This window comes from Pinus tabuliformis, chromosome 7 (assembly GCF_031772625.1).
Source record: "Pinus tabuliformis cultivar Carrire ecotype Pingquan chromosome 7, CPIR1, whole genome shotgun sequence".
In the NCBI taxonomy this organism is placed as follows: Eukaryota; Viridiplantae; Streptophyta; class Pinopsida; order Pinales; family Pinaceae; genus Pinus; species Pinus tabuliformis.
In genome coordinates, this window is record NC_142293.1 from 689275734 (window position 1) to 689347822 (window position 72089).

At 35.7% G+C, this 72089-nt stretch overlaps 1 protein-coding gene and 1 pseudogene across 1 annotated transcript; both read left to right on the forward strand.

The window, feature by feature from the left end:
• The first annotated feature begins 28030 nt into the window (after positions 1–28030).
• LOC149249366 (pentatricopeptide repeat-containing protein At2g13600-like) lies at positions 28031–31184 on the forward strand (annotated as a pseudogene).
• A 1148-nt stretch (positions 31185–32332) lies between these two features.
• On the forward strand, positions 32333–33443 carry LOC149249367 (TMV resistance protein N-like). The gene is made up of 2 exons (XM_089452771.1): positions 32333–32463; positions 32558–33443. Exons 1-2 carry the CDS (start codon positions 32333–32335, stop codon positions 33075–33077), a joined length of 651 nt encoding a protein of 216 aa, XP_089308897.1. The 3' UTR covers positions 33078–33443.
• Positions 33444–72089: the final 38646 nt, after the last annotated feature.

Below are 72089 nucleotides of genomic sequence, written 5' to 3' on the forward strand. Positions count from 1 at the left end.
CACATCATACTATGATATTGAATAAATAGTAATGAAAATAAATAATCAACATGTTATTTGTTGTGTGATTAATGAAGTGGTTGTTTTTATTGTGCCAACTTATTGAATTAAGTGAAGGTTTAAATTCTACTTATTATATGTGGTCGAAGTTTGTCAAAACTTTAATTATTGTTGAATGATCTTAAATCGGTCTAAGATATTTTCATACTCTTCAATGATTCATAGTAGAGCGAGAGAGAAAAACAATTTTAAAGTATGGTTATTTTATAGAAAGTGGGATGCTATAACCACAATATTAATGAGACATTCAGTTGGATAAATGGTAATACATCTGTAAGAAGGATATATATATCAATTAGGAATGAGAGGGTTCAAATATTAAATGGCTCCACATAAGAGGAGTAAATCATATAACAAGCTTAGGAAGAAGTGAAATAATGTTTATGCTATAATGTTTATGCATATAGAGATCTTGAAATATTAAGGGAAGAAGTGATTACTGAAGATGTTGCCTGCCCTATTTAAATTTAAATAATGAATTGAGGAAGTAGGTTGACCGAAATCCATTTGTATTTAGGTTAAAATTATTGTACTTGGTTTGGGGGATTGGGAAATTTGTTCTGTTGAGGATTTTTTTAATTCGCTGAATTTCGAAAGACATAGCCCACCCAATTTAAATAATGAATTGAGGAAGGACGCTAATCAAAGTAAATTAAAAATTAACTTAATCGTCTAAACACCCAATGAAAAAAAATAATGAAATATTTTGGTCAAATTAGCAATACAGTCCAGTGTATCTGGAGACATGAAATTTTCTCCATTCACAATGGAATGTTCGTAATGTTTGATTGTGTGCATCTGTGGAATGATCTCCTTCAATGAGCTAGGAGATAGGATGCATCCACTAAATTTTGTGACAGTTGTTGACTTTATACACTATCTGGTGTGGCTACATTTTGTGGTAGAGTTAAGAGTAATACACGAAATAACATCAATTCACGTGTTAATTAATTTCCATAAGTATAAATGGAAAATTGGTCTTTGTTCTATTTTTCCTAATTATTAAGTGTTGTTAATTATGTAGAAGGTAAAATTTTTATTTCATTATATGTTCCCCAAAACTTAAGTTATCATTAAATTCTCTTAGGAGGGCACAAGGACTCTATACCATGAGCCATGAGGTAAAAATGGTTTAAAATACTTTAAATGGTAGACCTTGTTCATATTCGAACTTGATAAATGAACAAATTGTAGTGTATGATTATTGGATTAAAAATTTGGAGGAGAAATTCTAGGGATGTGATCATCATGTGTGATAAATAGACATGGGAATGTTGAAAAGAGTAATGGGGAATAAAAAAAGTTGAATACTATGTTTAATTTTGTACCAATAGGTCTCTTTTACCATACTATCACCATATTACTTTACTCATTAAAATTGAAATTATGAGTCGCAAGATTGCTATGCAAGTACATACCTTAACTAGAATGTAGATGATACTTATAAGAGAACTTAAGGGAAGAAATGTTGAACTCTTATGAGGTAAATGGAAAACAGAAAAGATAAAATCACAAGTACAATTTCCATAGAGCATGGTCAACAACAAGAAATATTTCAAATAAAATTATATAAATGGACATAAATAAATTTATGGTTAATTAAGTGGGTTCCATCACAAAAACAAATTCTAAAATTTTTACTCATGGAAGACAGGTCCTGGTATGAAGTACGAGACTATGTGTTTTTATTATTGTGATGATAGTGCATCTACATGTGATGATGGAATTTATTTTTGATATGGTTTTGGATGAGTCTTTTAATTCACCCTTAGTAAGAAAATGCTCCAAAGATATAGTATTGTAGGGTACTAAATCTTACCAGGTTATTATTCATATATTCAAAAGAAATATGTGTAATTAATTGAACATGCATATTTTGGAACATACAAGTTTCTTTGAGAAAATAGACATCTTAATAATTATAACTAAAGTAGATAAGAGGCACAAATTATATTCCAATCTAGAAGGAACTAGGGTCAGAAGTGGTGAAGGAAATGCACAAATGCAGTACACCACATTGTATGCATGTTGGAAAAGACATCAATAAATTATGACTCTAATAAGAATGTCAATGGGCCTGACACCAAAATTAAATCTAGTGTAAATACATAATGGGAGTGTAAAAGCAACTCTTTGTGCTTCTTGATCTACTCCTCCTCCTCCCCCCTCCTCTGCCTCCACCTCCACCCCCTCCTCCTCCTCCTTCTCCACCTCCACCCGCACTCCTCCTCCTACTCCTCTGCTTCCCACCCTCTCCTCCCCCCTCCACCTCCAACCACTCCTCCTCCTCCCCTCCTCCTCTACCTCCACCTCCTCCACCTCTGCCTCTGCATCCCCCTGCCCCCCTCCTCCTCATCCTACTCCTCCTCCACCTCCTCCTTTGCCTCCTCATCCTCCTCTCTCCCTACTCCTCATGCACTCCCCCTCCCCCACCTTCCTCCCCCCCTCCTCGTGCTACTCCCCCACCCCCCTTCCTCCCCCCCTCGTCCTCACACCATCCTCCCCCTTTGCCTCCTGACTCCTCTTCCCTTTCTACATCCTCCTCCTCCTCTACTCACCTCCTCCTCCTCCTCCTCCTCCTCTACCTCACCTCCTCCTCCTCCTCCTCCTCCTCCTCTGCCTCTACCTCACCTTCCTCCTCCCCCACCTCCTCCTCCTCCTCTTCCTCCTCCTCTAATTATACCTCCCCCACACATCCTCCTCCTCCTTCTCCTCCTTCACCTCCCACCCCTTCCTCCTCCTCCTCCTCTACCTCCCCTCCCACCTCCTCCTCCGACCTCTCCCCCTCCTCTTCCTCCCACCCACCTTTTCCTCCTCCTCCACCTTCGCCTCCCCTCCTACTCCTCCTCTGCCTTGCCACTTATGCCTCCTTCTCCTCCTCCTCCTCCACGTCCGCCCCTCCTCCTCCTCCTCCTCCTCATCCACCTCCACCTTTGTGCCTACTTCTCATCCTCCTCCTCCACCTTCGCCCCTCCTCCTTCTCCTCCTCCTCATCCTCCTCTGCCTCCGTCCCCTTCTCCTCCTCCTCCTTCTCTACTTACCCCCTCCTGCCCCCCATCCGCCTCCACCTCCAACAACTCCTCCTCCTCTCCCCCTCCTCCCTGCCCTCCTCTTCCTCCGCCCCCTCCTCCTCCTACTCCTTCCGCCCCCCTCCTCCTCCTCCTTCCCCACCCCTCTCCTCCTCTTCATTCCCCACCCCCCCCTCCTCTTCGTCCTCCTCATCCTCCTCCTCCTTCGCCTCTACCAACCCCGCTCTGCATCCTCTGTCTCTATCTCCCCCTCACCTCCTCCTTCTCTTCCTCCTCATCCGCCCCCTTACTCCCCCCCCTCCTCCTCCTTCGCATCTGCCTCTACCTTTACCCTTCCTCCACCTCCTCCGTCCTATCCCCCTCCTCCTACTCCCCCCCCCCCCTCCATGATGCCCTCCTCCTCCCCTCCTCATCCTCCTCCTCCTCCTACTCCGCCTCCACCTCTGACCCCTCCTCCTCCTCCCCCCTCCTCCTCCTCGACATCCTCCTCCTCACCCCGTCCTTCACCTCTGCCTCCACAACCTTCTCCTCCTCCTCCTCTGCTTAGCCTGCCCTCCTACCCCCTCCTTCCCCTGTGCCTCCCCTCCGCCTCCACCCCTGCCTCCTCCTCCTCCTCCGCCTCACCCACTTCCTCCTCCTCCTCCACCTACCCCCCTGCCTCCTTCTCCTCCTCCTTGTCTGCCTCCTCCTTGTCTTCCTCCTCCTCCTCCTCTGGCTGCACCCCCTCCTCCTCCTCCTCTTCTTACCCCCCTCCTCTGCCTCCTCCCCCCTCCTCCTCCTATGCCTCCTGTTCCTCCTCCTACTCCTCCCCCACCCACCTCCTCCTGCCGCCTTCTGCCCCCTGCCCCTCCTCCTGCTCCCCCTCTACCTAATCCCCTCCTCCACCTCCTCCTCCTCCTCCTCCTTGCCTCTACCTCCCCCCCTCCTCCACCTCCACATGCCCCCCTCCTCCTCCTCCCTACCCCCACCTCCTTCTCCTCTGCCTCTACCTCCCCCTTCCTCCTCGACATCCTCCTCCTCACCCCCCTCGTCTGCCTCTGCCTCCACAACCTTCTCCTCCTCCTCTCCCCCTCCTCCTCCTCTCCTCCTCCTCCTCCTCCTTTGCTTAGCCTGCCCTCCTCCCCCCTCCTTCCCCTCTGCCTCCACCCGTGCCTCCTCGTCCTCCTCTGCCTCACCCACTTCCTCCTCCTCCTTCGCCTACCCCCCTTGCCTCCTTCTCCTCCTCCTTGTCTACCTCCTCCTTGTCTTCCTCCTCTCTCCTCCTCCTCCTCCTCCTCCTCTGCCCTCTGCCCCCTCCTCCTCCTCCTCTGCTTACCCCACCTCCTCCCCCCTCCTTTTCCCCCTCTCCTCCTCCTCCTCCTCCTCCTCCTCTGCCTCATCCTACTCCTCCGCCCACCCACCTCGTCCCACCCCTTTCTATCCTCTGCCCCTCCTCCTGCTCCACCCCTCTGCCTCTACCTACCCCCCTCCTCCACCTCCTCCTCCTCCTCCTCCTCCTCCTCCTCTACCTCCCCCCTCCTTCGCCTCTACCTCCTTGCCCCCTCCTCCTCCTCTGCCTATACCTCCCCCACACCTCCTCTGCCTTCCTCCCGCCTCCATCTCCTCCTCCTCTTCCACCTCCTTCGCCTCGCTCCCTCCCTCCTCCCCCTATCCTCCTTCACCTCTACCTCCTCCTCCTCCTCCTCATCCTCCCCCTCCTCTTACTTCTCCTCTGCCTCTGCCTTCGCCTCCTCCTCCACCTCCTCCTATACCTCTGTCTCCACCCCCGCCTCTACCTCTACCTCCCCCTCCTCCCCTCTTTTCCCGTTGCCTCCTTCGTCATCTCCTCCCCTTCCTCCTACCCGTCCTCCTCCCCTGTAGCCACCTCCACCACCCTCTCTCTCCTCCCCCTCCTCTTTCGCCACCTTCCACTCCTCCTGCTCTGCGTCCTCCCACTTCCCCTCTGCCTCTTGTGCCTTCTCTGCCTCCATCTGCAGCCGTGCAGACTCCTACCCTTCCAACCGCATCTCTTCACCATTGCATCCTCCTCCTCCTGTACATATATCACCCCACCTCCTTCTCTCGCTGTGTTCCACTCCCTCCCCTTTGTCTCTCCCTTTCTCCCCCTCCCTCTCCTTTCCCTCTTCCCCACTCCCTCCCCTTTATCTCTCCCCTTTCTCCCCCTTCCCTCTCCCCCATTGCCTCCTTCATTAATTTCCCTCTACCAACCCACTCCATCCCTCCCTCTTACACTCCCACTACCTACCATCCACCCATCTACGCTTCCTCTCTTCCCACCACCATTTCCCTCCCTCACTCCCTTTCCCACATCAAATCTTTCATAATATCTACAACACATTATACTATTATACTCAAATAATGTTAAAAAAAACAATATATTATTACATTAAATAAAGTTCACAAATCCAATAAACAAATATATCATCACTTATAAGACTATTTTGTAAAAATAAATGAATATAGTTTTACGACATATTTAATTTTATATTATAATTATTATTTAGTTAGATTTCTTTTTTAAATCATATTAAAATATTTGTATAAATAATAAGCCAATGCGAATTGCAATATATCATAATGATTTTCGAATTATAAATATTAAAAAATAAAATAAACAATATAATGGAAATATCATGTAATAGTATACTCAATAATAATAAAATAATTGATTTAATAAAACATCTATAATATATAAAACAATAAAACACATTAAAGTTATAAGAGATAAATGATAATATATTTAAAAAGAATTATCATTGTCTTTGTAATATTACAAAACACCTTTTTTAAAATATCAGCCCTAATATATCATCACGAATTTAAAATTTGTATATAAAATATGCAAATATTTATTGTGTAAAGCAGTAAGAAAGTCCTTTAAAATCTCGACTAGAGAAGAGTTTGTAAAAAAAAGAAGTGTCGGGTTCTTTCTTTATCCTGAACGGTTGCTATTTACCGCAACGACATCGTTGGAAATTAAATTGCAAGGTGAACGGAGAAGTACATTTTTTCCTGGCCATACGGCTTTGATGCCCTTAAAAGCTGGACTCGAGAAGAGTTTATGACAAAAACAAGAAGTGCCTAAGTTTACAACGTCACATTTATACACTAAGGGATTCTTTTCAAAAAATTATCAAACATTGTCCAATAGTAAACTAACGTTTTGTAAGTTGAAATATGAAAATCTCAACATACATATTTCAAAATTTCTATTTTATTAAAAACTAACCCAATATTACCAAATGTATGGATATTTATGAGGTCAAATTCTTTGTATATTTATGAGGTAGAGGTCTTTGTACATGTAGAAATAGTATTAAAAGTAATTACAAACTCCATATCATGTGGAGTTAGAAAGTTAAATATCTCTCTATGTATATTTTTTAGCAAAATGAGATAAAGAGTTATTGTAATATAAAATGTAGAACTTACAATATTTATATCCTTTTGAAGTGGCAAATTTATTGTTTAATAGATGAACATTTTATCAAGTTACATTCACATTTTAAAAGGATTGGCCCAAAAAATAACATATACTAGGCGGGGAAAATGATAGTGACTAATTAGTCTACATTTATTTCTTGTGCATGTCTATATTGTTTCCACTTTTTCTTTTGGTCTATATAGTGTAAATGAATAGAATATCAATGTAATATTTTTTCAAAATATTTCATAGCACGTACCTACACAAATTCCATTGGGGTGATGGAAGGATTTAAACACAATTGCACAAAAATATTGGTAAATAAAAGGATTTTCCTCGCTATTTTATATGATTTTCTAATATTCATGACACTAAAAACTCTCCTTCAGCATTTAATTCAACAACTTCAAATTTCTTACTATAATCATAAAGCACGGCAAGTGAAAAATAAATGTAATTAGAAATGTTCATCTCTTTTTAAATGTGCACTACATAAACTTAATGATTAGTAGAGGATCAACCAAATCCAATATTTACTTCAACAACTTCAAATTTCTTACTATAATCATAAATCACAGCAAGTGAAAAATAAATGTAATTAGAAATGTTCATCTCTTTTTAAATGTGCACTACATAAACTTAATGATTAGTAGAGGATCAACAAAATCCACTTGTAGTATTTTTTTTTCTTAAAACAAAACAAAAATAGAGAATCAAGAACTTCAAAATATTGTCTTTTGTTGTTACACAATAAATAACTATTTCGAAAATTCTACAATCAATGTAATTAGAGCTTGAGGGAAAAATTATTCACCTAAGTACTTGAGCTAGGATCATTTGACCCACTTTTCATATCCCTTTTTTCTTGAGATTCATATGACACCAAGAAATGTCATGTCTACCTGAATAACTTCTAATTCCTTACTATAATCGTAAATCATAACAAGTGGAAAATAAATTATATTATAAAATTTCATATGTTTTTTTATGCATTGCATAAACTTAATCATCACTAGATGACCAGCCAAATCCACTTGTAAGATTTTTCTTTTCTCTTTAAAAAAAATAAAATTAGAGAATCAATAACATTGAAACATTAGCTTAGACTATTACACAAGATATAACTATTTCAAAAATTCTACTAGCAAACCAAGTAGAACATGCCTCTGGAGAATTGAAGGCAATCCACTAGAGAAATCAAATTTTCATCTAACTACTTGAGGTAAGATCGTTTGACCCAATTTTAATGTTCTTTTTTTTTCAACCAAAGAGTAATGGGACAACCCAATAGAACTCCTTTATACAACTTTCTTTCACAATTTTCACCAAGTATAGCATGTCTCCACAGATTTGAATCCACCACAGCTAGAAAGACAATATGTGCCTCTACCGCTTGAGTAAACTCCTTCAACACCCAATTTCCATATTCTTACCAAGATTTTGATACATATTTTCCTTAGAAAAATAGATATAAACATTTAGTAAGGAAACGATGGTATCACATTATGTCACCAATTCTATTTAAGAAAAACTTAAGCCAACTACACAACCAAATAATTATTTTAAAAATATACAAGCTCCATAACTTTGCAACAATTAAGGATAATAATACTATATTGTAAATTTGAAATGACTTTAGTGATGCCATGGTAGTCCATTCTATATTACAAAGATTCAATCATTAACGCGTATAGAAAAAGTGATTATGTCTTCTTGTAATATTTAATTAGAATTTTTCTAAAATGTACATTTTGCAATGATAGAGGATATATATATAGTTTACACCTTAGCATTGACGAAATTTAAACATTTTTTTAATATATATAATGTTAAAGTTAGCATACGTAAATTATTATTATCATTAATATATAATAATAATGTAACACTCCTCCATTGTATGTAAAACTTTGCTAACCTATGTTAAGAAAACCTAGGTCTCATGTGTAACAAGGAAAGTAAATACTTTATTATTAAATAAAATAATTTAATCACTTGGAAAACCGAGACACCAAGAGATGATATTCTTACCAAATCCCATTGGTGAACGGCAAGGGATAATTGCTTCATGATAAGACTTCCAGATCCAATTCTAGATAACCTTAATGGATTGGAGATAAATATCCATTAACCTAGTTATCTGGAGAAATATGCTAATTTAAGAAAAACATAAAAGTCGTGTGGAAGAGAAAGGCCAGATTTTATGAGGAAGAGCCTCGCAAGAGAGAAAGGCGAGCTTTTCTGGGAAAAACCTAGGCAAACAAATAAAAAGATCCATAAAAGCTAGAGGCTACTAATGGAAACCATATCATGAAGGAGCATACTAAAATCCCATTGAAGTGATCAACACGAGGCAGTTGATCTATGGCAAGAAATATCTGCTCAAGGGTCAACTAGAAGAAGACAGTTCTAGGTTGGTCAGTAGTGATCAGTTTTCCTAGTGACATTCTTTCAAATAATCTAGTTTCCATGGGATGTCCTGCACGTTCACTCCTTAGCCTTTATGTTGTCAATTTATTTAGCATATCAAAGAATTTCCTTGATTTTTCCTTGCTATGATATGATTATATATGAATACATGTGACAATTATTGTACATAAATGTAATCCAAGTTAAATTTAGTGAAGGAACATAATATGTGGCCTTTATGCAATAATTTTTATGTTGTCACATCTTTAAACTTATGTGCTATCTCAGTTTTTAAGATGGTGAACAGTTATGCTTGAGATACTATATATATATAATTAATGTCTAAGGCTTGAAAATGTATAACATATGGTTTAGGTTATCTATGCTATGCATTATGCATTATCGAGTGAATTGCATCTACCGACGCTCGTATAGCATAAGATATATGTTAGTATTCTTTCAGCTATGCTTGTAGGATTAAGACAATGATATATGGCAATGCTACCAATAGTGTATTTATGCTAACAATTCCATTAATACTTGTATGAAGTCATCAAAGTACTGAAATTATGAATGCATAATCTCATCATGTTGAATGACCATGATTGATTCTTCCATCCGAGTAGTAATGTATGTACAATAACTGTTGAAGGGTTTATTTGTGCTGTAGTAAATAAGTCCATTAATGGAACCTAAAGGTCCACATCATGGATGAATTAAAGCAAAGTAGTTAGTTAGTGGTCTGGTGCCCAAGGGGTATGTGAGAAATGGTATTGGAGCTCTAATTTCAAACGTTTTGGCCTATGGGTCAATCCACCTCTATAAGATATAAATGAGTTGTTATTAGGTTCTATTACAATGAGTTCTAGAGTAGTGTCTTAAGGTATTATAATTCATAACCGTTGAAATTAAATTTTTAAATGATTTATTGGAGGTGGGTGTTGAAGCAATAACACACACACACACATATGTTATCGAATATATATGTTATGCTATATATATCTATTATATTGAAATCGAAGATAAGGTTGAACTAGGTTTGTGTAAAATGATGGATTTTTGTATGGCAAAACAGGGTATTTTACTGGGGAGAGGAAACTTCTATATTTCTTGTCAAAGAATGTAACGAATTGTGTTTCAAATTGCATAAAGGGATAGATTAAATGATTAAGAAGTTTTTCCTTTTAACCAAACCTTCATCCTATCTAAATTACACAATACCACGAGTCAAATAGTTACAAAATATCACGAGTCAACTCAAGCAAGTGTGTTATGGATGTAGCCAGCAAATAACATTTTGTGCTCCACGTGTTCATATAAGCTTCTTGTTTAATACATTTTCTCATGTTCATATATGCAAAGATGCTTTAGTTAGTAGAATTAATTTTCATATGAATGTGTATATTTTCAATTTACACATTACAACTAAAAGTGAAATCGTAATAACCAAATCCATGGAGGCACGAAGAAAATGTTGGGGACAATAACTTGATTTTGGAATTTGATTTCTTCGGAGAGATACCTGGAATATCATTCAGTCTAGACACCGAATCCCTTTTTGTTGATATGACTAGTCATCCATTCTGTGGTCTCATTGAATATAGTAGAAGCCATGAATATTTTTATCTTGATTCTTTAATATCAAGTTCCTTGATAGATTATTTAGAAAGGTAAATCACAAGTCTCGCTTAGGACAATGCATTAATACTTGAGCAACAAGGAGCTTCTTGGATTACTGACAATAGATGAGTGTATTAGCTTGTGCTTGTGAACTCTAGAATAGATTAACAAATATATGTGCCATATCTACATGGCCATGAACGATGCCAAATAAATCATATGGCGCCGAGTCCATAGAATTCACATGGGGACTCCTACTTGTCTCCACGTTACATAGATATACGATACGCCATAGAGACATTGACAAAGTACATAGAGACTCTCCACATTCTGTGCGAGTCCCACCTTGTCATACAGATCTTAGAGAATTGGAATAATTTGAGATGGTAGGATCCAAGAAACTGAAGAATATTGTAGGAAACTTGTAAAAATTAATAGTTGAGGATATTTCCTCAAGTCCCTCCATTGTAGTGGTAGCTATATCTATTGCTATTTTCGTAACTATTGTGAAAACAGAATTAGCTCTGCCAAGAGAATTCACTCGTGAGATATTTTTTCTTTCGAATAAATACATATTGGGATCATATTTGTTGAAATGGTTCATGGTTCCTACCCAACCTCATGAAGATCGTTTGAAACCCTTAGAGTTGTTATTGGAACTCACTATACGTATACCTTGGTTGAGGCAATTAGCAGATGAAGGAGGGAGCCTTAGTGGGGTAATACCTAAAAACATGTAAATCGAGGTATAAAACAAAAAAATGTTAAATGCTGGAATTAAAGCACAAGATGCTAGATTTAAAGTACAAACTTAATTTTCAAATTGATTAACTGAGGAAATTCATCTGTGTCCCTTTCCAATTGGTAACAATGCCCTCTTTGGTTGCCTTATCTATTGAACTTAAGGCGATTGCTAATGGTTTAGCTTTCCACAAAATTGTTCAAAGGATAAGGCCCATTTGGTGACATGCCTTAAAAAAAATTTAGTGGATTGTCATCCCACAGATTCTGCTTTTTTATTCATAAATCTAGAGTTGTTTCTAGAATAGGAATAATCACACATAAAGAAAAAATCCCTTCAACGTCATACCCTCCCTACGCGTAATTACCATTTGAACGTCAGTATAAAGAAAGAGCAAGTAAATTCCTTAAATAATATTCTTTGTTTGTGATACATCATCTATGTACACATGCACTGGAGGATGACGTGCTCACAGGTGTTTTGTATTACAGTGCTTGCTGCATTCCAGTGTTCATTTTTGTCTATAGGGCAAGATAGCCTGATGATGAAATTTTTGATAAGTTCAACACACCAAGGACAATGGGTTATGCAGACACCCTACTTGATTGATATTCAAGCCACCTGAGATGTCATGGGAAGATGGTGGACGATCAATAATTAAATCAATCCTTTCATCCACCCCCCTTCACTTACTGTCCTGGCAGTGGTAAGAAAGAGTAGCATGCTTTAGTGTTTTGCAGATGTTCATGCATGTGGAACAATTATGGAGGAGTGTCTCCCATAGTATTATCAAGGTTTCACCATGGTCTATGTCGTGCATAATGAAATTAGATGCTTCTGCATGCAGTGTAAGGAATTAATGGTACATATTTTTAGTTATGCATATATAGGTCTGTAAGATATCCAGTGGAATTGACTTGAATATCACCAGGTTTCTGCCAGTACCTAGTGTGTGTATGAGATACGTTACCTATATAATGTGTTATTTAAGATTTGTATTTAATTAACCAATTCTTTATGCATGATGGAAACAAGACCTATAATAATGATCGATGAACATGATAGTAGAGTTTAATTAATATCATTGATGTAGGTAAGGAAATTATTATAGGTTGCATGTTATGATTAGTTCCAACTTCATCTACTAAATCATGTTTACTAGAAATCTCACACATAAGCCTTGACAATAAGGTTAAAAGAAGATACCAAAACACTCTATTATTAAATTGATAATGATTGTGGAGTTCGTTATAGAATTACTAATGATGGTCTAAGGGAAAGCTAAAGATACCCTTGTTAGTATTGCATCTTAACGTTTAAATATAGAAAAAATAAAGAAACTTTACAGAATGGGATCTTAGCAACTAAATTCCAGGGTAGGATAAGGAGGTTCGTTACAACTTGGAGCTATATATTATGTATTTCTGTATTTGAATTTGTATTTGTGTTTCATATTTAAAAATTTAATAATTGTATGTTTGCTTATTTAAATTTGTATTTTCTGTGTTGTTTAAAATTGCATATATGTAACACCCCTCCCTTGTATGTAAAACTTTGCTAACCTAAGATGAGAAAAAGTAGGTCTGACGTGTAACAATAAAAGCAAATACATTATCAAATAAATAAAATAATTAATCACTTAGAAAAGAAAGACACCAAGAGAGGAGATTCTTGCCAAATCCCATTGGTGAATGGGAATCGATAATATTCATAATAAGACTTCTAGATCCATATCTAGATGAGATTAATGAATTTTGAGATAAATATCCATTAAACTACTTAGCTGGAGAAAGATGCTAAGTTGAGAAAAAGCATAAAAGCCTTGCCCAAGAAAAGGCAAGATTTGATGAGCAAAATCCTCGCGGGAGATAAAGTCGAGCTTTTCTAGGAAAAGCATAGGAAAATGGATAGACAGATGCATAAAAGCATGATGGTACTAATGGACACCATATCATGAAAGAGGGTATTAAATACCCATGTAAGAGATCAACATGATGTAGTTTATCAATGAAAAGAACTCTTTACTCGAGGGTGAACTGGAAGCAAGAAGTTCTAGGTTGGGTGGCAGTGCTTGGTTTTCCATGTGACATTATTTCAATTTCTCTTATAGAATTCCATTGCATGGGATTTGTTGTATGTTGTTCCTTACCTTGTATATTGTCGAATTCTCTCAGCATATGTGTATAGCTGCATGTGTGATCTTTGTGTAGAAAGATAATTGAATAATGATGCATGAAACAACTAGGTAGGATGAATAATTATGTTTTAATGTTGCCATCATAGAGCTAGTGGTTCAGGTTATCCATGCTAGGCCTTTTGCACTATGAATTGCATGTACTAAAGATCATCTTAAATATTTATTGACTATGGTTAGTATTGCATAAGATACACCAATAGGACTATGAACATGTTATATCGAAAAGTTAACTACAGTGTATTTATGATAATGTCTCCATTAATCCTTGTGTTAAATCCTCAGAGGAATGGAACTTGACTGTAAGATCTTGAATGATCATAATTGATGACTTCCACTATGATGTGATGTATGCATGTGTAGAATTACGGGTATTAACTTTGTCTATCGGATGATTCTATATGGACGGATATGACAACTATTGCATATAAGTTTAAGCCAAGTTAAATTTAGTGAAGGAACAAAATATGCGGTTTTAATATTGGATCAAGAACGTATGTGGCAAATGGTATTGGAGCTCTATGTTCAAGTATTATGGCCTAAGATCCAACCCACCTCTATAGGGTATCAATGAGCTTTAGGTCCTAAATTAGGAATTTCAATAGGCTTGGTGGTTTGCATTCTTCCTATAACACCTTTACGCTAAAGAAAAAAAGAAAAAAACTATGACAGACATATACAGAGCTAAATGCTAGATTTTGCCCCACCCTGTGCACAGTAATAGGATCTATCCTATTACACATAGACTCTTGCCCAACATATTCCTTGTGTATGCAAGAACATAGTCTACACACTCATGCTTTAATTTCATTAGTTTTAGACATAATAAGATTGTCAAAATGAGGAGACTTATAGCATAAGTCTATAGACATTAATATATGTACAATTAATAAGTTTCCAAAAATTAAAGGTTTTGTAAAAAATTATAAATTCCTCTCTATTTCTTCCCAAGCAAAAATAAGAAAATTGTATTGGGACCTACTATATTTTTCACACAAAGAAGTATTTAGGGACCTAAAGTGTCTCTAGAGAGATAAACATGGCCAAGAAGTAAAATATGTGAGAATTTAAAAGTGTAAGTTACAATACTCTACATAACTCAAATATTGAAATTTTTTTAGAAACAAAGTAGAAAGGAGAATCATGGTAAATTGGAATGTTCTAAAATTAAAGACAATAGATGGAATTTCTTTTAGGAATTTGTTAAGATATTTTTACAAATAAAACCTCAATAATTGCTACTACTAACTTGTAATGAACATCGATATTTTAGAACAAGAAAGTATGACTGATTGAACCATACATTGGGCTATTGAACAATTGTAATTTTGAATATTTATGCAAATACATGGTCCCAAAATAAGTATAAAATCATAAATTATGATTGAAATCAAACTGAAATTTCAGAGGAAATTTTAATAAGTTTGCAGGGAGTGAATGTTGTCAAGCCGCATCCATGCAATAATTTCCAAATCTTGCCATCACCTAAAGTGAACCAACTGCTTAATGTGATTAATATGACTTAACTATATTCTATGCTTAACATAATATCCTCAATTATCTTAATGAGTGCAAGATGCATTCATGGTCGCTGGCTCAAGCACTGAGAAGCCCTACAAAAGTGTAGTGTAAAAGGCACACCATAAGAAATGTGATGTTTCAGTGATGCGATTTTAGACACTCGGAACCTTTCCTACCAAGTTAAGAATGCCCATATGTTTAAATCCTTGGACATATGGTGCAATTCTAGAACCACGAATAGGCATGAAGCAAATAAGGTGATTGCAAGTTTTGATTTCTAAGGATTGTCAATAGGGAAGTCGAGACCCAATCTACCATATAAATGATATGAATATCGATGGCTAGGTTTTGTAAACCTTCGTGTTAATGTATTTGAAATGATCATTTTTGTTTATCCGCAGTGAGTACTTCTCAATTTTAGAGAACATTAGCCTTAGGATTATTTCTTAAACATGAAATGAGCATTCTCTAAAGTTACAAAAGTAGTTAGAAGTGCTAGCAATAAATCACGACCACGAAAAAAAATATCGAGACAATGAATGATACTAAAATAAACTATCAAAAGAGTTTATTAATGAAGCCAAAGGTTCCTTTGCTACTAAATACAAATAAAAACATTCCAAATACATCAAATCCAATTTCTGGGTAATAGAATCACAACATGGATAAAATCACTTCCACCTGCTTGCTTTTAAGTAATCATGGGTTAAGTGATTGTGTTTGTCTACACTGACCCTATAATAGTTTACTATGAGCGATGACGTTAGGTTTTGGTAGCTTTTAGAAGTAGTTCATTTTCTTGGTAGATTTAAAGCTAAAGAGACACCTTCCCAACTAGGTTTTTGGGTAAAATCCCATTAAGGGTTGTTGTTTCCCTTTCGGTCCCCAATAATGCCTTTTTGTTGGCCCTATTCCACTGATCTGGAGGCGTTCAAAGGAATTTGGTGTGGGATAATGGTTATCCTTTCCTGGTTTCGGGGAGAACAATGTGAGTATCCACCTCATCTGAGAAAAAGAGACTTGGTTGGACATTCCATGGCCAAGTATCCAATTGTTATCACTCACTACTCAAATAAGGATAAAGAGTGTCTTTAATACCTTAAAGCATTGAAATTGCATTCCATCTTGAAAACTATAACCTTATTCACCTTAGGTAATCCTAATACTTGTAAAGGTCTTATGAAATTATGAGTTTCTTTCTAGGTGAAAATGTAATAAGAAGACGAGGTGTTCTTCAGGTCGAGGACAACTATCCCTCAGGTAGACAAGCGAGTGAAGCTACCAGACTTGTAGCAAGCAAATGGAAACTTGTTGTGAGTGGTTATTCTCCTGTCTTCTTATGTAATTTGGATAACACTTATCCTTACTTGCACATAGACAAGTCACAATGGGAAAATCTTACTCATCTTATCTTCTTCTATCTTAATTTCTCCTTGCGTGGAGGTTACACAATGTTTGTTCGATTAGCAATTCTTCGATATAAATACTACTCCTACCCATACGTTGGTATCAAATTTCATCCTCTTCGGTGCTAAAACTGTATTGGATGTATTTTCCTTTATATTTCCTTTGAATACTTCCAGAGAGGGAGATATTGCAAGGTGTTGCAGTCGTTTAGTAAGGGAGGCCGAGAAACGTCCCTAAGGCCAACATTGTAAAAATTTATATCTCGAAAGAGGAGAGCGAGGTGTTGTCAAAAATATGGCATCATAATGGGCAAGGCTGAGTCATGTGTGGAGACTCACAATCCATAAGAGTCTCGAGGAAAATGTTGGCTATGATCACAATGATGACTCTCACATATCCTTCTTCTATGATGGCTTGCTCATATGAGGAAATTTGCATGATTTTTCTGTTTGGTCTTTCAAGTATGGTTTAAGGTATACTAGTTCATATCACTGTAAATTCTTGCCAACTCTCCTTGATTTCATAACTATTCTCTTCATTCTTAGTCACAACCAGAAACAATGGAAATTTAATGAGTAATTTGAGAGGGGTGACCAATGATTTTTTTGCTGAAGCTATTGTGGTGCATCATATGGGAGATAGGAAAAGGATCTCCAATTACATAATCACCACATATGCTAGCCTTCCATCCCTCTTTTAAACTCTGCTTCACAATTATTGTACTAGGTTTGGGTGAACAAGATTGACAGTTTTCTAATGTTAATTGAGGAAGGAGATTGACCAAAATCCATTTGTAATTAGGTTAAAATTATAGTACTTGGTTTGGGGGATTAGGAAATTTGTTCTATTGAGGAATTTTTTTAATTTGTTGAGTTACGAAATACATTGTCCACCCAATTTAAATAATGAATTGAGGAAGGATGCTAATCAAAGTAAATTAAAAATTAAATTAATCATCTGAACACCTAATGTAAAAAAAATAGCGAAATGTTTAGGTTAGATTAGCAATACAATCCAGTGTATCTAGAGACATGAAATTTTATCCACTCACAATGGAATGTTCATAATGTTTGATCATGTGCATCTACGGAATGATCTCCTTCAATGAGCTAGGAGATAGGATGCATCCAGTAAATTTTGTGATAGTTGTTGCCTTTATGCACTATCCGGTGTGGCTACATTTTGTGGTAGAGTTAAGAGTAATACACGAAATAACAACAATTCACGTGTTAATTAATTTCCATAAGTATAAATGGAAAATTGGTCACTGTTCTATTTTTCCTAATTATTAAGTGTTGTAAATTATGTAGAAGGTAAAATTTTTATTTCATTATGTTCCCCAAAACTTAATTTATCGTTAAATTCTCTTAGGAGGGCACAAGGATTCTATACCATGAGCCATGAGGTAAAAATGGTTTAAAATACTTTAAATGATAGACCTTGTTCATATTCAAATTTGATAAATGAAAAAATTGTAGTGTATGATTATTGGATTAATTTGGATGAGAAGTTATAGGGATGTGGTCATCATGCGGGATAAATAGACATGGGAGTGTTGAAAAGAGTAATGGGGAATAGAAAAAGTTGAATACTATGTTTAATTTTGTACCAATAGGTCTCTTTTGTCATACTATCACCATATTACTTTACTCATTAAAATTAAAATTATGAGTCGCATGATTGCTATGCAAGGACATACCTTAACTAGAATGTAGATGATACTTATAAGAGATCTTAAGGGAAGAAATGTTGAACTCTTATGAGGTAAATGGAAAACAGAAAAGATAAAATCACAAGTACAATTTCCATAGATCATGGTCAACACCAAGAAATATTTCAAATAAAAGTATATAAATGGACATAAATAAATTTATGGTTAATTAAGTGGGTTCCATCCTAAAACAGATTCTAAAAATTTTACTCATGGAAGACAAGTCTTGGTATGAAGTACGAGACTATGTAATTTTATTATTGTGATGATTGGTGCATCTACATGTAATGATGAAATTTATTTTTGATATGGTTTTGGATGAGTCTTTTAATTCACCCTTAGTAAGAAAATACTCCAAATATATAGTATTGTAGGGAACTAAATCTTAACAGGTTATTATTCATATATTCAAGAGAAATATGTGTAATTAATTGAACATGCAAATTTTGGAACATATAAGTTTCTTTGAGGAAATAGACATCTTAATAATTATAACTAAAGTAGATAAGAGGCACAAATTATATTCCAATCTAGAAGGAACTAGGGTCAGAAGTGGTGAAGGAAATGCACAAATGTAGTACACCACATTATATGCATGTTGGAAAGGACATAAATAAATTACGACTCTAATAAGAATGTCAATGGGCCTGACACCAAAATTAAATCTAGTGTAAATACATAATGGGAGTGTAAAACCAACTCTTGGTGCTTCTTGATTCACTCCTCCTCCTCCCCCCTTCCTCTACCTCTGCCTCTGCCTCCGCCTCCGACTCCACCCCCTCCTCCTCCTCCTCCTCCACCTCCACCCCCCCTCCTCCTCCTACTCCTTCTTTCCTTCCCCGCCTCTCCTCCCCCCTCCACCTCTAACCACTCCTCCTCCTCGCCCCCTCCTCTACCTCGGCCTCTGCCACCACCCCCTCCACCTCCTCCCCCTCTGCCTCTGCATCCCCCTCCCCCCTCCTCCTCATCCTACTCCTCATCCATCTCCTCCTTTACCTCCTCGTCCTCCTCTCCCCCTCCTCGTGCTACTCCCCCTCCCCCCCCTTCCTCCCCGCACCTCCTCCACCCACCTCCTCGTGCTAATACCCCTCCCCCCGTTCCTCACCCCCCCCTCATCCTCCTCCTCACCCCTACTCCCCCTTTGCCTCCTCATCCTCTCCTCCCCATCTGCCTCCTCCTCCTCCTCCTCCTCCTCCTCCTCTGCTTATACCTCACCTTCTCCTCCTTCACCTCCTCCTCCTCGTCCTTTCCTCCTCCTCCTCTGCCTATACCTCCCCCCCGACTCCTCCCACCCCTTCTCCACCCCTTCCTCCTCCTCCCCTCCTCCTCCTCCTCCTCCTCCCCCTCCCCCTCCTCTTCTTCCCATTTTCCTTTTCCTCCTCCTCCACTTCCGCCACCCCTCGTACTCCTCCTCCTCCTCCTCTTCTGTCATGCCCCTTGTGCCTCCTCCTCCTCCTCCTCCACCTCCCCTCTCCTCCTCCTCCTCATTCACCTCCCCCTTTATGCCTTCTTCTCCTCTGCTTCCTCCACCTCCCCCCCTCCTCCTTCTCCTCCTCCTCATCCTCCTCTGCCTCCGTTGCCTTCTCCTCCTCCTCCTCCTCTACTTACCCCCCTCCTGCCCTGCCTTCCGCCTCCACCTCCAACCACTCCTCCTCCTCTCCCCTCCTCCCGCCCTCCTCTTCCTCTGCCTCCAACCACTCCTCCTCCTCCCCCACCCTCTGCCTCTGCCTCTACCACCACCCCCTCCTCCTCCTCCTCCTCCTACTCCTCCTCCTTTGCCTCTTCCTCCACCTTCCCCTCCCCCATCCTTCTTCTCCTACTCCTACTCCTCCACCTCGTCCTCTGCCTGCTTGTCCTCCTCCACCCCCCCTCCTCCTCCAACTACTCCGCCCCCCACACCACTGCCTCCCTCACCCCCCCCCCCCGCCCTCCCCAATCCTCCTCCTCCTCCTCCTTCACCTCTACCTCCCCCCTCCTCATCCTCTGCCTCTACATCCCCCCACCACCTCCTCCTCCTCATCCTCCACCTCTGCCCCCTACTCCCCCCTCCTCCACGTCCACCCACTCCCCCTACTCCTCCTTTGCATCTGCCTCTGCCTTTACCTCCTCCTCCTCCTCCTCCTCCGCCTCCACCTCCGACCCCTCCTGCTCCTCCCCCCTCCTCCTCCTCAACATCCTCCTCCTCACCCCCTCCTCCGCCTCTACATCCACAACCTCCTCCTCCTCCTCTCCCCCTCCTCCTCCTCGCGTCCTCCTCTAACTCCCCTCCTCCTCCTCCTCCTCCTCCTCTCCCCATCCTCCTCCACCTCGACGTCCTCCTCCTCCCCCTCTCCTCCGCCTCTGCCTACACCCCCTCCTCCTCGACCTCTACCTCCCCCCCCCCTCCTCCTCAACCTCTACCTCCCCCCCTCTCCTCCTCCTCTGCCTCCCCTCCACCTCCATCGCTGCCTCCTCCTCCTCCGCCTCCCCCTCTTCCTCCTAATCCTCCTTCGCCTCCCCCCTCTTCCTCCTCCTCCTCCTTGTCTGCCTCCTCTCTTCCTCCTCCTCCTCCTTGTCTGCCTCCTCCTCTTCCTCCTCCTCCTCTGCATCCACCCCCCCCTCCTCCTCTGCATCTGCCCCCCCCCCCCCCACCCCTCCTCTGCTTAGCCTGCCCTCATCCCCCCTTCTCCTCCTCTGCCTCCCATCCACCTCCACCCATGCCTCCTCCTCTGCCTCACCCCACTTCCTCCTCCTCCTCCACCTACCCCCCTGCCTCCTTCTCCTCCTCCTTATCTGCCTCCTCCTTGTCTTCCTCCTCCTCCTTTGCTTACCTACCCTCCTCCGCCCTCCTCTGCCCCTCCTCCTCCTCCTCCTCCTCCTACTCCCCCCAACCTGTCTCCTCCTGCCCCCTTCCTCCCTCGCTCCCTCCTCCTTCTCTGCCTCCTCCCCCTCTACCTGTCGCCCTCCTCCTCCTCCTCCTCCACCTCTACCTCCCCCCTCCTCCTCTTCCTCCTCCACCTCTACCTCCCCGTCACCTCCTCTTCCTTGCCCCCTCCTCCTTCTTTGCCTCTACCTGCCCCTCGCCTCCTCATCCTCTTCTGCCTGCCTCCCGCCTCCATCTCCTCCTCCTCTTCCTTCTCCTCCGCCTCACTCCCTCCCTCCTCGCCCCGTCCTCCTCCACCTCTACCTCCTACTACACCTCTACCTTCGGCCCCTCCTCCACCTCCTCCTGCCTCTCTACCTCCACCCCTGCCTCTGCCTCTACCTCCCCCTCCTCCTCTTTTCCCGTTGCCTCCTTCGTCATCTCCTCCCCTTCCTCCTACCCGTCCTCCTCCCTTGTCGCCACCTCCGCCACCCTCTTTGTCCTCCCCCTCCTCTGTCGCCACCTCCCGCCCCTCCTGCTCCACCTCCTCCCACTTCCCCTCTGCCTCTTGCGCCTTCTCTGCCTCCGTCTGCAACCGTGCAACCTCCTCCCCTTCCACCCACATCTCTTCACCATTGCATCCTCCTCCTCTACACATATCACCGCACCTTCCTTCCTCTCACTCTCTTCCCCACTCACTCCCCTTTGTCTCTCCCCTTTCCCTCCCTCCCTCTCCCTCTCCCTTTCCCTCTTCCACACTCCCTCCCCTTTATCTCTCCCCTTTCTCCCCTTCCCTCTCCCTTTCCCTCTCCCCCATTGCCTCCTTCATTAATTTCCCTCTACCCGACCCACTCCATCCATCCCTCTTATACTCCCACTCCCTCCCTCTTACACTCCCACTGCCTACCATCCACCCATCTACCCTTCATCTCTTCCCACCACCATTTCCCTCCTCACTCCCTTTCCCACATCAAATCTTTCATAATATCTACAACACATTATACTATTATACTCAAATAATGTTAAAAAAAAAAACAATATATTATTACTTTAATTAAAGTTCACAAATCCAATAAACAAATATATCATTACTTATAATAAGACTATTTTGTAAAATAAATGAATATAGTTTTACGATATATTTAATTTTATATTATAATTATTATTTAGTTAGATTTCTTTTTTAAATAATATTTGAATATTTTTATAAATAATAAACCAATACTAATAACAATATATCCTAATGGTTTTCGAATTATAAATGTTAAAAAATAACATATACAATATAATGAAAATAACATGTAATAGTATACTCAATAAGGAATAAAATAATTGATTTAATAAAATATCTGTAATATATAAAACAATAAAACACATTAAAGTTATAAGAGATTTTAAAAAGAATTATCATTGTCTTTGTAATATTACAAAACACCTTTTCTAAAATATCATCCCTAATATATCATCACGAATTTAAATTTTTTATATAAAATATGCAAATATTTATTGTGTAAAGCGTTTAAAAAGTCCTTTAAAATCTCGACTGGAGAAGAGTTTGTAAAAAAAAAAGAAGTGCCGGGTTTACAACCTCCCATTTATACTCTCTAGGATGTAAACTACTCATATTCATGGAATATGGTTCTTTCTTTATCCTAAACGGTTGCTATGAAATGTATTTACCTCAACGACATCGTTGGAAATTAAATTGCAAGGTGAACGGAGAAGTACATTTTTTCCTCGCCATACGGCTTTGACGCCCTTAAAAGCCGGACTCAAGAAGAGTTTATGACAAAAACAAGAAGTGCCTAAGTTTACAACGTCCATTTATACATTGAAGGATGTAAGTTTACAACGTCCCATTGATACACTCAAGGATGTAAGTTGGTCATATTCATTGACGTAGCTAGTCTCAGATTTGTACAGCGAACCTGAAGAGATTGGCACAGATAACCCTGACACTCTAAAGTGCATGTTCCTAACATAGAAAGAGAAATTTCAGTGGTTTTAAGCCGGGCGTATCGTTGGATACTTTAATTTGAACGTTCAAAGAAATAGTAACACAAAGCAACAATCAACACAGAATTTTAGTAATAACAGAATTTTAGTAATAACAGAAACGCATAGAAGTAGCAACACAAAGCAACAGTAAACACAGAAAAATTGTGGAGTAAAAGTAATATAGAAAGGTGAGAAACACAGGCGAACATACTGAAAATATGATATGGTACACATAAGTATTATACTTGTTATTGTTATTATAGAAAAAAGTATGACTGGGAATTGCGTATCTATTTACCTGTTATGATTGATGGAGTGCCTGACCAACTCTGTTTATCACAATTCTCCAAGGATGAAAGTATGCAACAGCAGCTTCCTGGGTATACAAAAAAATATAATGACACATCAAAAATCAATTAAGATTACACGAAAATTTCTAAACAAACTATCAAAAAACACAAAACATATGTTTCCTTCCATGAAATCTGAGTGGAGAAAAGTTTAGCATACTAAGAATGAAATCATACCAGATTTTTCCATAGAAGAAAAGCTTGTCTCCATGCATCCAAAGCTTTCGGATAGCCTCTGAGCAACATAAACCACAGAGCAACTGTAGACATCACCTATATGAAAACATTGAACAAATATATACAGACATCGACCATCCACACGACCAACCTACAGTTCAGAGTGCCAAAGATATGAGAGGAATGAAATGAATGCTTTAAAACTGTATGTGGTTTTATAGACAAATGAGGCACTCATCGGTTACCGTTCGTACGAAATTTAAAATCAGTTACCGGAACTTCCAAACTATTCTGCACATCGGAATAACAAGAAAGGCATTCTGCACGTCGGAATAACAAGAAAGCGAAGTTTGATAAGGATGTGGCGTGATGGAATGAACTACTTGATTGTGTGACTGTTTTTTAGGCATGCGCAGGGACCACATAATCGATGTGCTTAATGGAAAAAAGAATATCCAATCTCTAGGGAAGTTACATCGTTATTGGCCTTTTTGGCGTTACATGCACAACGCAACGGTTACTTCGGAAATTTGAAATCTTTGATTGGCATTTCAAACGACATTTCAAACTGGCCAGGTATTCTGCCCTCCGGAATTGATTATGTCAGGGAATTGTTGGTCGGACGTCAATTTTGATCTGCGTTTTTGGGACATACACAGGGAGGGACCGGGGACCACGGAACCACATGCGTTTCATTGGCGTGTTAACAGATGATGGTACTCGAGAAAAGCAGATCCAATTTGCAGGGAAGTTATGTCGACGTTGCCCTATTTCGCAGGGATTACATTGGAGCTGTAGTGAAATATTGTAGATAATTCTCCCTAATATTTATACGGTGATGCATATCTGCTTCATTTTTCTTTCCCTTTTAAGTATGCCCCTTTTCCTTTTGATTTGGGCAATGTTATTGGGATTCAATCGTAATAATGTTATATTCTATTTTTATAGATATATAAATTGAATTTAATCACTAAAATAACACTTAAACTAAACCACTAAATAACATCTAAACAAAACTAAAATTTACTTTGATATTCCCTTTACTTATAAATGTTAATTTAATTGTGAATTAACAAATTATTGAGATCTATAAATTTTAATTTAATTGTGAACTAGCAAATGATTGACATTTCTTTCATCATGGTACATAATTACTTTTAAGACTAAGTATAATATATAACACATCAACTAGAAAATCAAAGCTCTCCAAAATTATTGAAAATATAATAATATGTGAAATATCCTCAAAAACCATATGCTTGTGTAGGTGGAGGACTAATGCAAGAAGGATAGAATGTTCAAATCTATATCTTATAGTTTGATTAAACAAATGATGCAGATCTATGTACGCATGCATTGGAGGATGACATGCTCACAGGTGTTCTATATTATAGTGCTTGCTGCATTCAAGTGTTCATTTTTGTCTATAGGGTGAGATAGCCTGATGATGAAATTTTTGATCAATTCAGCACACCTAGGACAATGGGGTATGCAGACACCCTACTTGATTGATGTTCAAGCCACATGAGATGTCATGGGAAGATGGCAGATGATCAATAATTAAATCAATCCTTTCGTCCACCCCCCTTCACTTACTTTGCTATCAACAACACGATTCAAACATGCACTGGTGAAGCCCAACATATTTCAAATCTATTTCGTTACCCTTAACATAAGTTGCATGCCATAGTAGGATTTTGTTATAAGTGAACTTCTCCTCTAAAATCCATGTGTCCTTCCTAACAAATTTACATGTTGTGGAAAATTAAATGTGTTGTCTTTTTTACGTATGCCTTACAGTTGTGAGCTAGAATGAAAAGTCCTCCAATGGTAAGAAATTGCTTGATTAACCAATCTATTTCTTTTGTCACATAGAACGGTAAATGTGATTATACTTCTACGGTACATTATCAATGACAATGTTGCATACTGAGGACAAGAGACTTGGGTAATAAGACTAAGCATGGTTTTCCTAATAAGAGTAAATATTTATAAGCTCATTCCCTAGCTTCCAAATTTAATTTAAACGGCATAGCTTTCTTTTATCACAAGTGAAAGCAATCGAGGGGAGTAATTTTTCATGAAAATAATTCAGGAAATACTTCGACTAAAAATAGATTTGAAATTATTATCATTATGAAGTTAAGATTACAGAATTGCATGAGTGAACTCTTTCTAACTAAATGACTTTGTACATTGGAAGACTATGTAGACTAAATATGGGAGCTGAAAAAAAAAACATGGCAAATACCTATTAGTAGTGGAAGGTATTGGTTGTATTGATGAAGATTGCACATGTTTTATTCGGTACACTAACTGTGTGAAAAAAAATACCAACATGTTGATAAATATGCCATGATTTCCTTGATGACAATGATATTGTTTTCAGAGTAGTCTGCATACTTATTTAAGTAGTCAAAACAAGTTTAATAGACTTGGGGGAACTTTGTGTATAAACAAACCACAGAGAAGAATGTGTACAGTTTATACGAATTATTCTGTTTTATGCATAAAATAGAAGGATAGGAATACTTTATCTTCGAAGTTTTATGTTGAAAGGAGATATTCATGATGTGATTACATGCCTATGTTTACATATATGTATGACTTGCATGAAGGGCCCAATGGCATGATTACAATGAGCTGTAGTGATATGCTTACATGAATGGATGGATGAAAACTCTCACAATCAACCTGTGTTAAGAACTTATTAAGATGCTAGATATTCATAATCGAGCTTGAAGAATAAACACATCATTCTACGATATTGAATAAATAGTAATGAAAAAGAATAATCAACATGTTATTTGTTGTGTGATTAATGAAGCGATTGTTTTTATTGTGCCTACTTATTGAATTAAGTGAAAGTTTAAATTATACTTATTATATGTGGTGGAAGTTTGTCACAACTTAAATTATTGTTGAATGATCTTAAATCAGTCTAAGATACTTTCATACTCTTCAATGATTCATAGTAGAGCGGGAGAAATAAACAATTTTAAAGTATGGTTATTTTATAGAAGGAGTAAATCAATTGGATAACCGGTAATACATCTGTAAGAAGGAGATATATATATATATATATATATATATATATATATATATATATATATATCATTTAGGAATGAGAGGGTTCAAATATTAAATGCCTCCACATAAGAGGAGTAAATCATATAACAAGCTTAGGAAAAAGTGAAATAATGTTTATGCTATAATGTTTATGCATATAGAGATCTTGAAATATTAAGGGAAGAAGTGACGAGCCTTTACGAAATAAAATGTTAAGTGTTTTCTTTCCATAGATCATGGAGAACATGAGCAAAAATAAAAAATTTAAGTAGATAAATGGAAACTATATAAATCATCAGGTAAGACGTCCTTGCCATTCTATCAACATTAACATATGTTGATGGCTACTTAAGTGGGTTCCACTATAGAAAAGATTCTAGAGGGTTTATTTAATAAAAGTTCCAATGAGATATCATAATATCATGAAGTATAGGTCATTGTATGAGACTATGTATTTGTAAAAATTGTCTTTCAACTTAATATTTGGTGCATCTACACCTGATGATGCAATCCATTTTGGAATGTAATTTTTTCATTAGGGAAAATTCTGTTGAAGTGAACTTAACGTTACCAGGTTATTATATTGAGTAACATATGCAGATTTCATTGGTCATGCATAGTTTTGACCTATATGTGTCTTTGAGTAAAACAATATCTAAATAATTGTAACTACAAGAAATTATAAGCACAAATTATTTGTTCAAATCTAGACTAAACTAGGGTCACATTTGTGAAGAATGTGCAAACATGCAATACAAATTATTGTATGCATGAAGACATCATACACGAATAATTGTATGACCTTCGTAAGTAGGTCAATGGGACTGTCACCCAAAAGTAACAATACAAAATGGAAGTGTAAAAGAATCTCCTAAGGATCACGATTAATATTATTAAGACAATATTAAATACAAGTTCAAGGACACATTCGTAAGTTTACTCAAATTCCAATGTGTCAACTCAACGCATGCAACCTCAAACTTCACAATATTGATGTTCATCTCCATCCAGGTATTGATGGGGTTCTGCTGATATCTTACAAATAGAAGGATTTCAAATCTAGAGCAAGAAAAGGATACTTTTAGTAAAAGGATTATAGATCTTGTAAAGGAATTTAATATGGGAAGCGATAAGATTAAAATAATTTGGGTGTATAAATAAGCTTTATGAAACATAAAAGACAAACAAATTAGAACATTCAAATGCAACCTAATGGCTTGTAAGAATTACAATAGATTTAGAACATGACTTTTCCGAACGAGTTAAAAAAAATTTGGTAAAGAAAAAGGATTTTCATTAGTACAAGTTATGATGATCGAATGATCTTGGCTGGTAGTAAAATAATTACGCCGTAAGGCGTTCCCATCTGAAATGGACTCCCCCAGCTGCCCCGGTGTCTTATTGTTCACCCTTAGATGGATGGTGTTAGACGATTGAACGAATTTCGATCGTTGATCGAAAACTAAAATAAAACTGCAATAAAAAAACGGGGAGAAAATGGGCAGGTAAAGCGGTTCGGTATGACTCTGAGTCCCTTCATTGTGCGGGTTCGCATGGCATTTGCTAGGTATCGATTACCAGTTCGCGGAAGAGAATCTCAGAGCTGCTCCTGAAATACATTGGAACAAACGCGTACTCGTTGCAATGGTCCCTAAAAAAACGGGGAGAAAATGGGCAGGTAAAGCGGTTCGGTATGACTCTGAGTCCCTTCATTGTGCGGGTTCGCATGGCATTTGCTAGCTATCGATTACCAGTTCGCGGAAGAGAATCTCAGAGCTGCTCCTGAAATACATTGGAACAAACGCGTACTCGTTGCAATGGTCCCTGCTGCCTTGCGGCAGGTAATGGGGGACTAATAAAATAGCCATGGCAATGGCAGCGAGAAACGATCATAAGAAGAAAAATGGTGTTGTCAGTGAAACCAGTTCTCGAAATTTCCAACAGATGCAAAGCTACAACAGATACTCTGAAAACGAAAGAAGGGAATGATGGGTTGGTAAAAAGTTTGTGTAAACAGGGTCGGTTGAGGGAATCACTGCGCATTTTGCAGGACATGGTTGAGAATGGGATTTGGCCATACTCCTCTACTTACGATTCTCTGTTGCAGGGATGCCTGAATGCTAAATCTCTTCCAGATGCCAAACTAGTCCATGCCCACATGGTTCAAACGCAATTTGAATGCCAGGATATCTCGCTAGGAAATAAACTGGTTAGTATATACGTTAAGTTAGGGAGCCTCATAGAGGCTCGCAGGGTTTTTGATGAAATGCCTCTGAAAAATGTGGTCTCGTGGACCGCCATGATTGCAGCTTATGCCCGGCACGAGCATGCTCAGGAGGCCTTGGGATTTTTTCATGAAATGCAAGATATGGGTTTACAGCCCAATCATTTTACCTTTTCCAGCATTCTCCCGGCGTGTACTGATTTGGAAGTCCTGAGGGAAGTTCATGGTGAAATTCGTAAGGGTGGATTCGAAACGAATGTGTTTGATGTGTTTGTGGGAAATGGACTTGTGGATATGTATGCCAAACACGGGTTTATTGAGTTTGCACGCGAATTGTTTGACAAAATAACTCAACGAGATGTTGTCTCATGGAATGCTATGGTTGCAGGCTATGTACAGAATGGACTGGTCGGTGATGCCCTGAAGTTGTTTCAAGAGATGCCCAAACGAGATGTCATTTCATGGAATACAATGATTGCAGGGTATGCGCAGTGTGGGGATGTGGAAAACGCGGTGGAGCTGTTTGAGAAAATGCCTGGACATAATTTGGTTTCATGGAATACTATGATTGCAGGGTATGTGCAGAATGGATATGTTAAAGAGGCCTTCGAGCTCTTTCAGATCATGCCTGAAAGAAATGTGATCTCGTGGAATGCAGTGATTTCTGGATTTGCACAGAATGGGCAAGTTGAAGAGGCTCTAAACTTGTTTAAGACAATGCCTGAATCTAATGTTGTCTCGTGGAATGCAATGATTGGAGGATATTCACAGAATGGGCAAGCTGAAAACGCCCTGAAACTTTTTGGACGGATGCAAATGGTAAATATAAAACCGAATACAGAAACCTTTTGTCATTGTCTTACCTGCATGTTCAGCTTTGGCAGCTCTGGAACGAGGCAATGAAGCCCATGAAGTAGTAATTAGAAGTGGGTTTCATTCTGATGTGCTTGTGGGAAATACCCTTGTAGGCATGTATGCAAAATGTGGGAGCACAGAAGATGCACGCAAGGTGTTTAACAGAATGCGCCAACAAGACACTGCTTCCTGGTCTGCAATGATTGTAGGGTATGCAATAAATGGATGTGCCAAGGAGTCCCTGGAACTCTTTGAACAAATGCAATTCACTGGCATAAAGCCTGACCGTGTTACTTTTGTGGGTGTTTTGTCTGCTTGCTGCCATGCAGGGTTAGTGGACGAGGGAAGGCAATACTTTGATGTCATGACTCGATTTTATCACATTACTCCTGCAATGGAGCACTATGGCTGTATGATAGACCTTCTTGGCCGGGCAGGGTGCTTGGATGAGGCAAACGACCTTATTAACAAAATGCCATTTAAACCGGATGCTGACATGTGGGGTTCGTTTCTCAGTGCCTGCAGAACGCATAACAATATAGACCTCGGAGAAAAGGCAGCACAACACCTTATTGAGCTGAATCCCCAAAATCCAGCACCGTATGTACTGTTGTCAAACATCTATGCAGCAGCTGGTAGGTGGGATGACATTGGCAGTGTGCGGAACAGGATGAAAGAAAGGAAGGTGAAAAAGAAACCCGGTTGCAGTTGGATTGTTATTAACAAACAGGTCCATGCTTTCCTCGTAGGGGGATAGACTACTCCCACAAAGAGAAACAATTTATGCGAAGTTGAAACTTTGTCTGATCAGATGAATGCTGTGGCATATACAGCCAACGTGGGAATTCTACCAAATCTGTGGCATATACAGCCAACGTGGGAATTCTACCAAATGGTTTTGAGGAGTAAAAGGATGACGTTCGTTTCCACCATACCCAACATGGGATTTCTACCAAATGGTTTTGAGTAAAAGGATCACGATCTTTCCCACCATAGCAAAATCTGGTCATCGCATTTGGACTCTGGACTTTATAACATGTTCAGTTCTCCTAAGACAGTCGTACATGTACAGAAGAACCTTTTTAAGTTCTAGTCATTGTCACTCTGCTATGAAGTCCATGCCCAAGCTTCTTATGCAGGAGATTGTCGTGAGGGATGCTCATTGTTTCTATTGTTTCAACAAGAAACTGTGTTCTTGTAGAGATAGTTGTGGATGTCTCGAGCATTGAGTGAATGAACCCTGAGTTAGTGAAAAAAGAAAAACCCAGTAAAACAAGCCATAAGCATTGGTTTGCATAATGACCAAGCTTATGCATGTTGGCAAATCTTGCACTGGTGAAGATGGGCAGTGTTCCACTGTGGATTACGACTTGCCTACTAGTCAAGCTTATTTACGTAATCAATTATGATTGGTAGCCATGGAATAGCCGTTAAATTTTGGTTGCATGATGACCAAGCTTATATATGTTGGCAATCTTGCATTGGTGATGATGAGCAGTGTTCCTCTGCGGATTATGACTTTCCTACCAATCAAGCTTATCTATATTCTCTATCATGGATGTGTAGCCAAGGAATAGGTGTTATATTTTCTATTTAATATATGTAGCATTTCAATGTCCAGAACATATTTTCACTTTACCATTGTGTTATCAGAGTTATGAAGCACGGTTAAATTGACAGGAAGATACGTACTCATAGGTTGGGAGAACCAGAGAACCATTCTTTTATGATATTTATGTAACATGGATAAATAAACAGGTAACTATATATTTAGAGAGCTCTATGAGCAAATTTTGGGGATGGCAAACTAAAATTCACCAACATGGAAGTACCATTGCAGTAGTAAAACATGCAATTGGATAATGACAAGAAGCCAAAGATGGTGATGTTTGTAGCAAAGACAAAGGGCGCTATTACATGTAGGGATTTGGAGATTTGGATTCAAAGCCAACTTCCAAATTAATAAAGCTTTTGGTATAGGGAATTTTTTATAACGTACTTATATTTCGGATCTGTTATGTATGTGGGCGTAAATAAACAGTTTTTGATTGTATTTGAAGATAGAATAAATCCGTAATTGTATAAATGTATTGATAGATAAATAATTGATAGAATGATGAATACTACAATGAGGGCACTCGTTATAAATATCTAAGTCGGGTGTTCTTCCACTAATATCTAAGTCGGGTGTTCTTCCACTAATGGACATATTTTTTTAATAAGACATATTTCATCTAAGTAATTAACTATTTATTATGTTTACGCCGTAAGGCGTTCCCATCTGAAATGGACTCCCCCAGCTGCCCCCGTGTCTTATTGTTCACCCTTAGATCGTTGATCGAAAACTAAAATAAAACTGAAATAAAAAAACGGGGAGAAAAGGGGCAGGTAAAGCGGTTCGGTATGACTCGAGTGGCATTTGCTAGGTATCGATTACCAGTTCGCGGAAGAGAATCTCAGAGCTAAAAGCGAGCTGCTCCTGAAATCGAACCCTGTTCGCAAGAATTCCCAAAGATCCATATGACCGAGCCATTGCTCGTTTCTGGGCTGCCTTTGTAGACGATAAGGTAATTTAGTTCATTCTTACTGTTATTCCAATCTTTTATAATGTTAATCCTTGTGATCTACGGATCAGGACAGATGACAGGCAACATGGACTATTGGGTCAAATCTTGAGATTTATTGGTTGCGCGGCGGGCAACAATGGAGTCTATGGTTAAGCCTTGCGAGGTCATGAAAAGAAAAGGAGATACCCACAACAAAGAATTGCAGATTGGAAAAAAGCATTGCTTGAGGTTTCACACTTGCGGTTTGGAGCTAAAGGCATATTATGGGTAAGAACTTTTAGTCTCTGTGTCCCTAATAGTTTGATTGTATTGATAAACGAAGTTTTTCGCACTCACGTTTGGTTTTACTGTGAATAACCAGCGACGAAGGCAAACTCCTGGAGAACGTAGTTCAATTGGTGGAAGAAAAAATTAGAAAGCCTCAACTGTTTGTAGCTGAATATCCAACTGGTTTGGACGAAAAGCTACAAGATTTTGAGAAAACAGTGATGCTGCAGCAGCGACCCAGCGTGGAGACCAAGGTTGTGGGGATTGTGGGTTCTGGTGGTGTAGGGAAGACAACCTTGGCATTAGAGTTCTTTAACCGCAACAGGTCAGCCTACCGTGGATCTTGTTTTTTGGAAGATGTGAGAGCCGAAACTTCTTTAATTTCTGTGCAAAATAAACTCCTCCAAGGCTTGACTTCAGGGGATCTGGCAGTTAGTAACATTGTTGAAGGTAAATCAGAGCTTTCTCATCGTCTCTTGGGTTATAAAGCCCTCATAATTTTGGATGATATCAATGATTCCAGGCAGTTAAAAGCATTATTTTCACCTCTTAAAGATATTCTTAGTTCCGATAGCTTAATCCTACTTACATCTCGCAATAGGGATTTTCTTTAAACCAACGGAGTCTCGTTGATTTACAAGCTGTCAGGCCTCGACAGAGAACAGTCACAAAGGCTTTTCTGCATGCATGCCTTTCAGGAGCCTAAACCCCGTGCGGGATTTGAAGAAGTGGTTGCAAAGTTTTTGGATGCGTGTGATGGATTGCCATTGTCTCTCAGAGTGCTAGGGTCTCATCTTTATAAACAATATTTAGAGTATTGGGAAGCCCAATTGCTGAAATTATCGGGTTTAGTACTTCCCCCCGAAATACAAAACAGTCTTAGGATTAGTTACGACAGTCTCGACACCCAGGAAAGAGAGATATTCTTAGATATTGCCTGTTTCTTCATAGAAGAAGATAAAGATCTGGCCATAAGCATATGGGACAGATCTGGTTGGGGAGGAAAGTTGAATCTGCAGAACCTAGAGTACAAGTGTATTCTGGAGATCGACTGTCAAAACCGTATAAAAATGCACAATGACCTCAGAGACTTGGGCAGAGATTTCGCTGATAGAGAACTTCCGAGATGTCATCGTCGTCTTTGGCGCCCCACTGACGGCCTTTTTCGTAATGCGGTTATACAACCAAATGTACGTGTTTGAATCAAAATGTTAGTTCTGAAAATTTTACAAGTTATATATTGTTAATACTGTTTGGATTTACGAGTAAGTCCATATTGTTTTCTAACAGTTTTCAGATAATAATTCAGGTGCGCGGGATAAACAGGGTTCAAGGAATACCTGACCAGTCGTTCCACAACTCTTTGCAGCCTTATGTCGATATGAGCACGTTGCACCTATTGAGGGCCGAAGGTAATTGTTTGAGAAGCATATCCGAGTTTCTGAAACAAGCGGATCAGCTTCTATGGCTTTGCGGGAGTAAGTGTCCAGACACTTCCCTGCCTTCTTGTCTTCGAATTCGGAATTTGAGAGCTTTACAAATGACCGGTGGCGAATTGGAAACATGGTGCCATAGTGAAAGTGTGGTAAAGAATGCTTCTTTTTTTCCCCTTTTTGGTTGTTGTCCAGAATACTCAAAATTTACGGTTGCTAATTTTGTAGATGTATTATTAAATTAAATTGAAAAAGGTTCAAAGATAAGAGAGAAAAAATGTAGCCCCAGGGGCATTTCAATTCGTTAATAAGTTTGTTGAAACAACACAGATTCAGATTCAAATCCCCTATAGTGAGTCGTTTAGGGCTTGAACCCAAGAAGCAACAGGCTGCTTTTTGGCTTGAACCCATGAGTCGTTTAGGGCTTGAACCCAAGAAGCAACAGGCTGCTTTTTGGCTTGAACCCAAGAAGCAACAGGCTGCTAGTACAAAAAGAAAGAAAGAAACAGATAAAAAAAATGTATATGCATCTGAAAATTTTTTGCTTGCCAACAAGTTTTTAATGTATCTCTCCGATACTGTAGCTGTCATTCCGCTGTTCAATGTGCGTTGATTAGGGATGTAATAGAAACCATAATGAAAAGGAAGCTTTGGTATAGAATGTAATAGAAACCAGAATGAAATGCAATTAATTTTTTGGAAAGATCCTTTATACCTAGTATAAAGTGTTGCATAAAATACAAAATTTGTAAAAAGTGTTGCATAAAATACAAAACTTGTAAAGAGTAATTTTATACGGGACCTTGCTGCATTTTGGAAAACAATCCGGAATGTGAATGGTTCTGGGCTTCAAATTCTGTTGTTGGTTCAATATTATGAGTTATCTCGGAACCAATTTTTTTTAAATAAAAAACGCCATTTTTTTAAAATAAAAAACGCTTCTGTATTAATAAAAATAAAAAAAAACAGATAGTAAATATAACATATTTCTTGATTACAGGTGGCTTCCACAGCATTCATTACCTCGAAAAAAAAAGTGAGGTCTCGGCTTGCTTGACATCGCATTGGGTGGTTTGTCAGTGATTGTCAGTGATTATCAAAGGCTACCGATAGCGTTTTAATAGATCCAGAGAAAATGCCATTGCTGAGCGCATGGATTGATCGATTCTATAAATCCGATGGACTGAAAGAAGTAATCCCTGATTTTGCCAAGCTGCCGGAATTTATGTCCACTAGGAGAGCCAGTTTGATCACCGCCTACAGCTAAATAGGGCAAACTTAGCACAGACAGAGGTTGTATTTGTTAAAGTACATTAAATTTAGGTAGTCGAGTCAAGTTAAATTTAGAAAGTAGCCAGATCCAGCCAATCTGGCAGAATGTATATCCATTAGGAGAGCGAATCTTTTGGGTATGATATCACCACCTACTGCAAATTAGGGCGAACTATGCCGGCCTTATAAATGGAGGACAAGCAGAGAGATTTTATTTAAGATGAGTTTATCACCTACGTCAAGAAGTAAGATCACCCAGTAAGTTATTATAATTAAATCCAAATAGTGAAGGGAATAGTGATAATAATCAGAATAGTGGAAGTAGTCAATCAAGATCTAGGATGCCAAACAAATCAATCAAAAGTTTCATAGTGTGGAACTACGTAGAGAATGGTAATGGACGTTGATCCTTCTATGCGAATTAAGTTCTTTCACTGTGTTGGATCGGAGGATCCCAAACAAAATATTTTTGTATGTGAGAAAGTTTGGAATGTTAAATAGGTACTAGATGAATAGAAAAAGGTCGCACAATTGTATACCACTATTAGACCACATGTTAACATGGTACATGAAATTAAAGAACATTGTGCCAGGAGGGAGAGGTAGAGGATTATGGGAGATCAAGAAAGCAAAGGAGTTTCGAAAAAAAACCAAAGTCTAGTGTATCACATAGGTCAAGGAGATTGAGCAGTACGTTAGTGAGTCAGTATGGGATTAAAACCATACATTCAAAGAATTATTAGAATTATTATCATTTCCAATTCCTAGTGTGTTGCATAGAGAATCATTCATTGTAATTTCATTTCCCAATATACATGTTTTGTGGAGAACCTACATTAACTTAGTACATTGGAACTTAATTATTTAGATCCTCCTGGTGGCAATCTAATTATCATATGTACCATTTCCATGGATAAATCATGTGATTGATGTGATGTTATTAATTCTAAATGTAACTAAAGTGAATTGTAATGCACTCATGTGTATTTAAGTCAAGATTGAGTATATGAAAAATAATCATGTGATTGATGTGATGTTATTAATTCTAAATGTAACTAAAGTGAACTGTAATGCACTCATGTGTATTTAAGTCAAGATTGAGTATATGAAAAATTTAAGGGTCATGTATTAAATACTAATAAAAGAATTTGTTGTGGAAAAATGGCATTGCCACAGTAATATAAATCATAGCAAAGATCTTCATTCATATATATATAGATATAACAAGTATGTACTATAGAGATTTATTTATCTCAATGATAACTTGAGATTCTTCTGTATGTAAATGAAAAATTAATAGATCAATTTAATCTTAATTTTGAGAGAATTGATTATTTTTAATAATGAAATATTTTTTGATTATTTTTAATAATGAAATATTTTTTGATTATTTTTAATAATGAATTTTTTTTTTTTTTTTTTTTAATAATGATTTTTTTTTTTAATTATTTTTAATAATGAAATATTTTTTTATGATATTATTTTTAATAATGAAATATTTTTTTATGATATTATTTTAAATTAAAATTTAAATCAAATTTATATTTTCATAATATATATTTTTATGCATAAGAGGTTGAAATAAAAATATTTTAATTAAAATAGAAATTAAAATATTTTTTTATTACTATTTTTTTTATTAATATTTATAGATATTCTATTTAAATTTCATATTAACATTAAAATAATTATACATGTTTAATTATTTTATTATTTATATAGAATTATGAAGGAATTATATATTTCTTTTATATTAGGTTATAAAAAAATATATTTCAATACAATAAATAGTTAAAAGAATTAATTAATCTACTTCTCTCTTATCAAATAATGTAAAGTTAGTTAAAAGAATTAATTAATCATTTTCAATAAAATATCTACTTTCCACTTCCTCTGGGTACGTTACTTGGAAATTATCTATTCGAAACTCTGGGTGAAAGAGAAGAGCTTTTTAGCTTTGCACAGATGGTTTATTGGTTTTAATCCGCTTCGTTGCACGCCCCAAAACAATTACATTTGGCCAAAATTGCCTGGCCTGCCTCTTGAACTGTGGACCAAAGAATCTATGGAAAAAATAGGAAATGCTATTGGGCGATTCATATACGTCGATCCTAGGTGTATTGGGGCAAAAGACAAGCAGGTGGCCTAGATTCTCATAGAAAATGAATTCAAAGGGGGTTTTCCATAGTCTATTGATTTAACTTGGGAGCTGTCCAAAATTCAACAACGATTAGATTATTGGGGCGTCCCATTTAGGTGTTCAAATTGTCACAAAACTAGACACCTTTTTCGTAATTGTCCTCGTCGCCCCAATGGTAAACAGAAGAAAAAGTTCCATGCTGTAAATATTCCTGTTTCGACATATGAAAGAGAAAATTCGGCATATGAATGGCCTAACACCATGGAGGTCTATCGGGCTCCAGTCAGAACTAATGACGTCCTATCCTCGCCGAAAGGCCGTTCCCTAGATTGATCTGCCAGTCTTCCGCAATCTCGATCTGTATCTGTGAACCATACAAATCGTAATTCTAACTATTTTTCTGATCGACCTCGTTCTTCCACTGTTTTTGAAACTCCCTCGCTGTCCTTTTTTGACCTATCGGCCAGAGTAACGGGCTTCTCCAATATTTCTCCACCTCATGAATTGGAACCAAACCCTGAGATTCCCCTCCCTCCTGCATCTTCTAAGCCTCCATGTATTGATCCTGCGTCTGCCCATATTCAATACATATCTTCATCACCCCAATCCCCTTCCTCTCACATTCCACCCATCCAAAGATTCCCGTCTTCCCCCTCACTTGGTCGCTCTTTTGATATAAATAATAAATCTCCATATATAGCTCACTCCCCTAAACCTCCATCCCTTGGACATGTACCTGACCATAAAGGTAAGGCTCCATATATCCCTATTTCCCCTCCACTATCCCCTCGAACCTCTCCCCGTAATTCTTTTGATCAGGATATTGACCTCCTTAAAAAAGCGTCTTTAAAATTTCAGCCATTAACTGTCCATCGACCCAATCGTTCCCCCTTGCCCAATATTAGCCCTAATTCAGCTAGAAACATAACTGTCCGCCGCAAAGAGAAGCGTGGTAGTAGACACTTTCGGGGTAGGAAGGGAAGACAGGACTCGTCAACCCGAGATCTTTCCTTAATTGAAATTCCTATTGCAGAAATTGCAGCTGAAGATATTCCTCTTAAAAGGCCTCTTAGAGCATGTCGGCCTAATGATTTTCCCAAATGATCGACATTCTATCAATGAACATTCGGGGCCTTGGAGCTGACCCCAAATTTCTGGCCCTAAAAAATCTTTTTGTCTCTTCAAAATCTAAAATGCTTCTTATACAGGGAACCATGCACGATAGCTCACAAACCATTTCTTACTTCAGGCGGATGTTACCAACATGGCATATGGTCGCTTCAAATGCTGTGGGCATGTCTGGAGGACTAGCTGTATTATGGGACCCTAAATGGATTACGACTGCTGCTTTTCAATGTTTCACTGGCATTCTTGTGCTGGCCCATTTCTGTGGATCTTCAGACCCCATTCACATATTGAATATTTATGCTCCATATAAAAACCAGTACCCTTTCTGGAATTATCTTCTTTCTTCTGAACTACTTGAAATTGACTCTTTGATAATTGGTGGAGATTTTAATTGCACCTTTTGTAATGACGAAATATGGGGCAATGGAAAGAAATATGATCCGATGGGGAGATTCATTCGGGAATCTATTATACAAAATAATTTTATTGATATCTTGCCTATTGGTCAGGGACCAACTTGGGACAATGGGCGATCCAACAATTCCTTCCTGGCGAAAAGATTAGACAAATTTATCTACCATGAAAGACTGACAGAAAGATATGGGCCTCCTACCATGAACATCATACCATCTTTCATATCTGATCACCGCCCCATTTCTTTTCAATGGAAATATGCTAGACGCAGATTTGGATATCCTTTCAAGTTCAATTGTGCATGGCTTGCTGTTGGTCAATTCAGCAAATTTATAAATGATACATGGAAGTTATCTCCCATGCAGGAAAATGACTCTTCCCGGCAATTCCTTGATCCCCTGCAATTTCTTCAAAAGGAGGTTAAAAAATGGCAAAAAGAGAAATCGGCCTCCAATAAAAAGGAGCTGAAGGACATATGTAGGAAACTGGAGTACTTATCTACACTTTTTAAAAATCCCTCCCTGACATCCACCATCAGAAAACATATATGGGATTTAGAAAAAAGAAAACAAAAGATATTAGAAGAAGAGGCCTCTTGGAGGCTCAAAAGTCGAGCATTATGGCTCAGAGAGGAAGATAAAAACACCAAGTTTTTTCACAGGTTTGCAAATAAGAGAAGGGATACAAACGCTATTTGGGAGATCAAGGATGAGGAAGGAAATTCTCACTCCTCACAGGAGGCTATTTCTAGAGAAGCTGTGAAATTTTACAAAAAGGCTTACAGTGAGGATTCTGTCTGTGATATTGAGGATATTCTATGGGGAATAGACCCATACCCCACTATGTTTGATGAAAGTCTAAGCAAAGCTCTATTTGGTGAAGTTTCAAAAGAAGAATTATTGGCAACAATGAAATCATTCCAGAAAGACAAGTGCCTTGGGCCGGATGGGTGGACCACCGATTTCTTCATCCACTTCTTTAAATTATTCAAGACAGATATCCTAAAGATGGTCGAGGAAATGAGAACACAGGGTTTCATAAGCCAAAAAATCTCCTCAACATATATCGCTCTAATTCCAAAGAAAAATCTCTCCTCCACATTTTCAGATTATCGTCCAATCTCATTGTGCAACGTATTATACAAGGTCATATCAAAGATTATAGCTATTCAAATTAGAAACACTCTATCTCTACATCTATCTCCAGAGCAACACGGGTTTCTTAAAGACAGAAATATCTTAGAAGCAGTGGCTCTCACTCAAGAATTATTACACTCAATGCATAGCAGGAAAATAGAAGTTGCTCTTTTAAAATCGACCTTAAAAAGGCATATGACTGTGTGAACTGTGGCTTTATTCGATGCCTACTAGCTAGGATTGGCCTAGATGTTAGGTGCATCAAATGGATCATGGCCTATGTGGTGGTAGTAAATTATGCAATCCTAATTAACGGTGTCCCAACTCCTTTCTTCAAAGCGGCCAGGGGCTTACGTCAGGGTTGCTCCCTATCTCCACTCCTTTTCATTCTAGTTATGGAATCTCTGAGCCTACACATAAAGAAAGCGATCCAACAAGAGATATACAAGCCTCTCCCCATTTGCAGGGATATATTCATGTCGCATAATCTTTTTGTTGATGATATCCTTCCGTCAGCCATACTGTGCAAATCAACATGGATATGTATCTATGAAATCTTTGGGAGATTTCAAAAAGCCACCGACATGTATATCGACGATTTAAAATCTTCATTCTATGTCGCTGATGTGAATGGAGGTATAATCACATTTCTAACAGATCTTTTCAACATTAAAGCATTTCCTATCCTAAAGGGCTTCAAACATCTGGGATTCAATTTGAAACCTGTGGGTTACAGATTGGCCGACTGGTCATGTATTCCAAATCGGTTCTATAAGAAAATATCTACATGGGAATACATGTGCTTATCAATTGGAGGTCGCGCCATTCTCACACAATCCCTGCTGCTACAAATCATGGTTTATTGGGCACACCTTTTCTATATCCCTTCATCTACTATTAACAGTTTAAACAGAATGATAGCTAATTTCATATGGGGAGGACAGAAGGAGAAGATAAAATATCACCTCAGCAAGCTTTCGAAGTTGACACGGCCAAAAAATATGGGAGGTTGGGGCATATTGGATTTACACTCCTTTAGAAGAGCCCTTCTATGTAAATCAATGTGGAAAGTGATTATGGATGAATCCAACTGGAGCAAAACCATTAGAGCTAAGTACATGGATGAGCAAGACATGACATATTGGTATAGACAGCGCTCCACTAGATCCACCAACGGCTCATATATATGGAGAGGTTTTAAAAGATTGGAGTCGTTCTTTAGAAAAAATTTGATTTGGAAATTCCAATCCGGATCCAATATTATCATTGGATTTGATGAATTCGCAGGTATGGGAGAAAAGATCCGTATCTCCTCTCAACTTTTGAGAAATTTACACAACAGGGGATATTTCTTTTGGGCCAGTGCAATAAAAAAATGGGATGGTGTTATTCCAATCTGGAAAACTGCTACAGAAATGCAATTACCCGGTGCTCTGGAATCCCAATGGAATGCTATCACTATTTCATTGCAATCGCGTGGATTGTATCGCTCGTCAGATAGGGATTGCCTCGTTTGGAAAGGTCTCAGTGGTGCATCGGCTGTATATGCAAAGCATATATATCTCCAAATTTTATTATCAGAGTCCGATACATATCATAATATTTTCCCCCCAGCGTTTTGGAAATTTGGATGCCCTTTAAAAATCATTATTTTTTCTTGGCTGGTTTTTCATGACAGGAATCTCACTTGGGAGAATCTCCAGAAGCGCAAATGGTGTGGGCCTGCCATATGCCCCCTTTGTAGATCAAATTCTAAAAATAATTTGCATATTTTCCTACAATGTCCTCAATCCCAGTTGATTTGGTAGAACTTAACTACTGACTTTGGTTTCGTCATCGTCAATGCTCCTTCTATCTATGAGGCTTCCAAAGCACGGAGCAACATGTACTGCAAGTGGAGGCCCATTTCTTTGTTAACAATCTGGGCCATATGGAAATGGCAAAATCGAATGATTTTCGATTCCAAAAGGGAACCGTTTTATAAATTTTTCGAATCTATCCTTTGTTTATATGAAGCGCTAGCTTAGCCATGACATCCCAAAGTCAGACAAGGAAGGAATCAATAGCCCAACGATGCCTATGGATATCCCTGTGCTTTTTTAAAATACACATAACTAATACTTTCAACTGTAACTCATTATCATCCACCCTTTCTTTCAACAACGTCCATTCACATGTCGCTATTCTTCCACAACCTATTATTATTTACAAAATATCCATTTTCAGAATACACATAACTAGCTATTGCAATTGTAACCCATTATCATCCACCATTGCTTTCAACAATGTCCATTCACATGTCCCTATTCTTCCCCACTCTATGCCTTACGGCGTTTCCTTTGCAACATAAGATGCAAATGCTAGTATAGACATCAAGAAAAATGGAACATATAAAATGTTTTAGACGAGGAAGAAAGAGAATAACAAATCTTGCAAAATCTTGTTGCTAAATTAAGAAGATGATAACTAAAGTGGTACTGGTAATAAGGATTATCGTACACCAAATATATTGGGTATCTAATAAATGGACAAATGCATAATATGAAATGCATATTTTGGAACACTATTGACTATCCAGCAATCTTAAAGAAGTCTACATGTCTGATTACATTAATAGAGTTGTCTGGTTCTTAATGGGACTACATAGCAAGTATTGCATAAACAACGTAGGAATTCATGTTAATGAATTTGATAATTGATAAATGATTTATATTCTCTTTGGGCTGATTGAATGTTAAATGAGGTGTTAACATATAAATGCCCTAGGATCACACCCCGGTGCACATAGTGCCTAAAAAATTTAGATGGTGTGCAAGTGAATACAATGTAACTTTCATTTATAACTTATGTACAGGAGGTGGATGTGCTTGCGTACTAATTGTTCAATTGGTTTTGGACAAACACTAAATTATTCTTAGATAAGAAGGGTTGAAAGAAGTGTAAAAATAGAAACAATAAATCATATGACATGATTATTTTACATATGGGGTACTTTTGAGTACCAAACCATCATTTTCTTCATTAAAGACAAAGTTAAGCTTGTTCTTAGACTTCAAATTTCCATGCCAGACTAACTATCATAGTCAATAGTCTCCTTTATGATTAAGGAGAGGTCATATTCCATTGTTATTAAAAACTTGTCTAAGTGATAGATGAAATCCCAAAACTCAAAGTTATGGGTTTGATAAAGTTGCAGTATTCATGATTACTTCTATGGTATTATTTTGCTGACATTGTACTACAACCATAAGACACATGCAAAGAATTGGCTAAATAAAAGCACTTGAATATGTTGACATAAAATTATTCACTCGTTGTGGAATTTGAAGAGGTCCACAAAACTCCTTATTCTACAATCGATAAATTAAACAAGATTTGATCAAACTTGCGTAAAAGTAATAAATAAAGGAATTCTTTGCATAATACTAAAATGGTTGAAAAAATGTGGATGAATTATATGTCATGTAGGTAACATTATGGAGATTGATATTAGGTACACATGTACAGGTGGTAATGCGTACAAATGGTACATATGGTATTGGTATGGATGCATGTATTCAATGATGGTATATTACATGTATAACTGTGTGTGTAATGCACCCTATGTGTATGTGTGGACGAAGGCACTGGGTGATTGTTTTTCGAGGAAACCAATCCAGAGTACATATAGAGGCAAGATAAAAGTGGAAGCTAAAAACTGGTATTGGAAACTAAGGATAAGTATTCATATTTTGCTTCAGTATTAGTATACATAAGACATATGGTTATGCTTTATGATGGTTATGTTGGTTATGTTTGAGCTAACCTCATATGATATTTTATACATGTTGATTAGTCAATTGTGCTAGTTCGACTTGTTGTGACAAATTAGGGAAACTGGAGGAAGCAAGTATTCAGAAAGAATACAAAGGCATTGGAATAATGCATTGGAGTGACATGCATTTCTTTCAAAACGAGAAACATAACTGGTAGTTACTCAAATAATAGTATTTTATATCAATATATGACATTCACCGTGGTAAACAAGGTTGAGTTTCTCCATCTAAAATATCTCACAAAATTGATAGAAACAAATGTTATAGCTAGCGATGGAAGGAAATGTGTTGTTATAAATCCTTTGTAACTGACATATATCGAAAGATCTGAATCAGATGGAAAGGCCATGGGAGCCTATAAATTCATAAAAATCTACTTGAGAATGAGGAAATTATATTGCAATATGTAGTAAGACACCCAGGACGGTGTACATTTAAGGCCGGGAGTATGTAACACCCCTCCATTGTATGTAAAAATCTCCTAACCTAAGCTAAGAAATGTTAGGTTTGATGTGTAAAAAGGAAAGTAAATACATTATTATTAAATAAAATACTTTAATCACTTGAAAAACGAGACACCAAGGGATGGGATTCTTGCCAAATCCCATTTGTGAAAGGGAAGGGATAATTCCTTCATGATAGGACTTCTAGTTCCAATTCCAGATAAGCTTAATTGATTGGAGAAAAATATCGATTAAGCTACTTAGATGGAGAAATATCATAAGTTAAGAAAAACATAAAAGGATTGCGAGATAGAAAGGTAAGCTTTTATGTGGAAAAGCCTCACGGGAGAGAAAGGCATGCTTTTCTAGGAAAAGCATAGGTAAATGGATAAAAAGATCCTAAAAGAAGGACGTTGCTAATGGAATCCATATTATGAAAGAAAATATTAAATACGCATTTAATATATCAACATGAGGAAAATGATCTATGACAAGGACTCTCAGCTCAGGCTTGAACTGGAAGAAGAAAGTGCTAGGTTGGGTTGCAGTGCTCGATTTCCAAGTGACATTCTTTAAGATAATCTAGTTTGCATGGGATGTTCTATATGTTGTCTCCTTACCCTTTATGTTGTCAATTCATTTAGCATATGAGAGAATTTTCTTGAGTTGTCCTTGCTATGAGATGATTATATATGAATACATGTGACAATTATTGTACATAAATGTAATCCAAGTTTAATTTAGTGAAGGAACATAATACATGGGTTTTATGAAATAATTTTTATGTTGTCACATCTTTAAACTTATGTGTTATCTCTTTCTTTAATATGGTAAATAATTATGCATGAGATACTATATATATATATATATATATATATATATATATATATATATATATATATATATAATTAAGTTCTAAGGCTTGAAAATGTATAACTTATGGTTCAGGTTATCTATGCTATGCATTATGCATTATGGAGTGAATTGCGTATAATGAGGCTCATATTGCATAAGATATATGTCATTATTCCTTCGAATTTTCCCATAGGATTATAAAAATGATATATTGCAATGCTAGCTACAGTGTATTTATGCTAACTATTCTATTAATGCTTGTATGAAGTCATCAAAGTACTGAAATTTTGAATGGATAAGCTGATCATGTTGAGTGACCATGATTGATTCTTTCCTCCAAGTTGTAATATATGCACACGAAATGTTGAAGGGTTTATTCATGTTGTAGTAAATAAGTCTATTAATGGAACCTAAAGGTCCACATCATGGATCAAGTAAAGCATAGTAGGTAGTTAGTGGTGTGGTGCCTAGTGGGTATGTGACAAATAAATTAAATGAAAGTAAATAATAATAATAATAATAATAATAAATAATAATAATAATAATAATAATAATAATAATTTAATCATATTTTAACTTCTACCAGTTGAACTTTGGTGAGGAGGGTCAACCACTCAAAATAAACTGAAATGAATATATATATATATATATATATATATATATATATATATATATATATATATATATATAAAGATAATTAATATAATTCCATCATCTTCATTTTAATTTATTTATTTTTAAAACCATATTAACTTAATAACTAAGAGATTTAGATCTCAGCTATTTTTGTGGTTCATCCTACTACCTAAATGAATTTAAAGATAAGATAGATTTATGTTAATTTTATTATATGGCATCCTATGATAATTTTTTTTTTTCAAAATATTAATTTCAAGTTAATCACATAAATAAAGAACAATATTAGAAATACAATTAAGTGTTCAATGAATTACACCTTAAGTGTGTGTTTAGTAACACAAATGATGTAGTAATATCCCATCCTGAAATAATATGTTTCGATAATTCGTTTATATGTAGCCCATTATCATATATATAAGTCACTTTTAATGATAATATATAAGTTTTACATTTTCAATAAAATATATTATCACATGATGACAATATCTTAAATGGGAATGTGAATGTGAATTAATGCTCTTATGAAAATTAATATTCTCAAAAGTCCAACATGAATCAAGAACACATATATAATTTTTTCTAATAAATTAGCTAATATAGGAAATAAATTTTATATTTGCATTTGAGAGTTATATAGAATAAAATTTAATCAGTAACAATATTTAGAATTGGGTAACATTCATTTTTAATCTCATGTTAATCTAATTCATCATCGAAAAGATTTTTTATATATTATCAAAAACTTTTTATCACCTACAACAAGGAAATATGAGGAATAGACATAGTGCAAACAAAACAATTTGTATATGGTTCCTTTCAAATGAAAATTACAAGCAGCATAAATAGTTCTCATGAAATCTAACAGATTCCAAACAAGGAGAATATTCTTGAGAAAAATCTCTCAACAAAACTCCAATAACCAACAACTCAATCCTACTTATCTACTAATGTAAGCATAATTCCAAGACCCCCCTTTAAGGATTACATTTACATCATTACAAAGATTAATACAAAAATTACAATTTGCTATTCACATGTCACATATGTCTGACTGGTCTTCCTCGACATTTATACCTACTCTGAAGTCTCTCCGACAATGCTCTTTCCCCCACCACAACTTTCGAAATTTTCATTCATCTCATTTAAGATATAATCACCTCTAACCATCTTCGATGAAGTTTTTATAATTGATGCTTCTAAATATCCTGAAGGGCAATCTCAGGCTGTATGTAGCAGACAATTATCCAACTAACCTTTCTACACACATGGATCTCATAACATAAGTTGTAATTGATTCTCTTAAACCTTGAAGCACAACAAAAACAATCAATATATAACAAATTCATACAATTAAATTAATGATGCGTTCTATGGGCACCACAAAATGTCGAGAAACACTAATTTAATTATATTCATGTCTTCATCCATTGATTTTACAATTTTAATAAACAAAAAAAAAGTTAACAAATAAGACAAAACAAAAAAACCAATCACATTCCATAATGACTCGTCTATTCCACTTTGTGCACTTTGAACAATTCTCTTCAAAACTGGTTCTTCCATTCTATGTAGTTGAATACAATTGATGGAAAATCTAATGTCAATGAATAGTCATGCTCACAACATTCAGAAGCAAACTAAAGGGAGAATTTCACCAACGAATCCAAACCAACACCCCAAATATGCAAATAATATAACAACTGTACTACTAAAAACAATTCATAATTGAAAGTCAACATTGAGATGTAGCGTCTTAGATTGCTTCCTTCCATGACCACAAAAAACTTCTTAAATCTAACATATTGACAAGCACTCCCTTTCTTCTAGATTCAAGTATAGCGTAAACAATAAGTCGAGTCATAATATTTTTGGAGCTTTTCGGGGCTTTTGTCGAAGCATCATGGCCCACTTCAGGTATCTTCAATGGTGATATCAAAATATCCAACCCAGTTCATGAAATTGTAAACCACAACAACTTCATATTGGTGGAGAATTTTTCAAATCCCAGAACACAAATGGACGAATCTCACATCTACCCTCGAAACATTCGCCAACTCCTAGGGAATCACGTGATTTCCATGATATAAACATAATTTTGGAGATAAATGAATAACTAACAAAGTTTTGAACCACAAATGCACTTGATCTCAACTTTATTGAAGAATTCATATTTTGCCTCTCTGTCCATTGATCCCCTATGCAGGAAATGACTCTTTCCTATGTCGTAGGACTTCATACTATTCTCCAACCTCTCCAGATGTACAATTTCCATTGAAAAGTTCTAGCTTCAACTTCGCACAACCTGAGCTGATAACTACATCGCACTGTCTTTCGAATGGCCAACCCTTATTTTCTACAGCTACTCCTCCGGCTGGACAAAAAAGGTTGGATAAACACACAACAATATAAACAGATATTGATCTAATTTAAATTTTATTTATGTACATACTATCAATCCTCGCATGTTTTCCATCTCCCTCTGCCCTCCAATAAGGGATTGAATCCAATAAAAGCTCTCATACAAATAAATAAATATGAGGAATAAACATAGTGCACACAAAATAATTCTTATATTGTTCATTTCAAAGCGAAGTTACAAGCCATATAAATAGTTTTCATGAGATCTAACAAATTCTAAACAAGGAAAATATTGTTGAGAAAATATCTCATCAAATATCCGACAACCAACAACTCAATCCTACTTATTTAATAATGTAATAATTATTCCAAATCTAGAATCATATGAACAAATCAATGGGTAAATATTAAAATATTATTTCACCTTCATATTAATTGACATAACACAATAATTCCATCTTATTTACTGATGTGTTAGAAAGAAGAAGAGATTTGGAAAGACCCTTTTCTAAATTTTAAATGCCTTTGAACCAAAATTCATATACGCCCAAATATCTAAAAATGTTTTTGTAGTGAAGACATGAGTATTATTATTCGTTGATAAAATAGAAATCTTGAAGCAATTGAAAGTTGAAGATCGCATTCGCTAATATTTTTTCAAACCTCTAATCAAAGAATTTGGTTTCGAATATTCAAAATCTCACCCCTTCCTCCGAAGAGCTTTAAGTATATTTCATAATTAAATAGTATATTTCCATAATTATATTTATATGTAGATTCAATTTCATAATATTTTCAAATATGTAAGTACTCCTCTCACCAGCACTCCTTGAATGTGTAGACAAGGGTAGAAACTCGTGATAACCAATATAAAAAAAATCTAAAAATGACATCAATGTCCTTACGATATCAAACTAAACATAAAAATATATATAATGAATTGAAAAACGCATCTACAAAATTCTTGAAAACATATAAGAATATTTTTTTAACAAAAGGATATCATTGTTTTGACTTATTATTGTTAACTATAAATGGTTAATAGCATATCTAAATTACGAATCTTAAAGAAAAAAAAATTATGGCTAAAAACGTTATCCAATGAAAATGGTGTTCATTTCTAACAATTTTTTCTCTTTCACATCATTTTACATTCCCAAAATATTTCAGATATAGAAGTTATAGTTTTTTTTTTCTTTCAATAGGAAAAAGTAATCCAAAGTGTGAAATCCCAATGAAGTAGAAGAGAAGCTTGTGGATATTTTTATATAAGTTTTATAAACAACTACAATTTTATTTGAGGTATGTTATATACAACATTTTAAGATAGATATAATGCTATAGATTGAAAACTTCTGAGATAATATTTGGGTTGGATAATTTGAAACATAGGGTAACTACTAGTGGTAGTAAAGGAAAGTAAATATTTTTTTTGGTTGGATTGAATTTTTTTTTTTCTATAGGGAATATATATCTTGTCAATTATCTGCATATTAAGAATTCCAACTATTGGCATTGGTACTTTTTTGGACTCATTAAATTTTCCCACATTATTTTAATGAATTTAGTGATTCGAAGCTAGCCACTTTGGTTTTTGGTCTATATATGGTACGTGAATAGAATTTGAAAATGATACTTTTTAAACATAATTAATAACACATAGCTACATAATTTCCATTGGTGTGATGGAAGGATTTAAACAAATCTTACAAAAGAAAATTACTATATAAAAAGATTTTTTTGCCATCATTGATTATTTATTGAAATTCATGACACAAATAATTTTCCTTTCATATATACCTCAACAGCTTTGATTCATTACTATAGTCATATATAATGGACAGTGTATAAGGAATGATATTATAAATGTTCATATGTTTTTAAATGTCGACTATATAAGCATAACCATCAGTAGAGTATCAACCACAACCACTTGTAAGATATATATATATATATATATAATTCAAACAAAAATTTCTAGTAACAACAAAATATTAGCTTAGAATATTAAAACCAATACAACTATTTCATAAGTTCTATAAAGGGATTACTTGCGACATGTCTCTTGAGAATCGAGTACATACGACTCGAGAAGCAATTTATTCAACTAACCACTCGAGCTGAGATCTTTTGACCCGCCTGTGATATTCTTACCAATGCTTCTAACAGACATTTTTCTCATCAAAAGTGGATATGCACAATTGTAATTAAATGAAAGTATTAAATTATGTCACCAATTAAATTTAAGACTTTCTTAAGGCAACTAAATAACCAAATAATTATGTTAATGCCACAGAAGCTCTGAAACTCTTTTCCTATTAGAGACAACAATATTGCATGCTGAATTTTCAATGAATTTAGTGATGCTACTGTAGTGCATTCTCTAGTACACAGATATGATCATTACATCTTTATGGAAAAAGAGATTATGTTTAACCATATATGCATGACAATCCATATATATATATATATATATATATAATACAATTATGTTACATATATATATATATATATATATATATATATATATATATATATATATATATATCCCTGTAATAGATAAGGGTTTATTCTCAAAAAATTATCAAACATTGTGTAATAGAAAAATAATGTTTTCTAAATTAAAATATGAAAACCCCAATATAGATAATTCAAAATTTATATTTAATTAAAAACCAACCGAGTATCCCCAAACATATTGATATTCTTGAGGTCAAGGTCTTTGTAGATGTAGAGATAATAGTAAAAGTAATTACAATCTCCCTATCATGTGGAGCTAGAAAGTTAAATATCTTTTGATTTATAATTTTAGGCAAAAGGGGATAAATATTTATTGTAATATAAAATTTAGAACCTACAATGTTGGTATCCTTTTGAAGTGGAAAATTTATTGTTGAATACATAAACCAACAATTTTATCAAGTTACATTCACATCTTTGTACCTTCTTCACAAAACTTTCAAAGGTTTCACATAAGCTCCACAACTTGGGCCCATGCTATTCTAAAGCTTACCTAATCATATTAGAATTTTTACCTCTTTTGCTACTACGTAAAAGGATTGGCCAAAAAAATAGCATATACTAGGTGGGGAAAATGGTAGTGACTTATTAGCCTACATTAATTTCTTGTGCATGTTTATATTGTGTCCACTTTCGATTTTGATCTATATAGAGATGAATAGAATTTCAAAGCAATATTTTTTCAAAATATTTTAATACCACATAGATACACAAATTCCATTGGGGTGATGGATAGATTTACACAGATCTGTAGCAAAATATTGTTAAATAAATGGACTTTCATTGCCATTATTTATGATTATCTTGAGATTAATATGACGCCAAGAAATCTCGTTCGATATTTACCTCAACAACGATAAATTCCTTACTATAATCATAAATCATGACAAGTGAAAAATAAATGATATTATAAATGTTTATATGTTTTTAAATGTGTGCTACATAAACTTAATCATTAGTAGAGGATCAACGAAATCGCCTTGTAAGATTTTCTTTCTTTTTTACTTAAACCAAAACAAAATTAGAGAATCAAGAACTTCAAAATATTTTCTTATGTTGTTACACAAGATGGAACTATTTAAAAAATTCTACAAAAAAACTAATTACAACACGTCTCAGGCACTAATCTTGAGAAAAAAATGGTTCACCTAACTACTTGAGCTAGGATCATTTGACACACTTTTCATATTATTTTTTTATTGATCTTCATATGACACCAAGAAATGGCATTCGATATCCACCTCAACAAATTCTAATTCCTTACTAAAATAATAAATCATAGCAAGTGGAAGATAAACTTTATTATAAATGTTCATATGTTTTTTTTTGTGCACTACATAAACCTAATGAACACTAGATGACCAACCAAATCCAATTGTAAGATTTCTCTTTAGGGAATCAATAACTTTGAAATATTGGCTTCAACTATTAAACAAGATAGAAATATTTCAAAATTTTTATAAAGAAATCAAGTAGAACATGTCTCTAGAGAATATAAGGCACTCTACTCAAGAAACCAATTGTTCACCTAACTACTTGAGCTAAGATCATTTGACTAAATTTTAATATTCTTTTTTCTCAACCAAACAATTATGGGACTAACCAATAGAACTCATTTATATAACTTTATTTTATAATTTTCACATAATAGAGCATGTATCAGAGATTTGAACCCACCACAGCCAGAAACACAATATAAGTCTCTATCGCTTGAAGTATACTCCTTCCACACCCGATTGCCATATTCTTACCAAGCTTTTGATACATACTTCCCTTATAAAAAAATAGATATCAACATTTAGTAACAAAATGATGGTATCACAATTGGTCACCTATTTTACTTCAAATAAGCTTAAGCCAACAACACAACCAAATAATTATTTTATAAATATACAAGCTCCATAACTTTTCACCTATTAAAGATAGAAATATTATATTGTAAAATTTCAATAACTTTAGTGGCGTCGTGGTAGCCCATTCTCCAGTACAAATAATCAATCATTAACGCTCATAGAAAAAGTGATTATGTTTTCCTTTAATAAATAATTATAAATTTTCTAAAATGTATATTCTGCAATGGGAGCGGCCATATATAGCTTATATCTTAGAAATTAGGAAATTTTAACATTTGTTTCATATATATAATGTTAAAGTTAGCATATGTAAATTATTATTATACAAATTGTTATTATTATTATTATTATCATCATACAAAATAATAATAAATAATAATAAAATTAATGCTAGTAAATTAATAACAATAATTATAATAATAGTATATCATCTTGTCACTTATACCAATTTAACTTTGCTGAGGAGGACCAACCACCCAAAATAAATTGAAATGACCACCCACACACATATAATTAATTAATTCCATCATATCTGTTTTTATTTACGTATTTTTAAAGCCCTATTAACCTAAGAACTAAGAATTTAGATCATGACTATTTTTTGGCTCATATTACTACCTAAGTGAAATTAAATTTAAGATCAATTTATGTTAATTTTATTATATGACATCCTAACATAATGAAAAAAATTGGGAAAATTAATTTTAAGCTAATAACATAACAAAAGAATAATTTTGGAAATACAATTAAGTGTTCAATGATTTACAATTTTAGTGTGTGTTTAGTAACTCTATTGATGTAGTAATATCCCATCCTCCAATAATATGTTTGGATAATTAGTTTTATATGTAGCCCATTATCATACATGTGTGTGTGTGTCTCTATATATATAGTAGTCACTTTTAATGATGATATATAAGTTTTACATTTTTAATAAAAGATATTATCATGCGATGACAATATCTTAAATGGGAATGTGAATTAATGCTCTTAGGAAAAGTAAGGTTCCAAAAATTCGAATGTGAATCATTGATACATCTATAATTTTTTTTCTAAGAAATGAGCTAATATAGGAAACAAATTTTATATTTTAATTTGAGAGCTATCTAGAAGAACATTTAATTGATAACAATATTTAGAATTGGGTCACATTCATTTTTAATCTCATGTTAATCTAATTCATCATCCATTTTTTTTTATATCTTATCAAAAAGTTTTTATAACCCAGAACCAGGAAATATGAGGAATAGACATAGTGCACACAAAAAAAATCGTATATTGCTCATTTCGAAGCCAAATTACAGGATGGATAGATAGTGCCCATGAAATCCAACAGATTCCAAACAAGGATAATATTGTTCAGAAAATATCTCAACAAAACTCCAAAAACCAACAACTCAATCATACCTATTTACTAAGGTAAGCATTATTCCAAATCCACCATTTAATGATTACATTTACATCATTACATATATTAATATAAAATTGACAATTTACAATTAGCATGTCACATCTGTATAACTGGTCTTCCTTAACATTTATACCCATTCTAAAGTCTCTTGGACAACGCCCTTTCCACCAACACAATTTTCGAGCTTCTCATTCAACACATTTAAGACATAATTACCTCTAACGATCTTAATGAACTTTGTATAATTGATTCTCCTAAATATCCTGAAGGACAATCTCGATACTGGACTGTATCTAGAAGTCAATTATGCAACTGACCTTTCTACACAAATGGATCTCATTACAATACCTGTAATTGATTCTCTTGAACCCCAAAGCACAACAAGAACCACCAATATATATCAAATTCATACAATTAGCTTAGTGATGTGTTTTATGGACACTGAAGAATGTCGAGAACTACTAATTTAATTATATTCCTCTATTCATCAATTTTTTGAACTTTTTAGAAAAAAAGAAACAACCTAACAAACAGGAAAAAGAAAAACCCATAACAATAAATCTAATCACATTCCATAACGACTCTCGTTTATTCCACTCTGCGCAATTTGAACAATGCTCTTCAAACCTAGTTCCTCGATAATTTGTAGTTGAAGAAAATTGATTGAAAAAATAATGTCGATGAATATTCACACTCACAAAATTTAGAAGGAACTAAAGGGGCGATTACACCAACAAATCCAAACCAATTCCCCAGATGTGCAAAAAATATAGAAGCTCTACTACTAAAAATAGTTCATAATTGAAAGTCAGCATTGAAATGTAGCGTCTTCAATTTCTTGCTTCCATGACTATAAAAAACTCCTTAAAGCCAACATATTGACAAGCACCACCTTTCTGCAAAATTCAAGCCCTACGTAACCAATAAGTTGAGTCATAATATTTGCTAAGCTTCTTAGGGCTTTGTTGAAACATCATGCTCCACTGCAGTTATCTTCAACGGTGGTACCACAATCTCCAACTCAGTTCCTAAAACTGTAAATTGCAACAACTTCATATTGTTGGATAATTGTTCAAATACCACAGTACAGATAGACGAACCTCACTTTTTCCCTTGAAACATTTGATGGCTCTTGGGGAATTAACTGCTTTCTTTGATCTGATCGTCATTTTGCAAATGAATGAACAATTTTCAATGTTTTTAACCACAAATTCACCTGATCTCATCTTTATTCAACAATTCATTGTTTTCCTCTATGTCCATTAATCCCCTATGCAGGAAACAAATCCCTCCTGTGTCATAGGACCTCACAACAATCTATGACCTCTCCAGATGCACCACTCTCGTTGAAACGTTCCAGTTTCAACTTCACACATCCTAGGTTGATAACTACATTGCACTATCTTTGGACTGGGCAACCCTTCTGTTCTCCAGTTACTACTCCAATTGGACATTAAAGTTTGGAAAAACACACAACAATGTCACTCATACCTACAACTAAATAATAAGTACACAATAATCTAATCTAATTTTACTTATGTACATAGTATCAATGGTCACATGTTCTCTGTCATCCTGGGCCCTCCCATAAGGGATTCAAGCCCATACAAGCTCTGATACGAATAAAGAAATATGAGGAATATACATAGTGCACACAAAACAATTTGTATATTGCTCATTTCAAAGACAAATTACAAGCCACGTAAATAGTGTTCATGAGATCCAATAGATTCCAAACAAGGAGAATATTCTTGAGAAAATCTCTCAAGAAAACTCCAACAACCAACAACTCAATCCTACCTATTTACTAATGTAAGAATTATTCCAAGTCTACAATCATGGGAACTAATCAATGGGTAAATATTAGAATCTTATTTCACCTTCATATTAATTGGCATAACACAATAATGCCATCTTACTTACTGAAGTGTTAGAAATAAGAAGAGATTTGGAGGGACCCTTTTCTAAATTTTAAAATCCTTTGAACCAAAATTCATATACACCCCAATATCTAAACAATTATTTGTAGTGAAGACATGAGTATTATTCTTCCTTGAGAAAATAGAAAATTTGAAGCAATTGAAAGTTGTAGATCACATTTTCTAATAGGTTTTGAAACTTCTATTTAAAACATTTGGTTTTGAATATTTGATATCTCACCCCTTCCTATGAGGAGCTTTAAGTATATTTCACAATTATATAGTATATTTCCATAATTTTATTTATATGTAGATTCAATTTCATAAGGATTTCAAATAGGTAAGTACTCCTCTCATAAACACTCCTTGAATGTGGAGACAATCGTAGAAACTCATGATAACCAATATAAAAAATTCTAAAAATGACATCAATGTCCTTATGATATCAAGCTAAGCATAAAAAAATATATAATAAATTGCAAAAAGAACCTCCGAAAAGCTTGAAAACATATAAGAATAATCTTAACAATGTAAACGTTGGAACATGAACTAATACAATTACCTGTTTTTTTGAGTTAGCAAAAAATTCAACTGATTTTGAAAAGTGTTGATTCTTTAAATTTTCCTATGTATCAAGTATGAAGATTTGTTTTTAAATGTCAGTGATTTTCATGTTAATTTTGAAAATTGTTAATGTGCCATCAACCCCTTTCTTTAAAGGACTTATTTTTGACACTTTAAATTTTCTAATGTATTAAGTGTGGATTTTCCTTTTTTAAATAATGAGTATTTAACCATTTTTCAAATTCTCTTCTTCCTCTTCATGTTTTTCATCCTTAGATATTTGGTTTTTAAGGGTTTTTGATTTTTTGCTTTCGTTTTCCTTTGCGCTGTCTTTTTATAATGAAAATTTAATTTTTTTGCAAAGCTTAAAAAAAGAATATTTTGAGATTCTCATTTTTTTATATATAATTTAAAAACCTCGACAGAAAATACACGTTTTGTATATAGATATAATTAAAGAAATATGTATTTTAGGACTAAAAACCCACATTAAATATAAAAAAAACAAAAATATTGAAGATTTGAGTGAAAAAAATTGGAGAAATAACAAATTTTATGAATTTTATATAAAAAAATGATGACATTTGAGAATTAAAAATTCAAAAAAAGATGTCTTTTAAGTAAAAGAAAAAATAAAAATAAAAATTTAACATAGAATTTAAAAAACAATAAAAATCTTACATATAAAAAAATTAGAAATAAAAAATACAAAAGTTATAAAAAAACCATTAAAAAAAAAATTAACGTTGAAAAAATAAATTTAAAAAGTAAAAAACAAGAGAAAAAAGATAGAAATATAAAAATTTTGACAATAAAAAGAATTAAATAAATATATATATATAATAAAAAGAAACCATATAAATGTGAAAATAATTGAATTATATATAAAAAATATAATCACTATAAAAATATATATAAAAACATAAAAGCTTGAAAAAAAAATAGCCTTTTTTTGGTTTCTTGGTAGGCTCAACTCGATTCCAAGAATCGGGTGAGGGGCTTATCCGATGTTCAGAATCAAATGGAGACTTGCCAGTGGCTAAAGGGGGTGCGACCCTCGGCTGGCGGAGCTGCGATGGAGCCCTAACCAGGGGCTTGGTGGGGCATCACCTTGTGTGGGCGAAGGTGCGTGCAACTCTACCCGCCCAGAGCCATGGGCCTGCAGGCCCCTAGGCAGACTTAATCCAATTATGAGAATCGGATTGAGCCCGCCCAAGGGACCGAAGAGGATTTTTTTTATTAATTTTTTTTATAATAATCATCGTTTGATTTATAACTTTTTTTTTTGTTTATGGTTTTTTTTCTTTAATTTTTTAATAAAAATATATAGAGTTGTAGTTGACACAAATTGTTTAAAAAAATTTCCACCACCCAAGTGCCTCCTATGCCACTAAATCTCAAATCCAACTACATTAGGTTTCATAAACAATATTTAATTACATTTCTAGAATCACTTACGAAGTTTCTTTCCTAGATAGGTAAAATGTACAAGAGTACTATTCCAATAATAGATAGAAAAAATTTATTAAAGACACAAAAGGACAAAAATCCTCCAAAGAATTACAACAACTAGACAAATCCATATAATGACTATATAGGTAGAGACACAAGCAAACCACAATAACTAATTCATATGAGAAAATATTTTAAATGGAATTCCATCCTTATCTAAAATATGTTCCTTATTATCGTCAATAATTTCTAACATTCATGTTCGTGTGATTGAGAAATTTTTTCATACTACCACATAGAAAGAGAAATAGGGCGAGAGTGAGTTCGTTTAGACTAAACCTTTATAAGTCCTATCCTAAGGTTTCTTATCCAAGCGAAGATCAACCTTTCGTAATATAGAGAAATTCCTCCCTTATCTTAAGTTTTAGCATTCACATCAGTTCTCTTAACATCAACTATAATAGTCTTACAAGTCAACAACTTCACAAAGATCTACATATTACTTTGGAGATGAAGGACAAGTAGAAGGGTATGTTCTTCCAAATATTATAATCAACTACACTTCTATGATCTTCAAGGTCATGTATAGCGATCATCAACCTTTGATCATTTGGAGGAATTCCTTGTCTTGAGTTTTAGCTTTGGCATTATTGACAATCTCTGAGCTATCAACTTGATAAGTAATTTTCATCTCGGGTATAGTTTTGAGATCTTCATTCCACCTTCATAAGTAATTTTCATCCCTGGTAGAGTTTTGGGGTCTTCATGATTTTTTTAGTTAGTAATGTGAAATATATCATGCGGTAAGTGTTTTGATGTTCATCTGAGTTTACTAGCCATTTTGTTTATATGGCTACGCTAATTCCTACCAAGATCAAAGACCTTTCCCTTCATTATAAAGATTAGGATACACATATTTTCACTTACCTTTTTTAAAACTTATTAAAAACTGTTTTGCAAATTTTCAAGATGCTACACTACATACATATTCCTTTGCAATTTAAAAAGAAAAAATGTTATTAATATCCAAAAAATTATATAAATATTAGCTAAAATTAAAAATAGATGACATTATATTATATGTTAGACAAACTCTCGAGTTCTTTGAACACCCTGTTTCAAATATCCTAAAAAATAATTAAAATCTTAAAACGAAAATTAAATCCACACTGAATTATAAATGTCAAATCCATAATAATGTGACTAATGAAATGGAATAAATAAAAAATGTTAAAATCATGAATTGAAGCCCTATTGGAAAGATGTGTGTTTCAAAGGAAAAAAACAAGCATTAATGGAAATAAACACCAAAAAAAACAAACAACTAGAAGCATATGTCGAACCTACAAAAAAAAGCATCCACCAAAATTTTCAAAGAAGCGCGGATTTCATTGAAATTTTAAAAAACATGAACTCTCAATTGAAGAGAGAGCATGGAACCCGAGAGGAAGTAGAGGTGGTAAAACTCTTATAGCCGTTGAAGGGAGCTGGGGAATCCCTATATTAAGTCTTATCATTTTTTGAGCATCCTCCTCCTCCTCTATCCATATTGAGTCTGGTTATTGTTATGTGCTTCGATGTATGTGTTGTTAGAGTTTGGGCCTATTGTGGGATAGAGGAGGAGGCTAACAAGAGAAGGGCATGGCAGGAAAATTGAGTTGTTTAATAATTTTTTTGGGCTCATATAAATCAATTATCTCTCAAAAATGGTATGGATCAAATTATATTTTATGTGATTGTTTTTGTTCATCTCTGCTTTGCTGTAAGAACTAATTCCATTTCATAACTTTGTATTTTTGTCTGGTGCATTGTAAATTATTGGAGTGAATGTAGGGCTGACGTTGCTGTTGTTCAAAGCATCCCAATTGGCTCACTGAAGACGTGAAATGGAATCCCAATTCCAGGTATATAGAGATGGACCTGTATCTGTCCTTTTGATTAGTTTAAACATGGTGCTTTGGCTATTTTTACTGAATTTCGATTAAGTGATTTTTTTTTTAAATGATGAGTATTTAACCATTTTTCAAAATTATCTTATTCCTCTTCATGTTTTTCATCCTTAGAAATTTGGTTTTTAAGGGTTTTCGATTTTTTTTGTTTTTGTTTTCCTTTGCACTATCTTCTTATAATGAAAATTTATTGTTTTTGCAAAGTTTAAAAAGAATAAAAAAAGAATATTTTGATATTCTATTTTTCTTTTTATATTTATATAACGTTAATTAATATTTCAATACACAAAAAACAATTGTCACCAAATAATAATAATTTGAAAAACTCGACAAAAAATACATGTTTTGCATATAGATATAATTAAAAAAATATGTATTTTAGGACATTTTCGCTAAAAACCCACATTAAATTAAAACAAAAAAAATTATTGAACATTTTAATAAAAAAATAGTAGAAATAACAAATTTTATGAATTTTATATAAAAGAATGATAACGTTTGAGAATTAAAAATTGAAAAAAAGATGAATTTTAAGTAAAAGAAAAAATAAAAATAAAAATTTAACATAGAATTTAGAAAAACAATAAAAATATTACATATAAAAAATTTAAAAATAAATCAAAAACACGGAGCTAGGTCATCTATAGTTTCGCACAGCCTCCACCTACTCCCATTTTCCTGTCTGCATGGCACCTTCGAAGCCTATCCCAGAGGTGGCCACAACCTCTGACCTGCAAGCTGAGTTCCCAACTCTTATCGACACCCGTAATCCATCCAAAGGAAGACCCTCAATTTTGAAATTTGTCAAGAAACTTGAGGGATTGCAAGAAGTTTCCCTACCTTGAACTATTCTGAGAAGGGTTGCCTTATCTCTTGTAGAAAAAGGATTAATTAGGCAATTCACAGGACTCTGGCCGTCCCCAAAGACAATTTAGAAATGGGTAGAAAGAAACTGGATGGATAAAATAACAGGAAAGATATAGCCCTCTGGTGTCCATGGAATGCACCTTATTCCATGGACACCAGAGGGCTATATCTCAATAAATGGAATCCATATTTTTCCCAGAACCTGGCATTCCAAATGTTGTCCCTGTTTGGGTTCGAACGCCTCATCTACCACTACACTGCTGGGGGGCTGAATTTGTCAAAGTGATAGGAAATGTTGTGGGAAAGCTTATAGACAGAAGCGAGCCAAAGGAAAACATGCAAGCCTATGCCAGAATCTGTGTCAAAGTAGATCTAGGGAAAGGACTCCCTGAGGCAATCAAACTAAAGGTGGACAACTACACGCACATAAAGTAGCTAGATTATGAAAAAAATCCCTTGAAATGAAAGGTATGTCATGAATATGGTCATTTTCCTAATAGATGCCCAAAATCATTTGAAACTAAAGATAATGGGCCTGAACCCCAATGGGAACCTGTCAAAAAGAAAAAAAACAACCTTAATCAATCCATTAAACCTGTCCCATCCTCTTCTCCCACGCTCCCCCTTTCTATTGGCCCTAACCTTCCTTCCTCATATGAGCCCATTCTGACATAGCCAACCCCCATAACTTCCTCTCCCCTTTCCTCTAACCCTTTTAATTCTCTTTCTTCAACTAAAGAGGATCCTCCCCCGACCTTCTCTCTTCTTTCCTTTGAGCCTTTCTCATAACCTTCTACGTCCATTCCTCGTCCTCCTTCATCATCCATGGAATCAACACCAGCAAGAATAATCACTAGAAATGTTGGTAAACTTGGACCTAGTAGAAAAACAACCAAACATCATAGGGATTAAGTAGCACAGAAGGACATTGCCATGGGGACACAAAATTCGATAGAATCTTTCATTGGAGGGCACTCTAACAAAGAAAAAGTACAAAAAGCAGCAGGGACCAAGATAGGTACTACACCTGCGTTGCCTCCATGATGAAAGATCTCACATGGAATTGTAGGGGACTTGGGAAACCCCTAAAAATAAATGCCCTGAAAGACATCATTAAACAAGAGAAACTTGAAATCATACTTCTTCAAGAAACAAAATTAGGAGGAACAGACATGGATAACATCATCACCAAAATTAGAAATTATCAAAGTGTAAGTGTATATTCCCGGGCAGCCTCGGGTGGTATGGCAATAATGTGGAATCAAATATTTTGGAGACTCCTTGCTGCTCACAAAATGCAATATTGGATAAAACTCAAAATATACAGTGTAAGAGAGGGAATAGAAATAATCATCTAGAACATATATGGGCCAAATCACTACAGGGACAAAGAAGTGTGTTGGATCACTCTTCAGGAGGATATGGAAAAAGAATAAAATTTGAACTACATCAATGGAGGTGATCTAAATATGATCCTTCATGTGAAAGAAAAGCAAGGATGGAATTTTACAACTGATCCCTCACGGGAAATGCTAAAAAATATTATGGATGAGCATGATCTAGTGGATATTGTGCCAAAGAATTGTTGTTTTAATTGGAATAACAAAAGACTTGTACTGGGGAACATAATGGAGAGATTGGACCACTTCATTGTGGTTGTCTCGTTAACATCCCTTCACTCAACAACCACCTCCACCATCTCAGAATGTATTGCTTTTGATCACCAACCTGGCGCATTAGATCTTGGTTCACATCCAAATCTGGGACCTCTGCGCTTTCGATTCAACACACTTTGGATCGATTCTCTAGAAGCAAGGAACATTGTGGAAAACACTTAGCACCAGCGTGTAGAAGGCTCACCAATGCACATTTGGTAAACAAAACTAAAAAATGTGTGTAATGCACTCAAGATATGGGTCAAAAACTCATATAAGGAGCCAGAGCATAGCAAACAAGAACTACAAAGAGAACTGGTTGAGATCCAAAAGGATATAGAAGACCATGGAATGGACAGGCAAAAGCATGACAAGGAGAAAGGGATCTGTAGGGAGAATTACAACAATAATAGAAAGGATGAAGAGAAATGGTGGATAAAATCCATAAATCTGTGCTTACACGCAGGGGACAAAAACACCTTCTATTTTCATAAATAGGCAACATTGAGAACATTTACGGATGCCATCATTTAAATTCAAGATGAAGCAGGGATCATGCGCATAGGCCAAGTAGAGATAAAAGATGTTGCTTGACAACATTTCAAAAATCTCTTATCGAAGAACACTGAGGAGGAAGATTAATATGATCTTCTCGTACACACTGCAAAAATGATAATAGAGGAAATGAATCGTCCTCTAATTAAAGACATTGAGGTGGGAGAAGTCATTAAGGCAGTTTGGACTCTTCATCCAGATAAGGCTCCTGGCCTGGATGGCTTCTCCATCAGTTTCTATCTCATATTTTTGGAGGTTATTTATCGAGATATAATGAATATGATACATTGGGTGCATCAGAAAAGGAATATAGGAGGCTGGACAAACTCAACCTTCCTAGCCCTTCTCCCCAAAGAGACCTGACCCCTATCCTTTTCTACATTTAAGCCCATCTCTTTGTGAAATTATTCATATAAAATTATTTTGAAAACCCTTGCTTCTTGCGTCAAAGCATATATTCCCTCCCTCATATCAGAAAATCAAGGGGGTTTCCTAGCAAATCGAGAGATAACTAACTCTATTCTTCTGTTACAAGAAGACATTCACTCTAGTGTTAGCAGGGGTGAGAAAGGTTTTTTTTTTAAACTTGATCTAGCAAATGCCTCTGATGGAGTAAAGCATTCCCTCTTGTTCGTTGTCTTAAGAAAAATGTGATTCAGTGAAGACTTCATTTTACTCATCCAAAATTGCATCTCCAAACCTTGGATCTCTCCTTTCATCAATGGTAGGCCCTCTACCTTTTTTCAATCCACGAGAGGCCTAAGACAAGGCTGCCCCTTATTATCCTTTCTCTTTATCCTCATGGCAGAATCTTTTAGCATAGCTCTAGATCATAATCACAGAATGGGATTGATAGCTGGTATCAAGTTCGGTGATGGGGTCAAAGAGATAAACCATTCATAGTTCACTGATGATACCCTGTTAATGAGAGGAGCCTTATTATAATAGAAAGAAGATTCGAAAATCTCCTTGAGAAATTCATGTTGTACTCTGGTGGGCAGATTAACCATCTAAAAAGCTCCATATATGGGTGGAATGCGACAGCAAACATAATACACAATATAGCGCAAATTTTTGGAGTCTCCTACAAGCTCAATTGGAGCTAGTATAATTACTTAGGGATGTCAGTTTGCATTGGGCCCCTTAAGACACAGGTTTGGAATAGCATAACTGATAAAATGAGGAAAAAGATACAACAATGGGGAACAACTTGGCTAAACCTGGCTAGAAGGATCATACTATTAAAGGAAGTTTTATCTGCTCTCCCCTCTATAATTTCTCCTTGATCCAGCCCCCCATTAGCATCCACAATAAATTAGAAAATATTCTAAGACAATTTATATGGCAAGGAGGGAAGTCAAATAAGAATAAGTTCAGTCTTGTCAAATGCAGGCAACTTACCACCAAACATGAAAGTGGTGGACTTGCTATCCACATACCCAAGTTGCTAAATGCATCCTTAGCTGGAAATATTGTTTGGTGTTTGATCTCTGGTTCACAATCATGGTGGATGCTGGTTCCAGAAAAAAAAATTGAACACAGCTAGACAACATCTATTGGATCATGACACCCCCAACAGACCCTATTTGTGCATATGGAAACTTTGCAAAAAGGCCATTCCCTTTCCTCAAGACAACACATCCAAAGTGCCTCATGGAGGTAGTAACATTAACATTTGGCATGACATGATTATGGGGAAAAAGGCCCTCTCTGTTGATCACATTTTCCTTGCCTTCCAGCAGTATCACAAGGATCAAGGAATACACGGCTTAAACCAAATCTCCAGTTGGAGTAGAAGCAACGGGTGATGGATGGGATGGAATTTTTCCAATTCCCCTGCACATCTTCTCCATGCTCAAGTCAAAATGAAAGAATCGCTACATGGAGCAGCTCCCACCTTAAGGTATGAAGAAGACAAATTCATATGGGATCCTTTGGGAACTACGTACGCCATTAAGGCAGGTTTTGATGCACTACTTGATGACTTTCTCCCTTCTCCTTCATGGGTCTTATGGAAGCAGGTTTGGAAATCTGAGAGCATGCCAAAGATCAAAATATTTATTTGGACCCTATTCAAAGGGAAGATCTTGATAGGAGACAACTTGAAAAAAAGAGGCATTTAGGGAGCATCTAGGTTTCCTCTCTGCTCCGATGTTGAAGAGTCTATTCAACATTTATTTGTGGATTCTTCATTTGCCTCTCAACCTTGGAGCTCCCTCCGTCATCCGCTAAACTTCAAAATAGAAAGAAACTCCTCCATCTATGCCACAATTGTCAACTGGAAAAAAAGTTACCCCTGTGCCAAAAAGGGACCGAGTGCTCAAAAGAGAATTTGGGATATGCTTCCGTTTGTCCTTATTTGGAACATTTGGCTCATGAGAAATGGATTCATCTTCCGGGAAAAAGCTCCTTTCATAAGGAAAGTCTTGAGAAAAATCTGGGCCTTAACTGTAGAGACTATCTATGCTAAAGGAAATATTCATATTATTATCAAAGATATTCAAGCAGAAGAAAGAATCATATTCAGAAGTTCCCTGGATCTCCCTTCAAGGCACGAAAAATCGAGCACAAAGAAACTCTCGACCAATTCTCAATGGGAGGTAAGGCTAAAAGAATAGGACTTTCTAGAATAACTTGATGGAAAATGTAGAGCCAGGTTATTTTTTGATGGTGCCTCAAAATCTAACCTGGGAACAATAGGAGCAGGAGGGGCAATTTTCGATGAATTGGGAAGCAATATATCCACCTATTAATGGGGACTATGGAAATCATGAAATAATAAGGCAGAGGCCTATGCCTTACTACAAGGCCTTCAAATAATCAAAGAGTTTAAACTTAAGAATGCAATGGTCTTTTGAGACTCATCAATAATAATACAGATGACGATAAAACTAGCACTATCTCCAAACATTGATCTTAGCAGATTAATCACTCGTTGCAGAATTTAAATAGGGAAATTGGAGATATTTCTTTTTACCATATCCTACGGCAGAATAATAAAATTGTTGACTCTTATGCCAACTTGGCTTGTCTCTCCCCTTAGTCAACTCACTATCCAAGGCAGGTCTACCTACTCCCCCCTTCCATGGATTCTTGTTGCGTTCCTATTGTCCTAGCGCTCAGTGCTTCCTCGATTTACGATGGAAAATACTCTATTCTTATCCTCCTTGCCATCTCTCTCTTGACCCAATCCTCCCTGCTAGATCCTTCCCTCTCACTCCTTGGGCTCTCTTCCTTCCTGTTCTTAAAGGCCCTCTACTTCCTTCATTTGTCCAGCAACTCCCTTCTGTGTGCTCTTGTCTGTTGAGCTCTCTGCTCCCTCCGTGGAGGCTCCTCTATTCTCCCAGAACCTCTCTCCTGCTTGCGAAATCCTTCCTTCGCTCCCTGTTGCAGCATGAAGAGAGAGAATTGTTCGCATTGTGCAGACCTTGGGTTTCTCACTCACAAGGTGCATATCCTTGAGGAGTAGCTACGATCTTCCAACAATCATTGTGGTCTTATTGAAGAATCATTGGAGATCCTTCGTTACATGGTAGCAAAAGAAGCATCATAGAGCTCCAGCTCCAATGTGGGAGAAAACAACAATTCAGTAAGCAAGATGGGAAACCCAGTCAGCTCCAATGGACAAAAAGACAACAGTTCTTAGTCCCAGATCACCACTTTTTATCCTATTCTTCTATTTCTACTCTCAGTTTCCATGTCAAGTAAATTTATTTTGTTACTAGCACAGTTTGTAAAAGTCTATAAATGTTCTTGTTTTTCATGTAATAATGTGAAAAATCCTACTAGAGGATTGGCTTCTGCCATCCCAACCCTATGCAGCCTTCTCACATACTCTATGGATGTAATGGCATTCTCTAGACCTCTCTTTTTTGGAATATATAAACAACAACCGATCTTGTTAAAAAAAAATAAAAAATAAAAATACAATTAAGTTATTAAAAAACAATTAAAAAATAAATTAACATTGAAAAAATAAATTTTAAAAATAAAAAACAAGAAAAAAAGATATAAATATAAAAATTTTGACAATAAAGAGAATTATAAAAAAAACTTTTATAATAAAAAGAAACCATATAAATGTGAAGAAAATTTAATTATATATAAAAAATATAATCATATATATATATATATATATATATATATATTTGACTTCTTGGCGGGCTCAACTCTATTCTGAGAATCAGTTGAGGGTTTTATCCGATGTTTGGAATCAAATGGAGCCCTTCCAGTGGCCGCAGTGGGCATGACCTTTGGCTGGTGGAGCTGCGATGGAGCCCTACTTAGGCGCTCAACAGGGCATGGCCTTGTGTGGGCGGAGATGCATGCAACTCTGCGTGCCCAAGGCCACGAGCCCGCAGGCCCCTGGGTGGAGATGCATGCAACTCTGCGCGCCGAGGGCCACGAGCCCGTAGGCCCCAGGGCAGGCTCAATCCGATTATGACCAAGGGCCCGAAAATGATTATCTTAATAATTTTTTTTATAATAATCATCATTTATTTTATAGCTCTTTTTTGTTTTTATGGTTTTTTTCTTTAATTTTTTAATAAAAATATATAGACTTGTAGTTGACAAAAATTGGTTAAAAAAATTTCCACCCCCTAAGCGCCTCCTGTGCCACTAAATCTCAAATCCAACTACATTAGGTTTCATAAAAAATATTTAATTACATTTCTAAAATCACTTACGAAGTTTCTTTCCTAGATAAGTAAAATGGACAACAGTCCTATTCCAATAATAGATAGAAAAAATTTATGGAAGACACAAAAGGACAGAAATCCTCCAAAGAATTACAACAACTACAACTCCATATAATGACTATATAGGTGGAGATACAAGCAAATCACAATAACTAATTCCTATGACAAAATATTTTAAATGGAACAATAAAAGGATTAATAAACCAAATTGAATAGTGGCAGTGATAATTACTTACCTCTTAAAATAAGTAGAAAATGAAAATGGAAAGAATATGAACCAATTTCTATATCATAGGCATTAATAAGAAGGTTATTCTTCTCTCCATCATCATTTCTTCTACTATTTGTGAAAATGGTGCCAAACTCATTAAATGTAGGTTTTGCACCATCTTTAAGGCGATACTCTTTCCCTTACTTATAGGAGTTTTCCTTAGTACTCAAGAAATATCAACCTCTAAATATGGAGGAATTCCATCCTTATCTAAAATATCTTCCTTATTATCCTCAATTATTTATAACACTCAAGTTCGTGTGATTAATAAAGTTTTGCATACCACCACATAGAAAAAGAACTAGGGGAGGAGTTGGTTCCTTTAGACTAAACCTTGAAAAGTCCTCTGCTAAGGTTTTAGGTTTCTTATCCCAGCGATGATCAACCTTTGATAATATAGCGAAATTCCTTCCTTATCTCGAGTTTTAGCATTCACATTAGATCTCTTAACATCAACTATAATAGTCTTACAAGTCAACAACTTCACAAAGATCTACGTATTACTTGGGAGATGAAGGACAAGTAGAAGGATATGTTCTTCCGTATATTATAATCGACTACACCTCTATCATCGTCAAGGTCATGTCTAGCGAACATCAACCTTTGAGGATTTGGATGAATTCCCTCGTCCTAAGTTTTACCATTGACATTATTGACAATCTTTGAGCTATCAACTTCATACGTAATTTTCATCCCGGGTAGACTTTTTAGATTTGCATTCCACCTTCATAAGTAATTTTCATCCTGGGTAGAGTTTTGAGATCTTCATGATTTTTTTTAGTTAGTAATGTGAAATATATGATGAGGTAAGTGTTTTGATGTTCATTTGAATTTAATAGCCATTTTGTTTATATGGCTACACTAATTCCTATCAAGATCAAAGACCTTATCCTTCATTGTAAAGATTAGGACACACATATTTTCACTTGCATTTTGTAAAACATATTAAAAACCATTTTGCAAATTTGTCAAGATGCTACACTACATACATATTCCTTTGCAATTTAAAAAGAAGAAATGATATTAATATCCAATAAATTTATATAACTATTAGATAAAATTAAAAATAAATAACATAATATTATATGTTAGACAAACTCTCGAGTTCTTTGAACACCCTGTTTCAAATAACCTAAAAAATAATTAAAATATTAAAATGCAAATTAAATCCACACTGAATTATAAATGCCAAGTCCATAATAATGTGACTAACAAAATCGAATATGTAAAAAATGGTAAAAGTATGAATTGAAGCCCTATTGGAAAGATGTGCATTTGAAAGGGAAAAAAAGCATTAATGAAAAGAAACACCAGAAAAAACAAACAACCAAAATCATCTGCCGAACCTAGAGAAAAAAAAAGCATGCGCCAAAAATTTCAAAGAGGAACAGATTTGATTGAAATTTTAAAAAGCATGAACTCTCAATTGAAGAGAGAGCATGGAATCCCAAAGGACGTAGAGGTGGTAAAACTCTTGTAGCCATTGAAGGGAGCTTGGGAATCCCTATATTAAGTCTTATCATTTTTCTATCATCTTCCTCCTCCTCTATCCATATCAAGTATGGTTATTCTTGCGTCTTTCGCTATATGTGTGGTTAGAGTTTGGGCCTGTCTATGTTGAGTTTGTGTTTGAGTCAGTAATGGTTGTGTGGGATAGAGGAGGAGGTTGACAAGAGAAGGGCAAGGCAAGAAAGTTGAGTTGTTTAAAAAAAAATTGGGCTCATATAAATCATTTATCTCTAAAAAATGGTATGGATCAAATTCTATTCTATTTTAGTGTTTTTGTTCATCTCTACTTTGCTGTAAGAACTAATTCCATTTCATAACTTTGTATTTTTGTTTTGTGCATTGTAAATTATTGGAGTGAATGCAGGGCTGATGTTGCAGGGAAATGAATGAAAGATGGAAGGAAAGAGGTGGTTGACATTGTTGTTGTTAAAAGCATCCCAATTAGCTCGCTGAAGACGTGAAATCAAATCCCAATTCCAGGTATATAGAGATGACCCTGTATCTCTCCTTTCGATTAGTTTAAATATGGTGCTTTAGCCATTTTTATTGAATTTAAGGCTCTGATTCCTCCTCAATAACTTCTATTAAATTTAAATTTTCCTTTATTGCTTTAATCATCCTCCTCAATAATTTTTATTAGATATAATTTTTCCGTCATTGCTTCATGAAGTTATCCCCTGTGAATTCAAGCAACACTAGCTTTTCAATGACTTCTCATGGCTCTATATTTGGGTTTAATCTGTTGTGTATTAGTTTATTTTGTGGTTTTCTAGTATAACCTCTTCTTTATTACTTTAACCCATTGTTTTTTTGGACATGCCTTGTTGCGTATTTTGTTCTTTGTTCATTTAACTTGTGGGTTTTCCCCTTTTGGGTATAAAAATATACATTTTCAAAAGTGGATTCCTATTTGTTTTCATTATTTAAATATGTGATAGAAAAGCTTATTATCTTTATATAAACGACAACTTGATAATTTTCGTTATATCTTATTAAAGATATATATTTTTCTCTAATATCTATGTGGTACTGCATGCAAATTTATTTACGGGAAGGACTTCACCTCCTAGTTTTTCTAAAAGGGTTTTTTCCCAGAGTAAACATTGATGTAGTTATATATTCTTTTCTTCTCTCAAATACTGTGAGAGAATTATGCACACAATTATTAATAAAATTATTTTTTATGGAAAGGGTTAAACTCTTTCCTAGTGCTCAAGTAGGATGGGGCACCATTCTTCTTTGAGTAGTGTAGTTATCTTTGTTTGTGTTGATTACTTTTCTTTAAACTCATACCTGTCAAAACACATTTTTTTAAAGATACATTTACTTTACAACATTTATATATGAATCATGTCATCTTACTCTTCAATGATAATCCATTCATATTATAACACTTATCACATTTCCATATAACTTATACAAATTATACAATCTTTCACCATACATTGAAAAACACTAAATATCACTCTAATTAGCAAACCATATTGGTTTTTCTTCTTTTGGTTTTGATTTTCATTGATTTTTAAAGCTTTTTATATTGCATTATTTTATATTTTATATAATTAGATAAGAGTATACATATATAATTTAGTTTTTTATATATTTACTATTTTAAAATTGTATATATATGTTTGTGATTTTGAAAATGTATTTATGTATTTATCTTGATATATTGAATTGATATTGTATCATGTTACTTTGAAATTGAGTAACTGTGTGTTTAGTTTGATTGTGTGTTTGGTTGTTTGAAATTTCATATATATGTGGGTGGTCTTGATAATGATTATTTTCTTTTGTATTTCAACACCAAATTGGATATTGTGTGTTTGCTTATTTGGACTTGTATTTTGTATGTCTATTTAATTGAAATCCCATATATATGTGAATTCTTGTATGAATGTTTATTTATGAGTATTTGTATGTAATTTGAAATTGTAATCATGTGTTTGCTATATTGAATTATGAATTTGAATCGGTAAGAATAATATAGATTTTAATTTGTATATTTTGTGTTTGTTTGAACGTGTACTTTGTATATCTCTTTATTTGAAATTTCATGTATATATATATGTGTGTGTGTGTGTGTGTGTGTGTGTATGTATGTATGTATGTATGTATGTATGTGTGTGTGTGTTTATTTATGAATATTTGTATTGTATGTGGCTCGAAATTATAATTATGTGTTCGTTGTATTGAATTGTGATTGTAATTAATTGTATGACGTGTGTTTCCTTACTTGGAATTGTATATTATCTGTTTTTCTATTTGAATTTGTATTTTGTGTTCCATATTTAAAAATTTAAAATTGTATGTTTGCTTATTTAAATTTTGTATTTTCTGTGTTGTTTGAAATTGCATATATGTAACACCCCTCGCTTTTATGTAAAACTTTGCTAACCTAAGCTGAGAAACGCTAGGTCTGATGTGTAGCAAGAAAAGTAAATAATTTATGAAATAAATAAAATAATTAATCACTTGGAAAAGCAAGACACCAAGAGAGGAGATTCTTGCCAAATCCCATTGGTGAATGGGAATCGATAATCTCTTCATGATAAGACTTCTAGATCCATACCTAGATGAGCTTAATGGATTTGGAGATAAATATCCATTAAGCTACCTAGCTGGAGACAGATCCTAAGTTAAGGAAAAAGATAAAATACTTGCGGAAGAAAAGGCAAGATTTTATGAGGAAAATACTTGCGGGAGATATAGGGGAGCTTTTCTAGAAAATCCTAGGAAAATGGATAAAACGATCCATAGAAGTGGGA

Excerpts from the sequence above, each read along its gene's own strand:
- LOC149249367 (XM_089452771.1), top strand. The coding sequence starts at position 32,333 with ATGGAGTCTATGGTTAAGCCTTGCGAGGTCATGAAAAGAAAAGGAGAT. Across the intron at positions 32,464-32,557 it reads GAGCTAAAGGCATATTATGG|CGACGAAGGCAAACTCCTGG; the intron begins GTAAGAACTTTT and ends GTGAATAACCAG.